Below are 62,487 nucleotides of genomic sequence, written 5' to 3' on the forward strand. Positions count from 1 at the left end.
ATTCAATCCATCGACATCTTCAGATACCTCCATCCTCATTATCGCCTCCTCATTCAATATCTGAAACTTGTTCCAATCTGCCTTCTCAAATATCCACTTCGGACTTCCATCACCTGGACTTTCTTCCCCTCTTTCTCCAATTGAACAAACCACTGGGTAATGATCACTACCAATTGTATCACTTGTCCACACCTCCCAGTTACCAAAACCAGCTAATGTATTAGATACTAAGGTAAGATCTATTGCTGATTCTTTCCCAGTATTTACATTAATTCTCGTACCCCTACCATCATTCATACACACTAAATTCCTATCCTCCATCAGCTCTTCAATTACCCTTCCATTTGAGTCAGTATGATAACCTCCCCACACTGTGCTGTGAGCATTAAAGTCTGCACACCATATCACTTTATTTTTGTCTTGACCTTGTATTGTCAATAGTTTATTCAGATCCAAACTTTTGCAGGGATTGTAATAATTAATTATGACCATTTCCTCCCCCTTATCCCATATTTCCACCATTACGCATTCCTGCTCATCTCCCACACCCAGTTGTCTATATGGAATTCCTTGCTTGATAAAAGTAGCGCAACCTCCGCCTTTCCCAAGATCTCTATCTTTCCTTATCCCTAAATATCCATAAATTATAAAATCTAGGTTAGGTTTCAGCCATGTTTCTTGAATACAGATAATGTCTGGTTTCACTGCCAATGTTTTAATGAAGTGTTTGTTGAAGTGGTGCATCCTGACTTGACTGAATGGCAAGGTTCTCCCTCACCTCTTCCCACGTCAATCCTATTAATCCAAGATGGTTCACCGCTGCTTTAACTACTAGCTGAATTTTGTCGTTTTTAGATTTAACATCCGCAGTACTATTAATAACACCTGCAATAAATGTAACCAAGTCTCTTTTATCCACGTACACCCTTTCATTTGATCTTTTTTCCTGCTCTTGGTTCCTGATTGTCCCTTGACTGTTAATACCTTTGTTCTTTCCATTTACCATACTTGCTGCTTCAGCATAAGTAATCTTTCTTTCTACTTTTGTTTTCTGGATTTCATTCTCCCGTTTCATAATCTCACAACCTCCATAGGCTACATTATGAGCTCCACCACAATTACAATACTTTGGCTGTACCCCTGCTCCACACATTCCATATTCGTGACCCCCCCCACATCTTGCACATCTTCTCTGTTCTTTACAGTTCCTAGCTATATGAACAAATCTTTGACAGTTAAAACATCTCAATGGTTTTGGAACATAAACTCTCACTGGGTAACTCAAAAAACCCAGGAACACCTTCTTTGGCATATTGTCTTCCTCAAATTCAATCAATACTGTTTCACTTTCCTTTTTTACTCCTTCTCTTGTCGTTTTCAACCTTTGAGCTTTTATTACTTTTCCTCCTTTGATATTCTTCTTGAATTCCTCCATTCCTACACTCATTGGCACTCCTGTGATGACTCCTTTACTTCCAACCTCATTTTTCCCTCCCAATTTCCCTGAGCTTTCCACCTTAATTTTCCCTATCTCTTTCATTCTAAGAGCTTTCTCAACTTGATTTTCATTTGCACATCTTATCAGTAGATTACCATCATTTAACACCTTTGCGTATATTATTTCTCCCACTTTATTTGCCAAGGCTGCTGTCAACGTAAATGGGTTAATTTTCTTCATGTCACTCTGCGATTTCTCATTAAATCTTACTATGATTGTGTACTTGTCAGGTTTTTCTCTTTGATTTCCCTCTATCTCGTCATCTTCATTTTCCGATTTCTCTTCAATATCACTTCTAACTCTTTTACTCCCTTTGCCTTGATTAATTTGCATCCATCTCCCTACTTCCCCCTCATCCCTCTCATCATTACAGTCCATATCAGCCCAACTAGCATTACCTACCTCTGATCCATTCACAGAACAGTCGTGCTCAACCGCCTCACAAAAGATATTTCCACCTCGACTTGTTTTTTCTGTAAACTTCCGACTACTATTTTTTAGATCTCGGCCTGCTGATGCTGCCGCCATTTTCGGGTCAGGTGATCTGCGATTGACTGTTTCCTATGACGAACATACGGGAAACCGTCGCACCCTATCGGGCCAGACTGTCCTACTGGAGGAGGATCATCCGATCTAGCGTTTCTTCTTCTCTCCTGTTTCCATGTCGGTGGTGGCGCCGAACAAGTCGCTAACAGCGCCACCTGCTGTTGTGGAGTGCGAATTACATGACGTTTACTAGCATGTGTGTGGATCTGAAGGCATTTGCGTGTGGATCAGCAAGGCGGAAAATTTGTGCCAAAAGTCACGTGAAAGTTTTTCGTACTTGTAGAATTTTGTTTTGTACTTGAAGGATTTTGTTTTGTACTTGAAGGATTTTGTTTTGTACTTGAAGGATTTTAGTTTGTACTTGAAGGATTTTAGTTTGTACTTGGAAGATTTTAGTTTGTACTTGGAGGATATTTTTGTCATTGAAGACATACGTTTCTTTGTATATGTAAAACGTACTGTATTTGTTTGATAGCTACGTTTTTTATTTGCAGAACAAAATGCATTAGTTTGTGAGTGATGTTTTGTATTTGCAAACCACACTGAGTTTGTTTGTGAATCGTTGGGTGTGAGTAAAACACATTTTGTGTGTGTGTGAGGTTTTGGCATGATTCTCACTCCATATATATTTCTCCTTTTACAAGTGAACATTGGGATTCCTTTCCTGTTTGCACGCACAGTCCCACAGGCTCCAGTCCCAAGAGACAAGAGGTTCTGGGAAAGTGTAGAACTGCTGTACCAGTTGTCCACATAAAGCACATGACCCTTTTTAAGGTAAGGTGCTAACATTGTCATTATTACAGACGCAGAAATTCCATGCCCTTGGTTGTGTTGGATGTCACTGGTAGGTCCGGAGTCCTAATAATGTTCCGCACTGTAGCCAGTGAGCATCATACAAAACAAAAAATTTAACCCCAAATCTGTGTCTTTTAGATGGAATGAACTGATGAAATGCTAGCCTGCCTTTCCACTTCATCAGGGACTTATCCACACAGAGATCTCTGTATGGCTCACGAAACGAGGAGGTAAGAGTACTGAATACTTTTCTGATTTTTTTCAGAGGGTCATTTAAAATTTCTGTTGTGTTGTTTGTAAAGTAAAGGCAGCGGAGGAGTATGAGAAAGCAGTCCTGTGAAAACAAAGACTGGAAAAATGGTTTCAAGAGCATGGGATCTGTGCTCCAATAATCCTGGAGTGATGTTTTTTTTGACCATCCCCATTAGGAGAACTGATGCCAGAAATGTGTACATTTCAGGAGTGGTGGTAGGAGCCCATTTAACCAATTTTCTTTTTCTTTCCGTGGATTTCTGAGGCATAGTGGTTTGTTTCCTCAACAATTTCTCTGACAACATCTTCTGTGAGGAACATTTTAAAACAGTTGACCTCACTGGGGGTTTCTGGAGGGTTTTGCACGCCACACAGTTGGTCATCGAAATCCCCTGGGCCTGTAGGATTCAAAAGGTTTGTTAACTTCCAGAATGATGAGTTTATTCCGTCTGCCTTAGCAAAAACATGGGCGGGTGTTGTGAAGTCTCTTCATCTTCAGTTCAGTTTTGATGTGAATAAAAATCTCACGTTATGTTTGAAAGGTTATTTTGTCTCTGTTGTAGAGATCAGTGTAAGATTACAAAATACATATCTGTGGTTGGGGGGAGGTTTAGCAAAGTCTGCAGCGGGAGAGAAAATCAGGAGACGAGCGGTGAGTGAGTGGTAGGGCTGTGTGATTTGGGGGAAATATCGAATTGTGATTTTTTGACATATTGCGATTGGGATTTTTTGCGATTTTTAAATTTGCAAAGCTTCAGCTCAATATCGTCAATAATGTGCAGCACAGTATGAGTGTCATTACTCTGTTGAAAAAAAAAACAGAAATTCTTACAGTTTCCATTAAACCATTACAAAATTCCTTTTTGTTTTTGGCATTATTCCAATAGGAATTACTGTTCTTATTGGCTTGCTATTACTTCCTATTACTGTTGTTCTATCCAATACAATTCCCATTATAACCCTGAAATCCTTTACATTTTCAATTGTGTTTTAGGAGGGGTTCTATATATATATAAATAGCCTCGGGGGTGACAAGACTTTATGCGAGTAAGTGTGAAGCCACATGGTGGTGACGACCACATGTGAGGGAAAGAGTGCGCGATCCATGTCTTGGATTGCAGGATGGGGTCTGGAAATGTCAAATCTAAGATCGATCTTGATGATTTGGACAGTGCAATTTACAATGACATGAAAAAGAAATATGGGAAATAATTATGGAAGTCATACCCTGGGTTTAGAATCATGTTTTTCCAAAAAAAATAAAAAATATAGATATCTTTAGCATAACAGCCCTGAACAGAGTAAAATAGAGCTTGGAAAAATGTGAAAACAAATTAAGAGAATAAAAAAAGTGGAAAAACAAACAAAAAGACAAGCTTCAGAAATATATTAATTTTTATTAAGTCACAGGCATTTCACAATACATTTCAATGCCATTTAGGAATGAACTAAAAATTATAGTTCTGTAGCATGTTAAGATAAAAGAACATAACTTACTACTCAGAATTCTTCTCTTTATTCCCTTAGACAAATGCATTGTGCCAAAGTGGACTTTGATCTGGACTCCTAGCTTCACCCCTGTCGACAAATCCCATAGGAGCACCAGATTCAGTCACCACCGCTGCCTCCATCCTACAGCACAACTGCATTTGCACCGCAGTCCTTGCTGCCAGACAAAAGACAAGAACAGTTCTTCGAACTGCCGGCAACAACTTCGACAGCATCCTCATGATCCAAACCCTCTGCTCTGCCACCAGCGACGGCATAAGAGCAGTGAAATACTCTGTGACTGGAGTCAGCACCATATCTAAAGCTCATGAGAGAGTGACACTGCAGCTGGACAGCTTGAACGAGGATGAACTGGAGGAAAGAGGAGAGCACATCCCCATGATTCCCCATGGAACTGTGATGGTGTTTTGACCATGGAGCTAGAAGGACTTGAAAGAGGTTATGACACACCTGCCACACCCCAAAGGTTTTCATATGATTTGGACATGTTTTGTCACAGTGGAAAGTTTCACTGTCCACATTTGATAAATTAAATGGCGGCTGGACCAGAGAATGCTAAGGCAGACTGACAACAGAGACTTTCCCATCAGAAGCTGGAGAAGGAGGGGGAGTCGGGACCACCATGTCCACCAAGGCCATGCAGCACAAACAGGTAAGTCTGAAACACACACACACACACACACACACACACACACACACACACACACACTAACTCAGATAACTGCAATGAAGAAAAATGCTTGCTTTAATACATGATCACACTGAAAGATTACAAAATGAGAAATATTCTCTCAACAAGAACATAGGCACATATAGTCAGTGGAATGATTTAGCTTATAAACAAATGTGCAAACTGGGAAGTGGCCCAGTGCCAAATTCAAACTTTAGCCACAATCCAACAATTGCAATTGTATATTTACCAGTGGAAACTAAAAATGATGAATTATGTGAAAAGCTATGTTGTGTCACGGGGTGAAGAATCACTCGACAAGACGTGCGTGAATTAAATGCCCCGGAGGGTGGGTTTATTGATAAGTGAAGGGTGCCTGGTGAAGTGTTCTGATCCGCTTTCTGCTGCTTGGTGCTTCCCGTGTGCTCTCCGTGCTCTTCGGTGCCAATCAAGGTGAAAGTGGGTGTCCTGACGTGCTCCAAAGTGTGTGGGCTGTCGGTCACTCGCTGCTTTCTGTGAAGGAAGGAAGGATTAGACCAGTGTTGCATTCGGTTCGAGAACCTCTTCTGAGTGTAACATGTGCTCCTTTTAAATGTGCTGGCTGATGGGGAGCAGCTGTGACCGATCAGCCGGTGACGAGGACGTGCAGGTGTTTTGCTTTGGTTTCCAGGGCGACGCTGATTCCTCTGGGAGTGCTCGTCACACCCCCCCCCCCATCCCCCCCTCCTCACCTTCCTGAGGGATTGGGGGAAAGGCCCGCTCCTGGTCCTGTGTCGGAAGCATCCGTCTGCAGCAGGAAGGGGCAGCTAAAGTCCGGGGCGCGGAGTACCGGCGAGGACGTGAGTGCTGCTTTCACCTGGGAGAAGGCTTCTTCCGCCGACGGGGTCGAGCATACTTTCTCCGGCTGCCCCTTCCTGGTCAGGTCTGTTAGGGGGGCGGCTAAAGAGGAGAAGTTGGGGATAAAACAACGGTAATAACCCGCCAACCCCAAGAAGGCTCGTACCTGGGTCTTTGTCTCGGGTCTTGGTGCGGCGTGGATGGCCTCAACTTTCTTGTCTTGCGGCCGGATGAGTCCTCGGCCGACTTGGTAGCCCAGGTACTTGGCCTCAGAGAGGGCTAGGTGGCATTTGTGGGGGTTGGCGGTAAGTCCAGCCCGCCGGAGCTCCGAAAGCACCCTTCGCAGACGATCCAGATGTTCGTCCCACGCCTCGGAGTGGACCATGACGTCATCCAGGTATGCGGCCGCGTAAGCTTGGTGAGGCCGCAGGAGGATGTCTATCATCCGCTGGAATGTCGCGGGGGCCCCCATGTAGGCCGAAGGGAAGGGTCCGGTACTGCCAGTGGCCACTGGGGGTGGAGAAGGCGGTTTTCGGCTTGGCGGCCTCTGAGAGCGGTACCTGCCAATAGCCCTTGGTGAGGTCTAGGGTGCTGATATACCGGGCCCTTCCTAGCCGGTCCAGCAGTTCGTCCACCCGAGGCATGGGGTACCCGTCGAATTCGGAGACTTCGTTCAGGTGGCGGAACTCGTTACAGAAGCGGAGGGTGTCATCCGGCTTTGGGACCATCACAATGGGGCTGGACCACGGACTCCAGGATGGTTCTATTACCCCCAACTTTAGCATCTGTTGGACCTCTTCCTCAATAGCCTGCCGACGAGCCTCCGGGACTCGGTAGAGCCGTTGCCTAACGATGACTCCTGGGGGCGTCCGGATATGATGTTGAATCACGTTGGTCTGCCCGGGCTGAGAGGAGAACACATCCTGGAACTGACTGACCAGGTGCTGCAGCTCCGACTTCTGGGCAGCCGAAAGGTGGGGGTTGACATCCACAACCACGGGCTCGGTGAGGCTCAGGGCAGCTACTTGGTCCCGGGTCCCCACCCATTTCTTTAGGAGGTTGATGTGGTAGAGTTGCTCCGCCTGCCGTCGTCCCGGCTGTCTCAGGCGGTAAGTGACCGGTCCAATCCTCTCCACGACCAAGTAGGGTCCCTTCCAGGAGGCCAGAAATTTGCAGGCGGAGCTGGGGACCAGGACCATGACGTGGTCTCCCGGTTGGAACTCCCGTGGTTGGGCTGCCCGGTCGTAATGACGTTGCTGCGCCTGTTGGGCCCTGGTGAGGTGTTCCCGGACTAACGGCATCACTCGGTCGATCCCTTCCCTCATTTGCCGGACATGTTCGATGACGGTACGATGCGGGGCCGGCTGCTGCTCCCAAGCTTCCTGGGACATGTCCAAGAGGCCCCGGGGTTGACGGCCAAACAGGAGCTCGAAGGGGGTGAAGCCAGTTGAGGCCTGGGGAACTTCGCGGATCCCAAAGAGCACGTAGGGGATCATGAGGTCCCAATCCCGCTTGTCCTCCGCCACCACACGTCTGAGCATTTGCTTGAGGGTTTGGTTAAATCTCTCTACGAGGCCATCAATTTGGGGGTGATAAACAGTGGTCCTCAACTGCTTCACCCGCAGTAGCCGGCAGAGGTCAGCCATTAGCCGGGACATGAAGGGGGTTCCCTGGTCAGTCAGGATCTCCGAGGGGAGGACGACTCGGCTGGCCAGCAGAAACAGCTCCTGGGCGATGGACTTCGCGGTGGCCTTCCGCAGGGGGACTGCTTCTGGGTACCGGGTGGCATAGTCGACAATGACCAGGATGTGCTCATGCCCTCGGGCAGAATTCGGCAATGGCCCCACTATGTCCATTCCAATCCGCTCGAAGGGCACCTTGATGATAGGCAGCGGGATGAGCGGGCTGGGGCGAGGAGTCCTGGGCGACGTGGCCTGACAGGTCGGGCAGGCTTGGCAGAACCGCTTTACCTCGGCGTCCAGGCCTGGCCAATGGAAGCGGTCGCGGATGCGTTGAGCAGTATTGGCTGCCGCGAGGTGTCCTGCCATGGGGTGGGAATGGGCCAGCTCTAGAATGGTCTCGGTCTTGGCTCGAGGCACAACTAGTAACTTTTTCTCCTCCCCCCTACGCTGGGCGACACAATACAGCAGGCCATTCTCTACAACAAAATGTGGGAGAGGGTGGGGCCGGGGTAGGACGTCCTCTCCATCCACGACTCGCACCTGGCTCCAACAGTGCTTGAGTCGGTCGTCCTCCCGCTGTTCCTTGGCGAAAGAGCCCCCTCCAGGGGCCTGTTGGTAGACATCATAAAACAGATTAGTGGACTGGGAGGGGGCCTCACCTTCTCTCCCACTGTCGGAGACGAGCAGGGCCGGTCGGCGGCGGGGTCCAGGCGGCCGCCTCGGTCTTCGACGGTTCCCCTTGGGGCTGGCAGGCTGAGTGGCGGCGGACAGCAGCTTCTCGAAGCCGGGCCAATCCCTTCCGAGCAGTACGGCCACCGGCAGGTCCTTCACCAGGCCTACCTCAACCGGCCAGGTGCCCTGAGGGGAAGAAATGACCATCTCACGGGCCGGTACTTGGCGAGTGTCTCCGTGCACACAGGTTATCGGTAGGAAGTTTTTCCGTCTGCTTCGAGGGGCGCACAGTCACGACTGGATGAGGGTGACCGCACTGCCTGAGTCCAATAGGGCCCGTCTTCCATCCACCTTCACCTCTGCTTCGGGGGCTCCCGCCGGCACCCGTTGGTGGAGGATGCAGCCTGCCAGCCAGGCTCGCGGAGGCGACGGTGGTTCTGCACTGGGCATGGGCTCATCTCGCGGTGGGGGAACCGTCGGCCTGCTGACTGGTCGCGCGGTGCGGTGTTTTCGAAGACCTGAAGGAAGGCTTCCACATCGTCAGCGGCCGTCATCTTAGGTAACAGACGGGTGGCTTGTGCCCGAAGCTCAGGTAGCGGAACGCGCTGGGCCGCGGCTGCCCGGACGGCGGCGAGTTCATCCTCGAGGCGAGTGGCGAGGTGTTCCGCTATTTGCTGCTGGTGGATGCTTACTTCAGCGAGGCGTTGTAAGACGTCCTCCATCGCGGGGGCGCGCGTGCCGCCTTCCTTGGTGCTGGTGAAGACACAGGGAAAGAAAGGAAAAAAATTAGGCGTTGGGGCGGTGATCTTGTCGGTGATTCCTCACTGTTCTGCCCGCATTCTCCACCACTGTCACGGGGTGAAGAATCACTCGACAAGACGTGCGTGAATTAAATGCCCCGGAGGGTGGGTTTATTGATAAGTGAAGGGTGCCTGGTGAAGTGTTCTGATCCGCTTTCTGCTGCTTGGTGCTTCCCGTGTGCTCTCCGTGCTCTTCGGTGCCAATCAAGGTGAAAGTGGGTGTCCTGACGTGCTCCAAAGTGTGTGGGCTGTCGGTCACTCGCTGCTTTCTGTGAAGGAAGGAGAGGGGGATTAGACCAGTGTTGCATTCGGTTCGAGAACCTCTTCTGAGTGTAACATGTGCTCCTTTTAAATGTGCTGGCTGATGGGGAGCAGCTGTGACCGATCAGCCGGTGACGAGGACGTGCAGGTGTTCTGCTTTGGTTTCCAGGGCGACGCTGATTCCTCTGGGAGTGCTCGTCACAGTTGCAAAAAAGACATAGTTCCACCAAATTATACCACTCTCTGAATTACACTGCTCAGCACATGTATCATTTGGAAGAGATTACATTTTTTAAATAAAAATGGTTTCATGTATAGACACAATAGACCTGAAATGGTTAATCTGGACAGAAAACAGATGCGCTGTTGCTGTTGATTTGAGAAATGAACAGCAAATGTTTTTTTGATGTTGTTGATTCTCTTCCACATGTTTTATTGTCTAAAAAATGACTATAGGGAAGACATTGATGTATATGAAAAAAATGTGTATTTTTCACATGAATTGGGTGGAGACAGCAGAGGAAAATGTTGAATACAATCCAACACTATTGACGGGTACAAAGCAAGTTTGTAAAAAGGGAGGAGACATTTTTAGGTCATCTCATCACCAATGTCAAATCTCCATCTGAGAAACAAAAAGAGGCTAATCAAATGATACCAAAGCCTATCATGAGAAAGCAACATGTCATTTTTGGGCATGTGTTCATACTGTGGAACATTTATTCCAAATTGTGCTATTGAAGAATAGCCCCTGAGCACTTTGGCTCATGGGAAGGGCTTGCAACCCCATGAAAAACTGACCTGGATCCCAGAAGCAGAGAAAGCATTTAAGAAAATATTACTGCTACAAACGTCACCAACGCAGGGACTTCCAGACCCAGAGACAAATTTTGTACAAACTGTTGATGACAAAATGGGTTCATGACTTCTGTTGTGCTGTTATAGGATCATGGGGGACACCTGTGGTGTATTTTTCAAGTAAGCCCAATCTGGTAACGACAGTCATGCCAAAATGCCTGAGTGCTATTGAATCTCAAGAAAAAGTTATTTTAGCTTCAGTGGAAATTGTGGGGTACTCTTATGTGACTTTTTGCTCATGCTATGTTACACCTCAATCAGATGACAGGTGGGTCACAGCACGCATCACAAGAGACCGCCAGAATTCAAATAAACAAACTTACGCCTATCTTTCACCTATTTTTTGTGGATCATCTCATTCTGTTTGGGAAACTGTACGCCACAAAACCATGCCATTTTTTTAATACCAAAACGCAGTTTCTGAGCGCGACACAATAACGGACACAAACAATTCTGTCGCTGAAGAACTGAAATGTAAACAAAGTAATTATCATCCATATCACAACGTTATTGCTTCGTTGGGCCAAACGTGCTCTATGAGAGACCCCCACCTCGCACCACCTTTCTAACTAAACTGGGATTTACAGCTGTGGATGTGTTTAAGACTCGCTATTACGACAAATCTGCTATCTACTGTGTTTTGATGTGTACTGCTTACACACATTTAGCAAATACATTCTTTATAAGCTTTCCATTGAAAAATAGCGATCTGTCGTTGATGCATGAAGCTTAGATCTTTATAATGATATATTTTATCAAGACTAAATTTATCCCATTTCATTTAATCTATTTGTAAACACTGACACGTGCAAACAAAGAGAATTCAGGTGCAGGTTAACAGGTTAGAAGGTTTTAACAATGATTCATTCACACTCCCATTTGATTCTCTTTACAGCCATGCAAGCTTTTGCCACACCAGAGGAGGAGAAACAATGGGTGAAGGCAGAGGGCAAACTGAAAAACAATATTTGTCTTATTACTGAAGACAAACACAAAACACTTTTTCCCACACTATGCAAAACTTGAACATGGTCTAGATCACTTGAGTAAAGGGGGAATGTTTGATTTGCTAAATCAATATTGGTTCACAATTGGATTCACTTACTTTGCATACAAGTATTTTCAATCATGTGATCTGTGCCACAAGCAAAGTGGGCAGATGGCAAACGATGCTTCAAGCGGCACACCCACTTCTAAATCAACCATTTGATCATATATTATTCTTTGCAAATGAAGCCATCACGCAGGTGTGACATTAAAAAAAAAATTCATGAAGTGTTGTGAGCAGACAGGATTGTCTTGGGTAAAAGCATTGTGTTAATGTATATGAGAACGAGAAAAAGAACAACAGTCTAACTTGAGTCCTTTTGAAATTAAGTTTGGCAGGCCAACTTCCAATGGAGGACCATCAAGAAACATGTGCATGAGCTTTCTGCTTAACATCACTCTTACACACAGACGCCTACCACAATAGCTGTCATCAAATTGAAGTTGAAATTAGAAGATATGAACTGCGAGGGCTGCGACTGACTGTGCTGCAACAGACTTGTCCTGGACCAGCTCACTGCATCTCCTGGGGGGGGTACTTGTGGGAACTGCATGTGTATGGATATTAATTAATTGCTTGGTTAATTGCTGTCTCCGGACAGGCCATGATTTTATTTTTGCTGTGTATGTGGCCTTGTGTATTGAGAATGATTAGAAAAGCTGTAAATTGAACCATGAAATCTTCAGTAGTTCATCAGATGGTAATGTACAATGTCTTGTGTGAAAGTAAGAATAATGTGAAGCAGAACCGACGAGCCATTTTCTAATATCCATATTTTACACAATCAATAAAATGCTGTGAAAAAACTCAAATTATTGCATCCAGGGCCGCTGCTGGCCAAAATGGGTGCCCTAAGCAGGATTGTATTGTTTTAACCCCCTCCCTCAAATACGATGAAAAAAAAAAAAAAAAAAATACTATAGGGTTGAAAAAATTGAACTTTAATAAAAATAAAAATATCTAAATAAATTAATAAATTGTATTGTTTACACATTACAACTGTAGCTCTCGACATTTACTATAACTTTATTATGTTTCCTATGGATTTTATAGTCTCAAGCATTCAGAAATCATGCAAAAGAAAATTAAGTAGTTTTATTATGATAAAACCATGGTTTATTTTTGTAAGGGTTGTGACTTCCTCCACATATTTGGTTGAAGAAATTATAGAGGCTGTGTCAACAATAACAAAAAGGTTTATCAATAACAAAAAGTCAGAGAGAATATTAGATGCATTGGTAATTGTGAAATTATTTCCAACATTAAAACTCCTTATTAATGTCAACAGCCAAAAAAAAAAAAAAAAAAAAAATTAAATCCTCAATCATCAAGCTAACTTCATGCCTGTTTTTGTTTTACTTTTTTTCATTTATTTTTCTCTGCACCAGATTGCTTTAGTCACATGGCCCGTGAGTGTTTCTTCTGTTTTAACATAACACTAAGATTTTTACCTATAATCAAATATAAGTTATTGTTTTCTTTATAACTTGCTTATATGTTAGGAATGACCATGTTCCATAAAAAACAATGCAGTTTTGTGCTATAGGCAGTTTTGAGATTAATCAGACATCTTCCATGTAATGTGCATGAGATGTACATGTGTTACAGGGTGATGTGCACTAAGCAACACGATTGGCTCAAAGGTCAATGTTACAAAGGTAACTTAATATTTATTACACATGAACAGGAAACCAAATACCTCAAATATCATATTGTGAATATGAAAAGATATCTAAAAAAAATAAACAGAGAAACAGAGAAAAGGTATGCACAGCAAAATTATAGTAGTTCGTGATAAGAACTGATAATGAAGATAGCATTATTTGTTAAAGACAACATTTAAAGACAGCTGAAATTGTTTAAATATTTGCCAAATTTGGCATGCAAAGTTTGTGTGTGCTTAGCTTTTTTTATGATCTATCTATCTATCTATCTATCTATCTATCTATCTATCTATCTATCTATCTATCTATCTATCTATATACATATACTTAAAACAAAGCAATTTCGTCATTACTGCCCCAATACTTACTGAGGGCACTGTGTCTAAGATAACTCCTTTATCGGTTCCGTATACATAAAAAGCAGTGGGTTGATTAATTTTGAAAAAGAAAGTTTTAGAAAAATCTATTGAAAAAAACATCTTACCCTGGTGTTTACCCTGAGACTGGAGTCTTCTCTTTCATTTTTTTCTCTCCAGATCTTCTCTATCGTCATCAAGATTCAATACATTCTTAAAGATGAGTTTAAAGAAGAACTGCATATATATACTGTGTGTGTGCGTGAGTGTGTGTGTGTGTGTGTGTGTGTGTCTGTGTTGTGTGTGTGTGTGTGTCTATATATATAGGCCATTTGGTTCTATGCGAATTATGCAAATTAACATATAGCCTATATGTAAGTTAACAGTCTTTGCTCAGATTTGCGTGCAGAGGACTTTATCATATTACACTTTTTGATAACTATGCAGCATTATGAAATTATGTGTCTTATGCTCATCAAGCCTGCATTTATTTTAATCAAAAATACATAAAAAGTGTAATACTGTGAAATTATTTTGTATTTTAATATATATATATATATATATATATATATATATATATATATATATATATATATATATATAATTTAAAATATCATTTAGCCTATTTCTGTGATGCAAAGCTGAATGTTTAGCATCATTACTGAAGTCTTCAATGTCTCATGATCCTTAAGAAATCACTCTATGATATGCTGGTTTATTATCAATATTGGAAACATTTGTGCTGCTGTATTTATTTATTTGTAAACTGTGATACCTTTGATGGGTTCATTGATGTTGAAAAGAAAAGCATTTATAAATAGAGAGGTTTTCTAACAATATCAGTCTTTACTTCCGATGGTTTTATCAGCTTAACAAATCCTCGCTCATTTAAAAACGAATTTCTTAAAAAAAAAATACTGACCTCAAGCTTTTGAACAATAGTGTATATTGTTACTAAAGTTACACTTTAAATATATATATATATATATATATATATATATATATATAATACTTTTTATTCATCAAAGAATCCTGAAAAACGGGTTTAATAAATCAGCAATGTATTTCAAAGTACATTTTGATCAAATAAATGCAGGCTTGATAACCATAAGTGATTTCTTTCAAAAATATAAAATAATAGCCTACTGTATCCAAACTTTGGCATATATGTGTGTGTGTGTATATATATTGTCAACAGTAGTGGACCTTAAATGCAGGCTTGATAACCATAAGTGATTTCTTTCAAAAATATAAAATAATAGCCTACTGTATCCAAACTTTGGCATATATGTGTGTGTGTGTATATATATTGTCAACAGTAGTGGACCTTTCGTCAGCAGGTTAACAGTAGGCATGTTGCTTCTTTTATCTAGTAAACCACCAAATGATTTGACAGAAGTACTACGTTGTTAAGCCATATACGATATTGATATATACCATATTGATTCAAGTGCTCATCACCACTTAACAACGCAATTCAAAAAGCATGCATGGCAAAACTGTATGATTGGAACATATTATTATGAATAATTTAATCGTAATATTATGGTGTCTCATTGGACAGTAGATGTCGCTGTGGTTTAATGATTTGGACTGTGGAGCAGGGGTTACCAATTTCGTTCGAGAGGGAACTGCAGGGGTTTGTGAGCTGAGGAACAGCCAATAAATAATTCAATCAAATGGAACATTAAAATAAACAAATAGGGACAGATTTTCTTCTGCGAGTCCATGGGGCACCGGCACCTTTGCAAGCCCCTTCTCTGATGAAACCAGTTAAACAATATGTGTGTGTGTGTATATATATATATATATATATATATATATATATATATATATATATATATTATTGGCTGTTAATCAGCTCACAAACCCCCTGCAGTTTCCTCTCGAACGCACAGAGCATCTACCTGCAAAACCGGAGGCTTTATTTTCAGGAACGCAATCCAAAAAAAGTTTCAAAAAGGAACGCATTTCTAGGACCCTAGGTTTTTAGTTCAATTCAATTAAATTCAAGTTTATTTGTGTAGCGCTTTTTACAATATAAATCGTTACAAAGCAACTTTACAGAAAATTACATTTCTATAATATTTAGTAGTAGCTTATGTGGTGACTGTCAGTTTGTGTGCATATGACAGGATTTTTCAGAAAAATTAATACAAGACGTAGTCAGCCAGACGCTGAACACTATTAACAGCAATTATTATATGATGCAGTCACACTTGTAGCAATAATTGTTAGTTCTGTTTGTTGATTCAGGGTTAGCATCATCTGGGGTCCTCTGAGGGTTAGCATCATCTCTTCTCAGGTGTTCTGGATCCAGACTGGAGCTTGTGTAAATCCTAGTTACAAAACATAGAAACAAATAGAGAGATCATTAGCATAGCTGCTGTTCCAACAAAGTAAAATGAATTAGTTTAACTCGAGCTAAAGAATAATAATGCGCATTTGATCAGATGCAACTGCAGTCATAATTTAAGAGATGCATTATTCGAATGCTTGGTGAAAGAGATGAGTTTTTAATCTAGATTTAAACAGAGAGAGTGTGTCTGAACCCCGAACATTATCAGGAAGGCTATTCCAGAGTTTGGGAGCCATGCTGTTTTTTAGTGTCATAGCCACCTACCGAATTACAGAATTACAGGACCAGCGAAGATGGATGACAATCAGAGTGACAATCAGAGTGGATCAAATGTGAATCAATTCTTATTTGTTTAACATTAAAAACAATTGTGATGCATTTCATTGGAAAGTTTAAGTAGCCGAAGTGTTCGTGATTTGCTAAATAGTCTTGAATGCAGATATAGACATCTAAAGTGGGACACTGCCTGATGTGGGACACTTAAGGTGGTAACACTTTAAAATAATGGGCCGTTGTTAATAAGTAACTACGCAGGAAGTAATAGGTAGTACTACATTAACACTTAACTTAATACTATTAACTAATATAGAAGCAAGATTAACTAAGCAGTAAGTAATAGCTCATTTAGGACATAGGTAGTTCCTTATTAGGTAGGCCTATTTGATAATTACTAAAGAAAAATATCGTCATTGAGAACTACTTTGGAACTATGGCCAACTAATGAAGAATAACCAATTAATTACTAATCACAACAGCTACGTAAAGTGAACAATTAGCTTCTTTATGGAAACGTGTGTATATATATATATATATATATATATATATAGCCTATCCATATGATATATTTTATGAGCTCCATTAAGTTCAATGTTTCCAACTCTAATAACTTTAACGTTAGTGATATTATGCTGGGGAGGGCTTCTCTTTAGGAAGTGACAATAATGATGTTCTCTTGTCAAAACATATTTGCATCCTTCATGAAAACATTGACTGCATTTATAGTGTTAAGCACAAAACAACATCTTCCAGATTACAATGTCTGGTAGAATATCACTAGTTCCTCACAGAAATATATGGCTGTACAGTATGTGTCAGATAATTTTATTGTAAATTACTTGTGAAATCCATGACTCATTACTCGAGTGTTCAACGTGATCTCATGAGAATACGTGTGTATTTTTACGTTAAATGTGGTTCTATCACACGTATATTTACTTACGCACATAGAAACGTACAATTTAGACGTATTTATAGCAGTAAAAGGTACAAATACTTACGTGTTAGCAGCTAAAAAAACGTAAATATTCTAACGTAAAGTGTGAATGTATATGAATTCCCATGTATTAATCTTAAAATCGTGGCTTTAATGATTTAAATCTGTTGTATTTAATTGTCATATCAATACATGTTTTTATTCAATTTATTGAAAGCAGTTTACTCGTCTATTTAATAGGAAATAACATTTCTGTGCATGCTGCAAACCATAGATACACACAAAAGCACAGCATACAATTACAAATCACATCCATTTTATTTGTTTGCTGTACTGCATATCTTTAGAATCCAGATGTTTGCAAGGAACATATCCAAATTCAGCCCTTTATCAATGGATCTTCATATTCATTCTCAGCAACAGCGTCCGTCACAGTCAAAGCTCGCGCTCGTTATGATTCGAATTTGAAAATAGCGCCAGTGCGACACGTTACGACATGGTTTACGGCACTGATATCGAACGCTCATTGGTCCTCATCCAATTCGTCACAGATTGCGACATGTCGTGTTTCAGTTTATGACAAGGGTATTCCTGCACAACCGGAGGCTGCAGTTTCAGGACCGCAGTTCTTGGACCGCAGCTTTAGGACCCTAGTTTTTTTGTGACAGCGCCACCTACTTTACTGGATCAACACTAATTAAAGATGGACGACGTGGACAGCAATCAGACGGTGAGTACCGATATTTAATTAAGTTTTATTTTATAATGTTCAAACGGTGCAAAGTTTACATAGTGAGAACGTTACCTATGAATTAATAATTAATTCCCACCAAATTAAGAATTTGTGAGCTAGATTTATTAATTACTACGACGTTAATTCGTGGCCATGATTTCATAAATCCTTGTTGAGTTTTAATTACGAAGTATTATAAGTGAATCTAGCCTGCACATTAATTAAACTTACCAGATGACAAGAGCATGGTTGATGTAAGGTTTGTAAGATTTACCTGCAGCTTAATGTATTAGTGTGAATACTGGCTTAATAGTCATCGTTTTACCATATTTATGTATAAAATATCTTTCATAATTAAACTGCACTGACTGCCTAGTTGCAGTATGTGTTAGCCTGTTGTTTTGCCATTGTTTTGTAATGATGAATGAGGCGTTTGGCAATTTTAATAGCTTGTTACAATTTGGCCTAATCTGCAGGTCTACTCCACATACAGTCCATTGATATCATGTGTTCCTGTCATGTTCTGCATGGCCAATAGGAAGCGATTTTATGGATTTGGTTAGGCTCATTGTAGGACAGATGATTAAAAAAGGCACTAGGGATATTTTCATGATCTCAAAATATTCTAACAAGTAGGCACTAGGCTCTCTTTTTCAAGATACATATACAGTAACAATCCAAAAAGGGAGATCCCTGCCAGAATTGAAGAGATGCACCACATGCTGCAAGGACTTTCATTTTTCATATATATATATATATATATATATATATATATATATATATATATATATATATTCCAGTTGAATATGTTAAACAAATGTTTCTTATTTATCTCTCTCTGTCTCTCGCTCTCTCTTTCTCTAGAGTTGAAGCCTACAGCCATTCTATCCATGCAGCGACTGATGGAAAAGGGGTTCACTTTGGTGCTGTTGTGATGTTGTCACAAAAATGACATATATATACAGTACAGACCAAAAGTTTGGACACACCTTCTCATTCAAAGAGTTTTCTTTATTTTCATGACTATGAAAATTGTAGAGTCACACTGAAGGCATCAAAACTATGAATTAACACATGTGGAATTATATATGGAATTATATACATAACAAAAAAGTGTGAAACAACTGAAAATATGTCATATTGTAGGTTCTTCAAAGTAGCCACCTTTTGCTTTGATAACTGCTTTGCACACTCTTGGCATTCTCTTGATGAGCTTCAAGAGGTAGTCACCTGAAATGGTCTTCCAACAAGTCTTGAAGGAGTTCCCCGAGAGATGCTTAGCACTTGTTGGCCCTTTTGCCTTCTGTCTGCGGTCCAGCTCACCCCTAAACCATCTAGATTGGGTTCAGGTCCGGTGACTGTGGAGGCCAGGTCATCTGGCGCAGCACCCCATCACTCTCCTTCTTGGTCAAATAGCCCTTGATGCCTTCAGTGTGACTCTACAATTTTCATAGTCATGAAAATAAAGAAAACTCTTTGAATGAGAAGGTGTGTCCAAACTTTTGGTCTGTACTATATATATATGTACATATATGTATATAAATAAACATTCTTGAATCATTTTTGTGTCTGGTCTTGCCTCTGAACAACTTTTAAAATATTGGCAGTAATTTAGTTACTCCATACGCTGATTCCTACTTTAACTTACCTGATAATGAGCTAATTCAACTTAAGGAGGTTAATCAATATACTGTATAATTCAAGAGACTAAGACTTTTAAGGTTCTTCATTTTTTACAATTGTTTTAAAATTGATATACATAAATTTTACAAAATTGATATTTCATTTATATTTTGTTAAAAAAAATCATGTTTAAATTTAAAATTGTGACTCAAAGAACACTTAGTAATTAACCTCTGCTGCATTTTGAATCAAAAATCACTTTTAAAAACAAATACAACTGAGATTAATATATTGACGCTATATACAAAGTAAAGTGACTGCAAACTAAACCAACAGGGTACTAGAACTGCGGTCCTGAAACTGCAACCATCGCTATATCGTCCAGTACGGTAGGTGGCGCTGTCACGAAAAACTAGGGTCCTAGAACTGCGGCCCAGATCCGCGGTCCTGAATCTGTTGCCTCCGGTTGTGCAGGAACATACTATTGGTAGTGACAGGGGGCAAGGAACTCGACCGGATGTTGAAGTCGGGTGGGGGCTGCCATCTTTTAGCAGAACTTCACTTGCGTTAGCATTCCCATTGACTCCCATTCATTTTGGCGTCACTTTGACAGCGAATAACTTTACATCTGAGGCGTTTAAAGACGCCGTTTGTCCATTATTTATTTCTAAAGATACACGACAATGTATAAAGGGCTCCATTACCTTCTATGTTACATTATGGCCCCGTATAAACAGTTTTTGTAAAAAATAGGCTAACGATTGCGTCATAACCACTCGTCTCTCTGTTGCATTACCGTACAGACAGGAGGAGAAGCTCGCAGGCAATTAACTTAATATGGCGTATTGGCGTTACATTTTAAAATACTATACAAAATAATTAATCAGAATACTTACTCCTGCTCACTCACGACAAAGAACTCCCCGCTCAAGCTCGCCGTCTCTGCAAGATTAACGATGGCAGTTTGCACGCACAGCCACTTAGAAGATTTACATCTGTCAGACAGGTTGCTGACGTCCTCAAGCTTCGTTTGAGTCTGCGCGTCAGAAACGGAAGTGCTAAAAAACGCTAAAAATGGGCTTCACTTGTCTCAATTGAGTTCCAATGGGGTCGCTGTGTCCATTTCTTTTACTGTCTATGCATTTGAGTACTGCGCCAGTGCGCCTTCACGGAGAGAAGACAGATACATAATTTCATGGATTAATAAATTAAATTCTGCTCTGTACCCTATAAAAACTATTACCTGCATATAGAGGACTGCGACTGGAACTCATTATCATTTGAACTACTTTTGGTACCACTTTTGATATTTTCGCAAAAAATAAATGATTAACGTTACGTTTGTTTGTTTGTTATTTGTTTATTTATAACAGTAACGTTATGTAGTTTTAAGAAATTTTGTCTTTAAAATAAAAAATCTTTCACTTTAAAGTGAAATCTTTCACTTTAAAGTGAAATCTTTCACTTTAAAATAATGGTCCAGATCACTAGTAGTTCCTGCGGACTGACGGACAGTTAAGGTAACACTTGAGTAATTAGTCAGGTGTTAACATGTTTTTCACTTTAAAATAATGGTCCAGATCACTAGTAGTTCATGCGGACTGACAAGGTAACACTTGAGTAATTAGTCAGGAGTTAACATGTTTTTCAATTTAAAATAATGGGCCAGATCACTAGTAGTTCCTGCGGACTGACAAGGTAACGCTTGAGTAATTAGTCAGGAGTAAACATGTTTTTCACTTTAAAATAATGGTCCAGATCACTAGTAGTTCATGCGGACTGACAAGGTAACACTTGAGTAATTAGTCAGGAGTTAACATGTTTTTCACTTTAAAATAATGGGCCAGATCACTAGTAGTTCCTGCGGACTGACAAGGTAACGCTTGAGTAATTAGTCAGGAGTAAACATGTTTTTCACTTTAAAATAATGGGCCAGATCACTAGTAGTTCCTGCGGACTGACAAGGTAACGCTTGAGTAATTAGTCAGGAGTTAAAATGTTTTTCACTTTAAAATAATGGGCCAGATCACAATAATGGTCCAGATCACTAGTAGTTCATGCGGACTGACAAGGTAACACTTGAGTAATTAGTCAGGAGTTAACATGTTTTTCACTTTAAAATAATGGGCCAGATCACTAGTAGTTCCTGCGGACTGACAAGGTAACACTCGAGTAATGAGTCATGGATTTCACAAGTAATTTACAATAAAATTATCTGACACATACTGTACAGCCATATATTTCTGTGAGGAACTAGTGATATTCTACCAGACATTGTAATCTGGAAGATGTTGTTTTGTGCTTAACACTATAAATGCAGTCAATGTTTTCATGAAGGATGCAAATATGTTTTGACAAGAGAACATCATTATTTATTGTCACTTCCTAAAGAGAAGCCCTCCCCAGCATAATATCACTAACGTTAAAGTTATTAGAGTTGGAGACATTGAACTTAATGGAGCTCATAAAATATATCATATGGATAGGCTATATATATATATATATATATATATATATATATATATATATATATATATATATACGTTTCCATAAAGAAGCTAATTGTTCACTTTATAGACGTAGCTGTTGTGATTAGTAATTAATTGGTTATTCTTCATTAGTTGGCCATAGTTCCAAAGTAGTTCTCAATGATGATATTTTTCTTTAGTAATTATCAAATACCTAATAAGGAACTACCTATGTCCTAAATGAGCTATTACTTACTGCTTAGTTAATCTTGCTTCTATATTAGTTAATAGTATTAAGTTAAGTGTTAATGTAGTACTACCTATTACTTCCTGCGTAGTTACTTATTAACAACGGCCCCTTATTTTAAAGTGTTACCCTTAAGGTTTCTTGTTTATAACTCCCCCATAAATACATGAATGTCAGTGAAACTCTGGGTTACCAAAACTGGGGGCACATCCTGGGGTTTTTAAATTGGTATTAGTTGTGGATTTAGTGCTTTGGTTACACATCGCAATATATCACAGAAATCTGAAATGCAAAAAATATCCCACATTAGGGCAATTCACCCTTCATTAGCCTCTGATTCGTTTTACGAATCTGTTGCATGACTGGTAAGCTTGTGTTTTAGTGACAACACAATAATCTGTAGCACGTTCGTTGTGAAAGCTTGTTAAATACTTATTGTTTTAACATTTTAATTAAGTTAAAATAATCTTAAATGTTTTAACTGTCACATGCTCACAGTCACCCTGTTTAACATTACCCCACAATACATGTTATGAGTATGTCTCTTCTTTTTGACATGGTTTTATCATGTCGATTGAGACACGAAATTTCAAATACCAAGTATTAGATTTTGTCATTTTTTGGCTACGTTCTATGCCATATGCATAGACATATATAGACCACTGCTCCACAGTCCCAATCATGAAACTACAGCGACATCTAGTGTCCATTGAAACAACACAATATTACTATTATATTATTCATAATAATATGTTCCAATCACACAGTTTTGCCATGCATGATTTTTGAATTACGTTGTTAAATGGTGATGAGCACTTGAATATAAATATGGCTTAGCAACGTACATAATGTCTGTCGAAATCATTTGGTGGTTAACTAGATAAAAGAAGCAATACGCCTACTGTTAAACTGCTGCCGAAAGGTTCACTACTGTTTACAAATGTATTTGGTTGACACGATAACTAAACTCGCTCGCTGCTGATGTGTTGTCATAAAGAGCTTGAATATTTAAAGCAGCGTTGATATCAGCTGAACTCAGCAGTGAGAAAAACCCAGACTTGATACTGAAGATGCTTTCCTCTCCCAGTCAGGTGACTAAACTTTAGTCTTTTCCATTCTTTACACTACAAGAACCGGCATCCACACTTTGTCAGGCATTGGGGGTTTCTCTGCACCATACAAAAGGCTTTTGAGTGACCGATCAATTGTATGCTTGTCACAGATGGATTGTAGAGGTCAAGCTCTATTCAAGCAGAGATTGTCCAGCTGAGTGACTCCTGTTATTCAGGTGGCCTGTCCATGAAGCATTTCATTCAACCAGGTCATTGTAGTAGGCTAGAATTTAGTTGAAACAACTGCACTTTTTTTTCTTTTAAAGCAAACAGTTGTTGTAAAGGATGTTTATCAATGCTTTGGTCTACAAAGTGGATTGGCTATATTCGGAATAGAATACTAATATTTACCCTTCCTTTCTAGTGTGATAAGCTGTTAGAACTAGCTGCTCAACGTTTTATTTATTTTTATTTTTATTTTAGACACACAGAAATCTTCACATAAAATGAAAAAGAACTGCAAAAGAACCACTTTTATTTCCAAATTGATTGCTTTATGCCATTCAAAATGATGAGGTCATGTGACATCCATGTATCAAAACTACTCTTCAAAACATTTATTAAGGGTTAATAACTGTTTCAGTTGCAGCCCTGATTACATTTAATCTAATACAAATTTTTGCCATGTGTCAAGAAAGCCAGCATCAAAATTCTGATTTTAAAGTGTGATCCATGTAAATAATGTCACACTCCATGGATTTATTTGTTAATTTGTTGGCTTTCATGCAAGATATCACCCAATCTTTCAAGCATGCAGGAAAACGTCATATACAACCGGTTTTTCTCCTAGACATTGCTTATGTTGCCTGCATAGAACTCTACTTTCCTTTAGCTCATAGTGAGTGTGCGAATAGGCAGGTGCATGGTGTTTATCACATTCGAAAATGTAATGTATTTAATTTCGTATTTTATGTATCTTTTCTGAGCTTTTTGAAAGAAAAAAAAAGTTTATATATACATACATATATATATATATATATATTTCACCAGATGTTGGTAACAATTCAAGTAATCCATACATACAAAGAAAGCAAAACAAATATGTTCAGAAATTAAGTTCTGTGTAATTAAGTGGAATGACACAGGAAACAAGTTTTGAACACATGAAGTAAGGGAGGTGCAAAAAGGCATGGAAAGCCAAGACACCAGCGGAAATCTGTCAGTAATTAGAAAGCAATCCTTCACCCAGTCAGTGGAAATTAATTGTAGTTGGTTCAGTCCCAGCTGATGGCCTATAAAAAGGTGTTTCATGACCAACGTATCGCATGAGAAACACTTCATGATGGATAAAAGCAAAGAGCTCTCTCAAGACCTTCACAACCTTATTGTTGCAAAACATACTGATGGTATTGGTTACAGAAGGGTTTCTATACTTCTGAATGTTCCAGTGAGCACTGTTGGGGCCATTATCTGGAAGTAGAAAGAACAATTTCACCATAAACCAGCCACGACCAGGTGCTCCTCACAAGATTTCTGACAGAGGAGTGAGAAGAATTATCAGAATAGTGTCCAAGAGCCAAGGACCACTTATGGAGATCATCATACTGTGGCCTGTATACACACTCACCATGCAAGACACCACAGTGAGAAAATAATCCCAAACACAGCCAAGGAAACTCTCAATTGGTTTCAGAGAAAGTAAAGCTGCTAGTATGGCCCAGCCAATCACCTGACTTGAATCCAATAGAAAATCTATGGAAAGAACTTAAGATCAGAGCTCATAGTAGAGGCTCATGGAACCTTCAAGATTTGAAGACTGTTTGTGTGGAACAATGACCCAAAATCTAACAACTATTTGTATGATTAAATACATTTCAGTAAGCGTGTTCAATACTTTTTCCCTGGATCATTCCATTTTATTACACAGCATTTTTTGAAATATATTACTGAGAAATATGGTGACGTGTTCAATACTTATTTTACTTGCTGTATATTACAGAAAATATACATTATATACAATTTAAATACATTAATCTTTTTATTCCTGCTGCAACTTTTAGTTCATTTTTTTTTACCCTAAAAGGATAATATTATTTCTAAAATGTGATCAGTAATTTTTGCTAAGTGTTTATTTCTAGTTTATGGTATTTAACCTGGTATTGTGCTATATTTTATAACAAATTTAACATAGCCTTTTATTAATAACATTTCAAAAATACATTTCAAAATGTCATCTTTAAAGTGCAGTCTTTACACCCCTTAAATATACTTTTGCTAATTATTCAAGAAACTTCTCAAATAAAAAAAAAGTGTATAATGTATTTAATTTCAATGGGACATTAAAAGCCAGATCAATAGTTTATTAAGATAAATATTTGTTATTAATAAGAAATGTATTATTTTATTTTCTATATTACAACTTTATAGCTAAAAAAAGTTTTTGAAACATTTCCAGTATAAAAAAGATTCAGGAGAATCAACAACGTTAGTTTCTTTGTAAGAAGAACGATGCAACACTGTTTAATGTCACAAAATCAGGTGTCAGGTAGGCGAGCTGTCCTCGAAACCGCGCATGCTCAGCTGAGTCACACGTCCAAGGCAGCTCGAGCACGGATATACTTCTCATTTACTTCCATCCATAGCACGGTGACGGGTCTCTAAGCAGCCTGACACAGGAGAGAGAGAGAGCGGCTAGAGGCAGTTTAAGGGAGGGGGGCAGCAGCAGTCGATGCTGGTGACGCAGGAAAAACACCCAACAGCAGACAATAAACCAATGATCTGATCTCAACACAGACGTGTTATTTATAATCGGGACAGCCAGGCGCATGCACTCGGCTGAGTAATTAAAAAGCAGCACTTAAATGATCCGATCTGGGGTCGTATGGCGGAAAGATCCAGTTTGATTCTCGGTAAGTGGGGTTGTGCGTGAAGCTAAAGGAAGCTAGCGGCTAATAGCAGATGATTTGCAAGTCAGTGCTCACTTAGCTTAGCTCGAACAGCTCAATGAACGATTTTAAAGACGTCTGGATATATGTCACTTCTTACATATTTTAATCCTCCCACACTTCACCTGCATAGCCGATTATTTGATCTATTCAAGCTAATTAGCATTTGCGTTTGACGGCAGTTCAGTCTGAGGTGGTTGATTTGTGGCTAAACAAGTGGTTTTGACGTGGGCAGGTCGGTTGTCTTTTTGCATTGGTTAATCTTTTTCGTTTTTGGCAGCTTGTGAATTATAACTTGAGCTTGTTGATAACTATAAGGGGTGTTTTGATGTTTAAATGGCTTTAAATTCGCTGTCACGAGCTGATTGTGTTTTGCTGGAGTCCAGCTGTTAGCCGTTAGCGAGTTAGCCTGTTTCTGCTGCTGTATTTACATTCACTTTCGCTCTTATTTGAGTTATAAAGTACGATTATATATTAAAAAACGGTGTCATGTGACGCCTCTGAGCTTTAATAACATTTTATGCATGGCTGGTTACACAAATTACCTGGTGTAACTCCGATTGTGTTTGGAGGAGGAAACGGGCCTGAACTGCCACAGTTTCAAACTAGGCCCAATACATAATGGCTGTGTCTCAAGAGCAAGTGTGCTGCCCACTTAGACAATATTTTTGGGCATCGTAGGCACGTTTGCAGCGTTTAAACTGGCTGAGAGGAAAAAACTAGTAAGCGCCCTACTTTGACAGCATTTTTGGGTGTCAGCCTGATTATGTAGGCAGATCACTGAGTTTTGAGATACAGCCAATATCATATTTTTTCTGTTCAATTCCGTTTTGTGGAATTTGTAGTGATTTCTGGTAGCAGCAATATTTCTATTGACGGTATGGACAACGCCCATATTTGGCTATTAGTGACAGTAAAATTAATTTCTTTCCATTATCTGAGAACGTCAATCTGTACGTTTATATTCCGCTTGTCAGTTTAAAGGCATCTGAGCGGTTCATTATGACAAATGTGAAAATGTTTGTTGTAATGAGTTCTATCAATATTAGATAATTGTTTTGTCTCTGTATTGTGATGTCATATCGATTCAGTGAAATGTTTTTGTATGCATAATGCTTATAGTAGCATGTTTATAATTACTGCCAAACCAGCAGGTTAGTTAAAAGTTTCAAACAGTCTTTCAACAGACTATTACTGTATGTAATCTTGATGTGATTTGAAGGCATTTAAATTTTTATCTGCTGCAATACTGATTTTATATAAGGCTGTTTTTAATGAACACTAAGAATTCTCATCCTGATCAGCAGCCAAGATGTGCCAAGAGGTTTATTTAAAAAAAAAAAAAAAAAATCCACTTAACTTTACAGAAATCAGTGCTTGAAAGCCTTCAGTGTTTTTTTTTTTATTTTTTTTTATTTATTTTTTTTTTGTGTGAAATTTGTGTTTGTTTAGCACATTACAAATCATTTAGTAAAGCTGCGGCTATTCTGCCTTATTTGTTTGAGAGTCAGCTGGCACAAAATGAAAAAAGAAGGTTGTCTGATTATTGTAATGAAATGCTAAGCATGTTTGATTTTAAATATCCCAGCCTCTAGAAAATGAAATAGTTTTTATATATTCTGTTGAATTTGGTAGAACGTTCAAGATAATGTTATATTGGCATAGTTTAGTTTCTACCTAAGTCTTTAAATGTTTTAGCGTCACCTTATCTTTTCAGTTATGCTTTGCATTCTGAAAAACGTCCAGTTAGCTAAGAAGTGTTGATGAGAAAGATCCAGTGGTTGTCCTTCATATTTTTCTCTTTCATTCCATCACTGCTAGTGTGTGCTCTGCACTGCTTTTTCTTCACTTGGCCTTGCATTTATGTACTAACCAGACCTGTTTTGAATGCTATGATTTAATGCACTTTGCACTAGCCAGCAGCATCCTCATGGGAGGCATAACATGCACTATAAAAGTAAAACCTCTGCTAATTGTTCTGAACTATATATCTTGTATTTTTGTAGTTATTGTTATGCAATATATTTGACCAGATAAGGGCACGAGAAATAGTTTCACTATTGTTTCCGAACAATGATTCTGTGCTTCCATGTCTGTGCACTAAATGTGAAAAATGTCAGACATTCAGTTTTATGACCAAACTAATTTGAACTCAGTGAATACATATTTTTATGCTAAATACTTGACATCTGTACAAATGGAATTATAAAGAGCTTTGAGAATAGTTAAATGTAAGCCTGAATTTAATATCCAAATACAGTCAAAATGGCACCCTATTTACATTTTAATGCACATATGTGGTCTTGTTGCACAAGATTCATCAGTGCATGTTGTTCATCAGTGCATGTCTTGCCTTTGTGATTTTGAATCATAATGTAAAACTTGCTCCTCCTTTTCCTTTTTGGCTGTTGTCAGTTAGGCCTTACTGTGACGTGCTTTTAACCAATAGTCAAACAGTAATTTAGACATTGTTTTAGTTATCTCACCTTTGGTCTAGCTCCGTTCCAAAGTGCAACACCTACTTTTCACAATCCAATTCCCTATAGATAAAATCAAGTACCGCCCTTTTTTCTTTTTTTCTAGTCACTTGGTTATATGTCAGAAAAGGAAGTACATTCACATTAATTTTATTATAAAAACATATGAGGTCTAAGCATGGACATGGAAATTAATAAAAGCTTAATTACATTTATTTCTTACACTCAGTTCTAAAATATTTAATGGGCTCTTTAAGTGCAGTCTCTATAAAATTATTTAAAAAATTATCTGTGCATGAAAGACATGTGAAATCATTTGTCAAAGGTGTGTTTTAAAGATTCTGATGTTAGTCTCTTTATTTTTCAGGTTATGCAATGGTCTCTGCAACATATCCAGTCCCCCAGGTGGTGCTTTCACTTTCAGAAGTGTGCCGGTTCTCCGTCGCTCCTAAGGAGAAACTGATTTCTTCTGGTGTGCCAGCAACATAAGCAGACAAGATTGCAAAGATCTGCCCCGTGTCGAGTATGACGGCCACGACCCGTGGCTCCCCTGTGGGAGGGAATGACGGTCAGGGCCAAGCTCCGGATGGCCAGTCCCAGCCACCCCTGCCCCAGAACCAGGTCAGTGCTCCATTTTGAGTTTTCCCTTTCCATTCTGATCCCTTTTTGTTGTTACTGAAGGAAAACTGTCGCTGAAGAGAATTTGTTTTATCGATTAAGTTTGCAGTGACCTTTCGTTGTGTAGACATGTGCTGGTATTTGGTAGTGCAATATATCACGGTAATGAATATGCACAATATTGTTATCATGGGCACTTCTAAATACTAGGGATGCACAATATATCAGCCACCATATCGGTATCGGCCAATAAATGTAATTTTTTCTGTTATCATTATTGAACCGGTAAGACAATTTGGCCGATATCTTAAAGCCGGTAAATAATGAATTATTCCCTGCTCACCATGATGGTTTTTAATTGCTTGAAATATAATTGGAAAAATTAAATTTAAATACAGTGAACTGCAACATGTGCAGGGCAAGTCTGTCATATTATCAAGTGAAGTGACGTGACATACACCCAAGTATGGTGACCCATGCTCAGAATTTTTGCTCTGCATTTAACCCATCCAAAGTGCACACACACACAGCAGTGAACACACACACACGCACTGTGAACACACATCTGGAGCAGTGGGCAGCCATTTATGCTGCGGCACTCAGGGAGCAGTTGGGGGTTTGGTGCCATGTTCAAGGGCACCTCAGTCGTGGTATTGCCGGCCTGAGACTCGAACCTACAAACTTAGGTTTAAGAGTCAACTCTCTAACCACTAGGCCACGACTTCCCCAATAATGATATTATTAGCTACTGTAAAATAATGTAATGGAATTTTTGTTCACCCGTGTTTAGTGCGTTGTTTAGGGAAGAGCTCATCCACAATAGATCCACACGACTTACACAGTTAAGTTCGCTTGTGCATTTACAGTCTTTTGTGCAGTTGTACGTTGTAATATTGTTTATTTCATGCATATAAATCAGATTTTTGGTTAAGCTATGAGGGTTAATAGAGTGCTTCAGTTTGCTGGTGATAATCTTTAGCTCAGCACACGCAGCTCAAACAGCAGCTTACAACATTAATAACTATGATTGAGATTGTCATATAGCGTTATAATAACACCGTTATAATAAAACTTTCGGTTTGGTTTCCATGTTTCAGCGCGTTGTTGCGGGAAGAGCCAAGAGTGCATCCACAACAGAAGTTACACATTCTGATTAGCACGTAATTTAGTTAGAGTTCACATGTGCATTTGGTCTTTTTGTACATATCGTCGATGTCAGGCAGAATCCTTGTATCTCCAAAACCATTATTTTTCAGGAAAAAAAAAAAAAACTGGATATTTTTTTAGATATTCAACATTGTATTGTTAAAGTTGGTATTATGTTTTATCGGAGATACGAGTTTTATAACTTTGGAGCATGGAGATACGAGTTTCCGTTCTCATTGATAAGAATGGTACGGACACAGACATCGCCGCTGCCAGCAGTGTTCATCAAAGTCTGCCAGTCATGTTGAGCCTTTTGACAAGAGACATGGCTTTACGAGCTAATCAAAGCAAATGATTGTGGTTACATCTTCCTAAACTCTATTTTAAAAGTTAGAGCTATGAGTGATGCAATACCAAAATAAAACGATTTACTGACTCGGCTGTCTAATAGGCGGAATTTAATCTGCACGCAAAATTGGCGATCACGTTGAACCTTTTGACGAGAAAAGGCTTCAATAGATAACTAAAGCTAATGACTGTGGTTACATACAGCTTCCTAAACTCTATTTTAAAGGTTTGAGAGCTATAAGTGATGCAATACAAAAAAATATGAGCTGATTAAGATGTCTAATAGCCGTAAATTAGTCTAATCTGCTCGCCAATTTACCGTCGATGCTCACGGGTTTCCTTCTGCACCTAAGCAGTACAGCTATCAATTTTTAACAAAACAGGTCTAGTCAAATTTATCTAACATAACTATTTTCACTCGTTATTATATCCAAAGAGGCTTACTTGGTGCCAGTAGAGAGCCTTTTTTTTTCCTCCCATAAATAAAAACCTTGCTACTTGAGGTGTTTTACATGCACAGTGCCAATAGAGGCATAGTCTAGAAGTAGGCCTAACAGTTGAACTTAAAGTCAGTAAAATAACAATAAAAACAATAATTTAATGGTGGTATCCAAAACATCCAATTTAATTCAAGTATTAGATAAATTTTCTTGCACTTCATTGCACACGCATAATAAGCCTAGTAATAAGTAGATATTTGAAATGCATCAATAACTGATATCATAGTGTAACACAGATAACACGCCATCATATTGACTGAGTTAATACTGCATCCTATATTAAGCTAGTGAAGTAAATTGTCACAAAAGCTATGAAAGTCCTTTGGGATGACTTCCTTCAGGTCTTGGAGGTGTTTTGAATTTCAGCTCTTCGATCTTCAGGTGGTCTGAATAAAGGCCGCATCTGACAGAGTTCCTCTAGTCTAAGGAGACACACATGGTTGCTGCAAAAAATAAAATGAATAAAGGTCAAATGATTTCCCTAAATTAAACGGCATGTTTACGTATGATAACGAGGCAAGAAGCCAACTAGCTTGCTTAAAGTGATGAACATGACGGAAAAGGCAGCTACTTGTTGAACATGATGGCATGCCTTGATATTGTAAGCTACAATCCTGTTTTATCTCCAATGCACAGGGTTTAGTCTGCATTGCAGAGGATTGTTTTGCACTAAGTTTCGATCCTCAGATGACCGCCAGAAATAGCGGTGGTCAAGATTTTTTTTTAAGCCCCATGAAAATCACGTTAGCCATCGTGTATTTACGAGACTTCTCAGACAGTTGAAGTGTCCAATGGAGTTACGAGATTTGCTCTCAAGCTATTCTTAAGACTTTAGATTAGTTAATAATTTGTAAAATTAACATACCCAAGTGGGGACTGACCAATAGCATCGATTTATGAAAAAATATGAAATTTAAATGCAAAAGGCACAAGATTGTTTCTGTCTGTGGTGTTTTAATTTTAAATATTTTAACAAGAAAAGTAGGATAATTATTGTGTTTAAATATTTTGCTGCTTGCTTGAGCAGCTTATTATACAAACCTAGAAGTAAAATGCATGATGAAATCAAAACAATGAACAAATGTTGTGTTTGTGGACTAAACAGACGTGTATCAGTAGCGGACTGCAAATGCGTCCTGTGTGAAAGCACAATGAGTCTGTGCTGCAGACTGCATACTGCAGACAGAGTATGTGTGAAACAGGCATTACAGGGAAGATGGATGCTGCAGAACTAGTAGAACATGACACAGAAGAACTTGTGCCAAAAAGAGGAGCCTGGTCTGTTGTTTGGAGGGTTTTTAGTTTCCAAAAATCACTCCGCATCAGTGTTAAGCGGCGTAACATTTCCATCACACACTTGAGGCATTTGGCCAATCACAACGCACTGGATAGCTGGCCAATCAGCGTACACTTCACTTTTCAGAACAATGAATTTGGAAAAATCAATGCTTTTCAAAACGTTTAATATCTTGTAGCTATTGCTCATTGTGAATGTTATAGCATTAAAGGGTTAGTTCGGCCAAAAATGAAAATTAAGCCATAAATTACCATTAAAATTGTCTTTGATCTTTCAAGCTGTTTGATGCCGCTCAGTGGGTGTTGCACTGCATCGGTCCTTGAGAAGTTTAATGAAAAAGCTCATCCATTAAAATAAAGTGTCTCTCACATCTCCGGAGGGGTGAACAATACATTTTTCAGTTTGCTTTATTGTATTTAAATGTTTAGTTATTTTTATTATAGGAGAATTTATTAAACCTGTTATACTGTATTATGACAACAATTTATTTAATTTTTATTTTTTGCTAAATTTCAGTACCATGTTAATACTGTACACCATGATTAAAAACATTAGAAATTAATCGCAACATGAGAATTTGATACTGGCATATCCCTAGCGTTGTGCTATGTTATGTTCTTAGAACCACATATGATCCGTTGTCTGATTTCTAAAAAAAAAATAATTTGCTGTCTCTCACAGATGCAAATGTGTAATTGTGCTCTGCCCTACTGTGCATTCACACTGCCGGCGTCAAGAGCATCAAAGTGGCCGGAAGTCATTCATTTTCAATGTAAACCGGCGTTGAGGATCGGCGCGGTGGGACTTGGTTGTTGAGAGTTGAAATCAAGGAATAATAAGCTAATGCTATAATAAATAATAGTACTGTAGTCCCAGTTTACTTTTAAACTAATTTCCCTCATTATACTTACATTAAGTAATGTTTATACTTGATTATATTTACTTAAGTAGTATTTTCAATGCAAGACTTTTACTTGCATCAGAGTATTTTTACAGTGCTTTATACATTATTAGGTAAAGGATTTTAATACTTCGTCCACAACAATATTTAATGAGGTTAACTTATAACGTTACCTTCATTGTGGTTAGTCTGCACAAGTTTAACAAACTTGTTTGCTTTGCGGCCACTTTAAATACAAGATGAAGCAATCGATCTACGTCAGAGCGTCTGAGCGCTCACAAGTCTTTCGGCCAGAGCAATTTTTGACGCCCTCTATGCCGGCGGTGTGAATGCACAGCTAGAAGGAACAGATGTCAACAGAAGGAAATATTATTAGGTAACTGTAGAACGATCCATTAAAAGGAAAAAAAACACCTCTCCTCTATCATATTACATATTTGGTTAAGTAAGAGATAAACATAAGCTTATTTCTGAATTCTTTGTAATCATTAATTGAATTTAGCATTCCTGTAATTGTATTGCTTGTACTACTGCTAAAAGCAAGGAGTTTTTAGTATTTTCTTAGTTATGTCTCTGAAATAACCAGTACTTTTTTGGACAGATAGATATTTTCAGTGATGGCTGACAGTTGTTCACAGCATTCTGTTTCCTCGTTGTTTGAATTACATTATTGCTTATCAGCCTCATATTGAAATATTATTGATTTCAGTTTCACCTGCCACTAAACCACAGATTGTGTTTGCTTTTCCATCACTCTCAGATTGCTCTTCATTTCTAATTGGGTGGTAAAGAAAATGCTGTGAAGTTGACCATGCATTATGCAGATAGTCTAGCTTAATGAGACATTAAAGGGAGTTCACCCAATAAATGGGAGATATTTTAATATAGCCTACTCCATAATTTTTATACGCGGTCGTTTTTCCTCTACAAATGTGGTAAATAGAGGCTCTTATTGAGAGAAGAAAGTTAATTGGTTGTTACATGTCAGACAAGCAAGGTTCAGTTTCTGTTGACCGTATTTGTTGTGCTTTGTATATGTGTTGATTAATGTTTATATGTAAATAAAATCCTAAATGGAATCTGTTCATCATATAAAGCCATTGTGTCTCTTCAGAAGACCTTGATTTAACCCTTCGTTTAATATGGATTTCTTTCTTGATGACTTTAAAATTTTGAAGCTTTACATTTTGGCAACAAAATGGTGGGAGAATATCTACATGCATTTTCAGAAGATGAACAAAATTTTTTGTCTTTTGAGATGTCTTATAATTTGGATTTCCCAGAAGCAAGTGCATCTCTGTCTTTACAGTGTTTACGATTTAATAATGTTTTTACAATGGTTTAATGTATTTGTGGTCAAAAAACTGACGTCCCAGCATTATGACCAAAGAAAAGATGAGCGGCTTCCTTTGATTATGTTGCAGAGGGCAATTGTTATGTTCTCCAGGGATAGACTGCAGCAGTGTTATCTATTAAACCTGCCCTCACCGAGCGCATGTTAAAAGACAGGGATCAATGAGGATGAGACGCCTGGCAGAGAAAAGCACACCAGTTGGTTAGAAATTTGCAGCGCCTAGACATGAGAAGCAAACTGGCTATATAGGTCAGCCAAGCAGAAGGAGCCTTTTCCAGCACACCCCCACATTTCCCAAGTTCCTCAGGCTTCATTCAGCTCTACATGCAGAGCTCCAGCCCACATGTATCCATTGACACAGCACAGGAAACTGACTCGGAGCATCTTAAATCTGCTTCACTTTTCTTAACGCTTTCTCTTTCATTCTTTTAATCCCTTACATGGATACATACTTGGTTCGCTTATTTGAAGGATTATCCCGTCACTAAGATACATGAATCATTAAGGTGGTTTGCATTTGTTGAATGCGGCTTTCTTGTTTTTTACCGTCAATTATACCCCATAAAGTTTCTAACAGGAAAACGTATAGATTTTTTTTTTTATTGTTTTTTTAAGCTATACTTAAAAAATCATATAAATTTTATTCCTCAGTATTTAAATGATTTATGCTGTTTGTCTGTCGCTCTTTTTTTATTTAACCCTGTTCTCACCACAATTAGTCTTGAATTTAAAATCGACCCTGTTTACTAAAACAGAGCTGCTTTAAAAAATCATGAAAGTTTTGTTTTCAGTATTCTTTAAACATAAAAATAAAATCTGATTCTGAACTTTTGAACAGTAGAGAATTCCCTTTTTTCATAATATTGCATCAAAATCATTCTTCATATCTGATTCACGTTCTCTCTTAACCTGTGAACTGTTTGCATTGCAGACATCCTCTCCCAACTCATCCAATGAAAACTCCCCTGTGAGCCCACCAGATGACCAGGGTCAGGGCGACTGTCCCACACCCCTGGAGGAGGAGGAGCCAGCTTTCCCCCACACTGAACTGGCCAAACTGGATGACATGATCAACAGGTTAGGGCTCGTATCCTATATTTGGTTGGATTATGTTTATCGTTATATCCAAAGCACTGCAGATAAACTACAAGGATATTGATATGAAGATATTACTTTTATTTATGCTGTGTCTAATCAATGATATATTATGTTGATTAATTGTTTTTTCTTTTGCTGTACAGACCTCGTTGGGTCGTTCCAGTTTTACCAAAGGGTGAATTAGAAGTTCTTCTTGAAGCTGCTATAGATCTTTGTAAAAAAGGTAATGCTTTATTTTGGGGTCTTTAATCATTTACATTTTTGGGTCATTTAATATTATTCTTGTTGTTTTAAATTAATTGTTGTATTTAGTAGTAGCAGAAGCAGTATTACCTCTATCCGCGATATCTTAAGCTTCCACTTTTGCTCTCGAAGGAATTCTTCAGCCTGTCTAAATGTCAGCCTCTGATAGGTTTTCCTTTCATTTCTGTCTCCAGGACTTGATGTCAAGTGTGAAGCATGCCAGAGGTTTTTCAGAGATGGCTTGACAATATCCTTTACGAAAATACTGACAGATGAGGCTGTTAGCGGATGGAAATTTGAGATCCATGTAAGTCCTGCAACCTGCTCGATGGTGCCATTTTCATAATTTCTTCCATTTCAGCAGCACATTTTTGTCTTTTTGTTTGCACATTAAAGGGTTTTACTAACCTCTCAAGAATTGATTACTACTTTGGGCGACTGTGAAGAAGCATAATGTTATTTTGGTTGCCTTCATCTTATTTGGCTGGGTGATTGAAATGCCAAAGCTTTGATCAAAGAGCTCCTTTCAGTAAAACAGAGGCAGTATTAGGACACAGCGCTGAGTCATCGCTCTCATATGAGGCTTGTTTTAGCTCTTCCAATGCTGTTCTAAGATCGGCTTCAATGGCAAATAAAGATCTATTTTTTTCTTCTTCTTTACATTTAAGACTTCCTACTCACTGTAAATCAAAGTGCATGAACTATGCTTGCATTTCAGTGCATTTTAATCCCAAAACATACTCGATGCTTCTAGGATGTCAACCTGTGTCATTCTCATTCTCTTGTCAGCGGTGCATCATTAATAACGCCCACCGACTGGTGGAGCTGTGTGTGACCAAGCTCTCTCAGGACTGGTTCCCTCTGCTAGAACTCTTGGCGATGGCCACCAACCCCCACTGTAAGTTCCACATCTACAATGGTACTCGGCCCTCTGAGACGGTGCCTGCTGGGGTTCAGCTAGCGGAGGATGAGCTTTTTGCCCGTCCACCTGACCCTCGTTCTCCTAAGGTGAGAGAGTGTTTGTGCCTCATGAATTCATGAATTTAATTTAAGAAATATTGAAATTTATTACTAGTCACACATCACCTAAAATATACACTTTTATTTATTTTTTTAATGCATTAGTATGTTTTTAACCTTTATGTTAATTGTATGATGTTTGATCCAAAGATGTTTTCTGCATTAACTACCTGTTAATGAATCTGCCTTCAGCTTGAATTTCAGTGTTTTATTTTGCTTTGGTCTGTTCGATGAAAACTTCCTGTTTATTTGTTTCCTGCAGGGCTGGTTGGTAGACTTAATAAACAAATTTGGCACGTTAAACGGGTTTCAAATTCTGCATGATCGATTCATGAGCAGCCAAGCTCTGAATGTTCAGATCATCGCCGCACTCATTAAGTAAGAACGATCAAACATATTTAACTGATTTGTCTGGAACCTGGATTTCTTTTTTTCTTTTTCCTTTTCCAAGTTTGACTCACTTGTTTTTTTTTTTACAGGCCTTTTGGACAGTGCTATGAGTTTCTCACTTTGCAAACGGTGAAGAAGTACTTTCTTCCCATCATAGAAATGGTTCCCCAGTTTCTAGAAAACCTCACCGATGAGGAATTGAAAAAGGAAGCAAAGAATGAAGCCAAAAACGATGCCCTGTCTATGATAATCAAATCTTTAAAGAACCTGGCTTCTCGAGTACCAGGACAAGAGGAAACAGTGAAGAATTTAGAGATATTTAGGTTAAAAATGATTCTTAGGTGAGCTGAACATCAGCTAAAATTCGTGTTAAGACATTATGCAGCAAGTTAAATGATTGTTCTTGATCATTGACATTGTTTTTGTTACAGGTTATTACAGATTTCTTCTTTTAATGGCAAAATGAATGCACTAAATGAAGTAAACAAGGTGATTTCAAGTGTTTCCTACTACACGCATCGACATGGCAATCCTGAAGAGGAAGAGTGGCTGACGGCAGAACGCATGGCAGTAAGTCATGCTGCACTACTTAACCAAATAGTTTGCATGACAAAGCTCGTAACATTCTCCTGTTTTTCTCATCGAAAGTTAACAAAACTTGGTGTTCTATTTGTTGGTGAGCAGCAGAAATAAAGTCTTTGATCTGCATCTTCACATTAGCTGAACATGCATTTGTTTCCCACAGGAATGGATTCAGCAGAACAATATTTTGTCTATTGTGCTGCGAGACAGCCTTCATCAGCCACAGTATGTGGAGAAACTGGAGAAGATCCTGCGATTTGTCATCAAAGAAAAGGCCCTAACACTCCAGGACCTGGACAACATCTGGGCAGCTCAGGTGAGACACGCTCTTAATTTATATAATGTTAAATTAATTTTGGCAGCCCTTCTAGAATTTCTGCTTTATTAGTAAACTTTGCAGCAGCTTGTCATTGTAATAATGGTGTCTGTATCGTCAGGCTGGGAAACATGAGGCTATTGTCAAGAATGTTCATGATCTCCTTGCAAAGCTGGCGTGGGATTTCTCACCTGAACAGCTGGACCATCTCTTTGACTGCTTCAAGGTTATTCAAACTGAACTAACGATTTACAATTGTTTTGCATTTAGAAAAAGTATTGTCTTAAAGTAGAGCATTTGTAGGTGTTTCATTAGAATTCAGCTTTTCTCTGTGTGCCTTACTAGCATTCCAACCGATTACAGAATCTCTGTCCTCAATGGAATCATTTTATGGTTTATAGGAGAGCTGGACTAATGCAAGTAAAAAGCAGAGAGAGAAGTTACTGGAATTGATTCGTCGACTGGCAGAGGATGACAAGGATGGTGTGATGGCTCACAAAGTGCTCAATCTGCTGTGGAATTTGGCCCATAGCGATGATGTTCCTGTGGATATCATGGACCAGGCCCTTAGCGCTCATATCAAAATATTGGACTATAGCTGCTCCCAGGTATCCTGATCAGCTTTATTCAATTAGTTAACTTTTCAAAATTAAAACCGTAAAATTGACTGAATTTCCCAAACAAAATCATTTTCTAAGATGTTTTGGTTCCTTGGAACAACATAGAATGGAGGTCAATGAATTAAAGACAGTGTTTTTCTTCTCCTGTAGGACAGGGACACACAAAAGATGCAGTGGATAGACAGATTCATAGAAGAATTAAGAACTAATGACAAATGGGTGATTCCGGCATTGAAGCAAATACGAGAGATCTGTAGCCTCTTTGGAGAAGCCCCCCAGAATTTAAGGTAATGCACCTCGACTCAACCATCAGTTGCATCGATACTTGTTTTAGTACGCAAAAATAAAATGGACAAAAAGACATTTTTACTCATAATCAAGGAATATGTATATGAAAATGTTCCACACATTTTAGGAAGAGCATGTAAATGTAGCAAATGTATCGTACACATCCCTGTTGTTTTTCAGAAAGAAAATACCTATTAACTTACTAAAGAGCTTAGAGGGGTAAGTGGACAGCTAATTTTGGGAAATATTATCATTATTATTATTATAACTAATTTAAAAACTGAAGTTTGCTTTTGGATTTCAGTAAATCTGTAATTGATGAAAATCTGCTTGGTGCGCCTTGCACCATCTAATCAAATCACCAATCAGTGCCCATGGACGTGGTTCATGCGTATAAAGCTTCTTACAGTAAGAGTGCTGCTGTGGGTTACGTTTCATAAACTTACAAATGCATACTCTTGGTATATGGTTTCAATTTAGTGCACTCTTCCTTCGGGATGCTTTAAACGTGTGAGTCCGTTGGAGAAAACAAAATTGCAGAAAGCTGAACTCACATTTTCCAGTACTTTCCAACACCTTATTGCAATGAGTTGAATATGACAAATAATTCTTTTTCTGCCTTTGCTTTGATGGCGTCTCTGGTTAATGCTTCTTTAATGTGAATTTAAGCTTTCAATTAGGGACAGAGAAACATTGTTTCTGTAGACCTAAAAAGCCAATTTTCATACAATTTAGTTGAAGAACTTGCAATATAATGGCGACGTATAAATGGAATGGTTAATTCAGTCATGTCTCTTTCTTAACAGTCAAACGCAGCGAAGCCCTCATGTCTTTTATCGACATGACCTAATCAACCAGCTGCAGCACAACCATGCACTGGTCACTCTTGTAGCAGAGAACCTGTCTGCATACATGGAGAATATGAGGCAGTTCTCCAAAGGTTTGTGAGGCCAACACCGTTTGTATATATGGACAAACCTCTTCATGTGTTGTTCATTAAAAGGGGTTATGAAATGGAGAATCAAAGTGTGCTAAATATTTACACACATAAGAAATTACTCTACCAAAAAAAAAAAAGTTCTGTAAGTTTCAGAACTAAATATGATTTTTTTTCTACCCATTTTGAAACACCCAGATTTGAAATCGAGAGAATTGTGGTGTCGCGATTCTCTTTGACACGCATCTATATATACAGCGCTATAAAAATTACTACCGTCTCGATTGTCAAATGCAAATCACGGATATGGTTTGGTGAAGTTAGCAAATCTCAAAAGTGTGTGTTGACTTCGATTTCTACAAGATGTAATGCCATGAGTAAAAATGAGAATGGGTATAAAAAGCATATAAAAATCTGAATCTGCATATCATTACCCCTTTTTTTTATGCCCATGTTAAACATTAACAAGTGCTAACGTTTTCTGTTTTATCAGAGCATACAGACTTTGATCCCCAGACGGTTAGGCCAGGAAGTCGCTATAGTCATGTTCAGGAGGTCCAGGAGCGGCTTAATTTCTTGAGGTATTTATACTTTACAAGCAACCTTCCTGTACACTGCATAGATTGCAGAATCCAAATTCAATTCCATCCTTTTCTTTTTTTTCACATTGTTATTTGTCTCCAAACTACTTATTTTGTTATGAACCTGAGTATCACAGTGTGTACCAGAATAAGCTGTTTATCACTGTTGCTAGGCGATGAAGGTTTCACAAATGAAAAGTGTTTTTCACTTCAACTTTTTACCCCTGTTTCTATCCCTCTGATTTTATTACCACAACTATACAGAAACAGAATGTTCCATCTGTACTAGACTATTATAATATAAAAGGCAAGTTATTTGTTGTCATTGGCAAATTTCTTGTACACCAAGGAACAGTTTCTTGGTGTGCACCTAATTTCAGTTTGAAGATAAATTGATATGGTCTGCACCAAACGGCTAGTTGTTAGACTCTCTAAAGGCTCCTTAAATAACAAATCACTAAATCTCCTCGTCTTTCAGGTTCTTACTGAAAGATGGGCAACTCTGGCTGTGCGCACCTCAGGCTAAGCAGATCTGGAAGTGCCTGGCGGAGAACGCAGTGTTCTTGTGTGATCGGGAGGCCTGCTTCAAATGGTACTCCAAACTCATGGGCGACGAACCCGACCTTGACCCTGACATCAACAAGGACTTTTTTGAGAACAACGTACTGCAGCTTGACCCCTCACTGCTGACAGAGAATGGGATGAAATGCTTTGAACGATTCTTCAAGGCTGTCAACTGTAGGGAGGGCAAACTGGTGGCAAAACGCCGGGCATACATGATGGATGACCTGGAGCTGATAGGGCTGGATTACCTGTGGAGGGTAAGAGTCTGTTGGATCTTCATTGGGATGTTCAGAGCCGCCTTGTTGGGTATTACATATCTGAAATCCCTTCTTTTTTTAGTCTGTTGGTTATTTTGAAATAAGTCAATATACTGTAACAAAATGTCAAGTAGCTAAGTTGAAAATTTGCCTTGTTGATATTTTTGGGTGAAATCACAGTTATGCTTTTGTAATATCAATAGAACTAATTTTAGGTAAAATGAGTCCAAGGTTAAATTGAGCCAAATCCTAAATGTAAGCTTGAGCTCAAACCATCTATTTTCTATAACTTTTTCTTTAACAGGTTGTGATTCAAGGAAGTGATGATATTGCTAGCCGAGCAATTGACTTGCTTAAAGAGATTTATACAAACCTCGGACCAAAATTACAAGCCAATCAGGTAATAATACAGAGGAAAAGCGTATCACTTGCTGTAATAAATGTTGGAGTGCTCTTGAGTTTGTTTTACAGATGTGTCATATGACTGTTTGCAGGTAGAGATCCATGAGGATTTTATTCAGTCTTGCTTTGACCGGCTCAAAGCCTCCTACGATACTCTGTGTGTGCTGGACGGAGATAAAGACAGCATTAACTGTGCCAGACAGGAGGCCATCCGCATGGTCAGAGTGCTGACTGTGCTTAGAGAGTATATAACCGAGTGTGACAGTGACTACCATGAGGAAAGGACCATCCTGCCCATGTCCAGGTAGACCCATTCAAACCTGTCATAAAGTAACTCTTCTCTTGTCTATGATGGCTTGAATCTCATAAACTCAATTTTATTTATTTATTTATTATTCTTCTTTTCTCTTTTAAGGGCTTTCCGAGGAAAGCATATCACGCTGGTTGTGCGTTTCCCAAACCAAGGCCGACAGGTTGATGATCTGGATATTTGGTCACATACCAACGACACAATTGGTTCTGTGCGACGCTGCATTCTGAACCGCATAAAGGCCAACAGCACCCACACCAAGATTGAGCTGTTCATAGGGGGAGAGATCATAGACCCAGCAGATGACAGGAAGCTAATCGGGCAGCTAAACCTCAAAGATAAAACTGTAGGCATCTGCTTAGCTGTTTTTTCTCAATTTACTCAATAGGCCATTTCACACAAGTTTTATTTTGCAATTTAACAGCACTTTTGATCAGAAAATGTTATAGGTTATGAGAGTTTTTTTTTTTCTCTCTCTAGCTCATCACAGCCAAGCTCACCCAGGTCAGCGCCAATATGCCTTCCAGTCCAGACAGCTCCTCAGACTCCTCCACTGGCTCGCCTGGGAACCATGGCAATCACTACAGTGATGGGCCAAACCCTGAAGTGGAGAGCTGTCTTCCTGGCGTGGTGAGCATTGTGCCATAATTTAGCCAAACAGTCTATTTGTTGAAAGGGGAGTGAGTGCATCCATAGTCATGAAAAATATCTTGACAGAAGCGGCGTTGATAAATTGTGCATATCCACCCATGGTGCTTTGCTGAGAGATCTGTAGAAGCACCCCCCCCCCACCTTTTTCTAAATGTCTGGATTTAGTATTCCATTTATTACTGCTTTTATTATAACTGCCTTTAATGTTTTGCATCTCAGATAATGTCCCTGCACCTGCGCTACATCTCTTTCCTCTGGCAAGTTGCAGACCTGGGCTGTAATCTCAACATGCCTCTCCTGCGGGATGGAGCTCGTGTTCTAATGAAGCTCATGCCTCCAGGTGCTCTATATGCTTCATTAGATGTCTGCTCGAGACATCTAGCTGCACCAATCTGCCATCTCTATTCATTGCTCACTGTTGTTGCCTTTCAGATAATGCCACAGTGGAAAACCTGCGAGCCATCTGTCTAGATCACGCCAAACTCGGCGAGAACAGCCTTAGCCCCACATTGGATTCACGTTTCTTTGGACCATCACCATCGCAAGTGCTTTACTTGATAGAGGTTTGTTTGGTTCTCAAACTAGCCAAGCATAGACGCATAGCCGGTTATGTTCTAGTATATATGTATTCTAGTATTATTTCCTCTTTCCAATTTCCTTTTAATTATTTTATTTTGTTGAACTGATTGATTGAATCCAATAGTAATAATAAAAAATAAAAATACACACAGATAAGTAGTGTAAATAATAGAACAAAAATGTAGCACAAACACATTAAGATTACTGAAAAACACACAAAGGTCTACAAATATATACATTTTTTTTTATTATTTAGCTTTAGCTTTTATTTCTGTTTAGGAGTTGTTGTTTTTCACGATGGTATGGTATTTATATTTTAATTTATTTAGCAAAAATGGGCACAGTAACACTTCCCTAAAGGCTTTTCTGTGTGGCATCATTCTGTGATGCACACAATGTTTCTGTGTGTCTCAGGTGGTGTACGCCTTGCTCATGCCTGCCAGTGGGACGTTGGGTGAGGATGCGAGTGACTTCCAGTACAACTTCTTGAAGAGTGGTGGCCTGCCCCTGGTTTTGAGCATGCTCACCAGAAATAACTTCCTGCCAAATGCTGACATGGAGACCCGGCGGGGAGCTTATCTCAACGCACTAAAAATAGCCAAACTGCTGCTCACAGCTGTAGGCTTTGGCCATGTAAAGGCTGTGGCGGAGGCCTGCCAGCCTGTGGTGGAGGGGACTATCCCTGTGTCGCCTGTAAGTTGCCCTTCCTTTAGCTCCTGCTAACTGTTCCTTTCAAGGAGGTCATGCAAAAGTATAGGCACAATACCTTCAGTGAAATTTATTTTACAGAAAAGGTCCAGAACTTATACCCTCAATTAATTAAAAACCGTTTCAATCTTGTAATTTTATAAGGAACACATTTTAAATTGTGATATCATTTTGGGATTTTAAAACTGTAGCAATGGCATAAGAGACAGACTTCGTCTCTTAGGGAGGGAAAATTGAACCTGCGTTCACTTGTGGGCTTCACTTTACACTTTTGTCCAGTACCTCATCTCATAAAAGTGCATTTGGCACAGCTCTAGTCTAAAAAAAAATTTCAGAGTGAATTTTATAGGTTTAGCACTGATGGTTTAATTTCTGTTTAAGATCATAACCTTTCAGCCTCCCTGACATTCATCAATCATTAGAAACCGGCTGGCTTGCCCTGTGTCGCTCCACAAATGTCAAGGGTGTACAGTGTCTTGAGAGGAAACACTCGCACAGACTCCAGAAGCGTTTCCATGAGGGAGTAATAACCATGAGAAAGGGGAAAGTTAAATGTAGTTTGATCATGCAGTTTTTTCTTTATTAGACTGTTTGATTATGTTTCTGTGCGTGTAATGGAACAGTATTAGAATGACTAATAGGGTTGGAAAATACCACTGACCATGATTTTGCCTGCATCACAAGCTGAAATGTGAAGCTATTTTTTTTGTTAAAGCACTGAATGTTTTAGTACAAAAACAAACATGATTTTAATTTTATACCAGTGTCAGGTAGAGTTTGCTGAATTTTAAACTTTGCTTCACACATTACAACTTTGTACAGACATGGTTTTTGGGCTATTGCCAAAAATTTTGGGGTCAGTAATTTTTTTTTTTTTTTTTTTTAAGAAGTTAAAAAAATTTTTTTTGCTTGGAATGCATTAAACTGACCAAAAGTGACAGTAAAGACATTTATGTTATCAAAGATTTGTAGTTCAGATAAATTCTGTTCTTTTGAGCTCTCTATTCAAAGAATCCTGAAAAGAAAATGATCCCGTAAAGGTTAATATTTGTTTCCAAAAAATGTATTTGGCAGCACAACTGTTTTAAACATTCATGATCATAAATGTATCTTGAGCATGAAAAAAAAGCATATTGAAAAGATATTTAAAGGATCATGTGACTGCTTTAACCATCATAATAATTACATTTTAAGATTTATTCAAATGGAAGAGTTATTTTAAACTGTAATAACTTCACAAGATTACTGTTTTTACTGTATTTTGTTCAAATAAATGCAGCCTTGGTGAGGAGAATTTTTTTTTTTTTCAAGCTTTTTGAGATCCAGCTTTTAAATGGTAGTTATTATCCGTTTCCTAGCTCTCTTTCTTGCTTTACTGTACATAATAGAGACCTAGCACGAATCTGTGAGATAACACTTTATTTTTATTTTTTTATTTGTTCATAGATCAACCAGACCACACATGACCAGGCTCTAGTGTTGCAGAACGCCTTGCAGAATATCCCAAACCCCTCAGCCGAGTGCATGCTGCGGAACGTGGCCATTCGCCTCGCCCAACAGATCTCGGATGAGGTATGTTATGCAACAACACACAACTGTCACCTACATAAACTGGTTTGTTTGCATTGTTCAAATAAATGTCCTTAGCTATCTTTAAATGTCTGTAATGATCAAAAGTGTTTTTGTTGAAACCTCTTTTGCTTTGCATGTGAAAAAAGAGAGTGAAACACCTCATGTTTCAGGCCCAGCTTTCTTAGTTTGTGCTTCTCTTCCTGTACCCAGAACTTTTTCCAGGCCTCCAAGTACATCCCAGATATCTGTGTCATTCGAGCGGTTCAGAAGATAGTCTGGGCTTCTGGCTGCGGCTCGGTTCAGCACGTCTTCAGTTCTAATGAGGAGATCAGCAAGATCTATGAGAAGGTACTAGTTCTTGGCCAAGTTGAAAAAAGAAAAAAAACCAGGTGTGATTCATTTTTTATGAACTCAATATTATGAATATTATATAGGACTCAATTAGGGCTGCACGATATGTCGTTTAAGCATCGATATCGTGATCAGAGGTGGGTAGAGTACCCAAAAAACTGTACTCAAGTAAAAGTAAAAGTACTTCTAGAAATATTTACTCAAGTAAAAGTAAAAGTACTAGTCTGAATAGTTACTTGAGTAAGAGTAAAAGAGTATCGGATAAAAAAATCTACTTGAGTAGTTAGTTACTAGTTACTTTGGGTCATATATACTGAGCCTATTTTTATTTAGATATATAGATAAAATGTATGTTACGTGTGTGTGTATAAATGTACATATTTCATCAGCCTTTACTCCAATTTATGTAATTTATTATAAAACCCTGTTTACTTAAGTAACAGATATAGGTGTCATGCCATAACATTTTTAATAAGACTGACTTTAAATAAAATGTGAATTTAACATTGAAAGTTAATTATATAAAAATTGCTACTAATCATTGTTCAGAAAGAGAGCAAATATCATTTATATTATTAAAGATCATTTTCACTGACAGTCTAGAGTTCAATATTGAACTCTCAGAAACTCCCATTAAAATCACTGAAACTGTTAACACTGTCTTAATTATAGATTTGTACACACATCTGCACTTTGTTGTTTCTGATGAGAGAATTCGCCAGGAAGAGGTATTCAGTCAGTGAGCGAGTGAAGGAAGCACCGGCATTTTAGTGATGATTCATCTGAATGCCATTACATTCATAAGCTCATCAGAATCTTGTGTGATTGGTTGATGCGCATCGCTGTATAAACGCATCTATCTCTGGCTCAACGCCAGCCCAGCAAGCGATCACAGATCTGAATTTAGCAGCTGATCATATGCTGAACATACTCGCACCGGTGTGATTGTATTAAAATTAATAAAATCTTAATCAGCTATTTTTTGTCTTTTGGAAGCTGCATTCAACTTGACTCCCCTCTGTTATAAGCCACACACGTACAACAAACTAATGTCACAGTGGTATCGTGTACTGTAATCGAATGTAGCCCAACAAGTTATTACCTGTTAAACAGTAGACAGCACACGCGGTGTTCATCTAATAAGGATCTCCATCGCAAGCAAATAATAGCCTTTGCAGATTTGCTTTCAATTCAGTGCAGTTCCATAGCAACGTTTTCAACGCTGCTGCTGATCTTAAACGTTACAACTCTGAGTGAACCGCTTCAGACGCTCAGCGCTTGCGGCAGGGAAATGAACGAATCATTCAAACTGATTCATGAACCAATTCACTCGTTTGCCAATTGGTTTGATCAAGCCTTTGAACAGAATTGACTCAAAAGAATGAATCATTCGCGAATAGGCATCGCTCATTGTCCAGAGAAAAGTAGACTGCGCGTTTGGAATAAACTGAAGCAGTTATAACATTTATTGCATTAAGATAAAGTAATGAGAGGAGCGTCGCCCACAGTAACGAAGTAAAAGTACAGATTTTTCCCAAAAAAATGAACTCAAGTAAGAGTAAAATTACCCCTCTTTAAATATACTTCAAAAAGTATTATTTACCCCAAAAAATGACTCAAGTAAATGTAACTCGTTACTACCCACCTCTTATTGCGATGTACGAATCCACGATAGTCACATCGCAGGATGTGTGATGTAGGCTGTCGTAGTTGATCTGTTATTCATTAACCATTCGGGCCAGCTGCTCCCCGGCCCTTGACGAATGTGATTCGCAGATTAATTGCACAGCTTAACCATCATAGAGTGAAAGTTTATCATTTACACATTTAAGTCCTGTCAGTTTAACAGGGCGCATATAAGAACGAGCAGAGAGAGAGAGAGCGCGAGAGAGCGCGAGAGAGCCCCGGCCGTACGCGCATGCTCACCTTCATCGTCTTCAAACAACACGAGCGCTGTCTTGCTCTCTCTCCCTCGCGCATATTAATCAAAATCAATTGACATGATGGTGTCGAACAAAAAAAAAAAAACCTATCCAGTGATGAAATGTTTTGTGTTCTCATATCTTGTGCAATATCCTAAACTGCAGAGATAATTACACAACACGTGCCGCACATGTCTGATTCGCGAACAAATAACTCCTTTGAACCGATTCAATTTAATGTATGGTTTAAACAACAGACCTGTCCAACACTGAACACACGAGACATCTGAATTGGTGCATACAAAAAATCTGAAACACTTTACAATAATGTTCTTTTTAGTAAACTATTTAACTACATTATTTAACATTTACTATTAATAAACTGCACTTTTACAACATTGTTAATTTCAACATTTAGGCTATAGCCTTCATTGTTGAAATCAAAAGTTGTACAGTATTTGTTAACACAGTTAATGCACTGTGAAGTAACATTACCAAACAATGAACAGCTGTGTTTTTATAAACTAAGATAAACAAAGATTAATAAATATAGTTACAAAAGTATTGCTCGTGGTAAGTTCATGTTAGTTAATATGTTAACAATTCAAACCATATCCTAAAGTTACAAACAAATAATTTACTCTAATTTAAATAATACTCTGTTTAAATCGTTTAAAATGAGAATGTAAGTGTGCTCACCTCATTTTTGCTTGTAAGAAAAAATCAGATTAGATTTCATATCGCAATATATATCGCAGAAAAATAAAATATCGCAATGTCATTTTTTCCCAATATGGTGCAGCCCTAGACTCAATATTTATGCTTGCGATGTTGCTTCTTCCACAGACCAATGCTGGCAATGAACCTGATGCCGAAGATGAGCAGGTGTGCTGTGAAGCTCTGGAGGTCATGACCCTGTGTTTCGCCCTTTTGCCCACTGCACTAGATGCACTTAGCAAAGAAAAGGCCTGGCAAACCTTCATTATAGATCTGCTGCTGCACTGCCAGAGCAAGTGAGTTATCGTAAAGTAGGGTACTGTTATTCCTGTTATGCTTTTTAACTTTCAATAAAATAAATATGCTTTTGTTGTAGTTTTCAGGAAGTCTTTTTATAAAAGTGAGGTATTAAATGTTTAAACTTCAAATTAATTTATTAACGTTTTTCAAACTGAATTTTGTCATTTTAGCAAACGGGATAGAATGGTTTTGTTTGATAAAATTCATTGCTAATAATGCATACTTTAATTTTTTGTATTAAGGTCTGTTCGCCAAATGGCCCAAGAACAGTTCTTCCTCATGGCCACCCGGTGTTGTATGGGCCATAGGCCTCTCCTCTTCTTCATCACCCTCCTCTTCACAGTTTTAGGTGTAAGTGTCTTGTATGTCTTTGGGACAGAGCTGGAGTTTTTTTTTTTTTTTACATTTTGTTGTTAATTCAGAACATCTAATTTGTAGTCATTTTTATCCTGTCCTTTTGTGTTCCAGAGCACTGCAAAAGAGCGGGCAAAGCATGCTGCTGATTACTTCACTCTTCTAAGGCACTTACTCAACTATGCATATAACAGCAACATTAATCTTCCTAATGCAGAAGTTCTCTTAAACAATGAGATCGACTGGTTGAAGCGCATCCGGGTATGTTCATTTACCTAAACTTCTTTTTGGAATTAGAATAGTGAAAACTTTAGTGTGTACAAATTTGAGGGTTTTTTTGTTGTTGTTTTTGTCTTAGGATGAAGTGAAGAGGACTGGAGAGCCTGGGGTTGAGGAGACCATTTTGGAAGGTCATATTGGTGTCACAAAAGAGCTACTAGCTTTCCAGACACCAGAGAAGAAGTTCCACATTGGCTGTGAAAAAGGAGGTGCTAATCTTATCAAGGTAAACATTTCAGTGGTAAACACTGGCCACTTTTACTAGATACCTACAACATCAGAAGAAAAATCTCCTATTTATGAATGCATTGGCAAATAAGACTAAATGATCTTCCTTTTTTTTCCCCATGAACTCCTTATAGGAGTTAATGGATGACTTCCTGTTCCCAGCATCTAACGTGTACTTGCAATACATGAAGAGTGGAGAATTCCCCACTGAGCAGGCCATACCTGTGTGTAGCACCCCAGCCACCATCAATGCAGGCTTTGAACTGCTGGTTGCACTTGCTGTCGGATGTGTGCGAAATCTCAAGCAGATTGTGGACACACTAACTGATATGTACTATTTAGGTGTGTGCTAATGTTGATTCCTGATTCCTAGAAATGGTGCACTCAACCCCATCAGTTTTCATGATGCATAGTTATTTACTTGTTTTTTTATAAATTGTTTTTATGTACCTTTAGGTTGTGAACCACTTACAGAATGGGAATATTTACCGCCAGTTGGACCAAGGCCCACCAAGGGGTTTGTGGGTCTGAAAAATGCAGGTGCGACTTGCTACATGAACTCAGTGATCCAGCAGCTCTACATGATTCCTCCCATCAGGAATGGCATTCTGGCCATCGAAGGCACGGGCAGCGATGTGGATGATGATATGTCTGGAGACGAGAAGCAAGATAATGAGGTACTGCCTAGCATGGTTCATTTCTGGAGTTTCAGACTGCATTGTGTTCATGAGAATTTTGCTCTATGTGTGAGTGTTTCTAATAAAAAAAAGGACTATAAATCAAAACAAATATCTCTGGAGGAGGTCACAGTATGATTCACTTAGATTGAGCAATGTGAACACGCAGTTCTCAAGTTTTATTTAATTTTTAAATTTAGGATATTCCATGTTTTTCCCATTATAGGTTTGAGTTCACTTTCAATGGACTGTGAATCAAATTTAATCACTTTTTTTCCATATAAAATGCTAAAGATTCAAAGTGCTTAACTGTTATTTTAGTATTATTTATATACTGGTACAGTTTTGAATTGGCTTTTATTTCAATATATTTTTAGTATTAAATTAGATTTTTTAAATTATATTTAGCTTTAATTCCTGTTCTTTAATTCTTACACTAAAACAAGACAGATTTTTCATCTAATATTTTATATATATATATATATATATATATATATATATATATATATATATATATATATATATATATATATATATATATATATATATATATATATATGTATATATGTATGTGTGTATTCAGCTTTATTTATATAACAACTTTAAATAGTTTGAGTTAACCATAACATTGGCACATTGCATGTTGAACCAAGGAAGTTTGCAATGGGCCATTAGCACCTGTACCAGTCACAGTGAATAAAAATGGGAGTAGGATTGCCTAGGGAACAGTTCAGGTGGAGGGGTGTGGCTTCTCATTTCCCAGTATAATTAAGCTCAGGTGTGTGCTTTATTAACCCCGAGAGTGCATACAGCTCTTGGGCTTGTTGTTGTGGAAGCACACACATTGGATTGTTTCTGGAGAGGTTGTGCTTTCAGTTTCTGATGGAAGTTAATTTCATTAAATTGAAAGCATTTAGCATATTTTTTAATGGATGAACTGCCCAATGATGACTATCATCCTTTCTCACTACCAAGTGACTGAAAAACTTAGCCATCTCTGGGGTGTATATGCCATGTGGGCATTCCTTGGAGCTGAGGGCATTTTAACAAAAGTTTTCTTTAAATCATTATGTGATATTATTTAAAACAATTGAAGTTTATTGAAAGCCTTGCTTCAATTGTTGCAGAGTAATGTGGATCCCCGGGATGAGGTGTTTGGCTATCAGCACCAGTTTGAAGACAAACCTTCTCTCAGTAAGTCGGAAGACAGGAAGGAATACAACATTGGGGTTCTTCGGCAGTTGCAGGTCATTTTTGGACACTTGGCTTCCTCCAGGTTGCAATACTATGTGCCTAGGGGATTCTGGAAGCAATTTCGGTAAATTTATCCTCTCTTTTTTTGTGTAATCCTCCTTTCTTTTAAGAGTACTGAACAAGACACTATTCTCTAAATCGATTGCTTCCTCCTGCAGGTTGTGGGGTGAACCGGTCAATCTGAGGGAGCAGCATGATGCCCTGGAGTTCTTTAACTCGCTAGTAGACAGTTTAGACGAGGCTTTGAAAGCATTGGGTCACCCTGCCATGCTGAGCAAAGTGCTGGGTGGCTCTTTTGCTGACCAGAAAATATGTCAGGGCTGTCCTCACAGGTACATTGGAAATCTAATATTGCTTATTTTTTGCCTTCACAGATCTTTGTGTCAGTGTAACACACTCCATGCTCTTTTTTTCAGATATGAATGTGAGGAATCGTTTACGACGTTGAATGTAGATATCAGAAACCATCAAAATCTCCTCGATTCTATGGAGCAGTATGTGAAAGGAGACTTACTCGAGGGTGCAAATGCCTACCACTGTGAAAAATGCAACAAGAAGGTGTGTGTTCTGTCTTTATCTTAAGGATGTCTTTGTTGTTATTTAAGAGAACACTATTAAGCTCAAGGTGGTGTGTCTACATGACAGGTTGACACAGTGAAGCGTTTACTTATTAAAAAGCTTCCTCCGGTGCTGGCCATCCAGCTAAAACGCTTTGATTATGACTGGGAACGAGAGTGTGCCATCAAGTTCAACGATTACTTTGAGTTCCCACGGGAGTTAGACATGGAGCCTTATACAGTAGCTGGAGTAGCCAAGCTGGAGGGGTCTGATGTGCACCCAGAGAATGAGGTATTACACCAGCATTGTCTGTCTTTGGTCTTCAAATGGTCTCATTTAAATAAATGCAATTTGGTAATATTTTATATAGCTGAAGTTTTGAAACTGTCCTTAGCAGGAGGTGGTCCAGCAGAATGAGCCGTCAGAGCCGGAACCCCCCTGCAGCTCTCGCTATCGTTTGGTAGGAGTGCTGGTCCACTCAGGCCAGGCTAGTGGAGGTCATTATTACTCCTACATCATTCAGAGGAACGGCAGTGGTGGTGAGGGAGAAAGGAACCGTTGGTATAAGTTTGATGATGGAGACGTCACTGAGTGCAAGATGGACGATGACGAGGAGATGAAGAACCAGTGCTTTGGTGGAGAGTACATGGGTGAGGTCTTTGACCACATGATGAAACGCATGTCCTACAGGCGACAGAAGCGCTGGTGGAATGCCTACATCCTCTTCTATGAGCGTATGGACACGTTGGACAAGGACAGTGAGCTGGTTAAATACATTACTGAGCTCACAGTGACCAGCAAACCTCACCAGGTGAAGATGCCCTCTGCTATTGAACGCAGCGTGCGCAAACAAAATGTGCAGTTCATGCACAACCGTATGCAGTACAGCTTGGAGTACTTCCAGTTCATCAGGAAACTGCTGACCTGTAACAGTGTCTACTTGAACTCCCCTCCAGGTAAATCCAGCCACTGACCTTGCTCTATTCTCCACTGTTGCAGATGGGATCAGGGCTGCAATGTGCTGTCATTCTTCAATCTGTTTCTCTTATAAATTGATAAAAAGCAGAATTTGACTTTGAGGAATAATCCTGATATTAAAAAATTGTTCATGCCTTAAGATTATATTTAAATGCTAAGTTATATTTGGTGATTTATAACATTTGAGGAAATTGTAAGTAGGGATGGGCAATATTTTGCATGTGATTTGTCAGTCGCATTTCGTCAGTAAAGCTGGTTCCCTGATTGGCAGTAAATTGCCATCACATGCTTTCAAATGGAGCGGCATTCAATAGAGCCATAGATCACTGACAATTTATGCAATATCGCGTTCATTATCGAAGGTGATTCATCTGCGATAATGAAAGCAATATTGCGTACCTTAATTTTATTAAAGGAATATTGTGAAATATTTAAATTTTACAATATTACAATCACAATTCTTTATAATTTTTATTGTGATTAATCGCATTATGCACAATTCAATAATACATTCAAAAGTAGTTGAACAAAAGTGCAATAACGTTTGGTATGCACAATGTAATCAAATTAAATATGAAACCAAAGCTATATACCACTGCCAGGGCATTAACCTTTTATAAAAATGGTATATTGTTATAGAAAAAAAAGTTGTGCTCAAAGATGTGGGTGGGGGGTGCAGGAGAATAAGGGTACACACACTAGGTGTTTTGAGCCTGAGCGCTTGGGCCTCAAATCCCGGTTCGTTCATGCGCCCTGGCTTGGTTGTAAAAGGTGGGCTAGAGCGCGGTTCAGTTGGGCTCGGGTTTGGTATGCCTGCGAGTGCTAACCGTGCCATAGCGCAGAATTTCTGATGTTCAGCATGATTGCATTAACATTTCTGATCAGCAAATGTGACTGATCTGTACAGCAGTATATTGTAAGAGGGTCATGTTATTGCATCCCAAACGACTTATTATAAACCACAAAGTTAACAAATGAACTCCACTGGGCTCAGTGAGATCGCTTCTCTGCTGTCATCACATGCTTACTATTTCCCACTTATGAAGTCGTGAGTGATGCTATCTTAGGCCTTCCCCAAAGGCTTTCATTGGTTGAGACGTGTGATGACACCCATCCAAAGTCAGTACTGATCAACATCCCACCTCTCCTGTGACCCATGGTTTCTGTATGTGTATTCAGTGCCAGTGAGCAAAACTTTCATAATTGTTGCCATTAATCAATGCGTTAACTTGCCCATCCCTAGTTAATATATTTTAAAACGTAATTTATTCCTATGAGGCATAGCAGGTATTTCAGCAGCCATTACTTTGTTTTTTTTGTTTTGAGTTTTGCTAAATCCTTCAGAAAACATTTGTGCGCACACTACGTTGGCATATTAATATTAGCATATTACCATTAGTGTCTAAGTGTGTGCGTGTTTGGTAAATGGGTTTCCTTTTTACATCATTACACATTCTCCTATTGTTGCTGCTGCAGAATAATCTATTCCAGGGGATGGTGAAAGTCATTGTAGCAGTAACGATAATTCTTTTGTGGCTTTTAGGTCAAGACCATCTTTTGCCTGAAGCAGAAGAAATGGCCATGATTAGTATACAGCTGGCTGCTAGATTTCTCTTCAGTACTGGATTCCACACCAAGAAAATTGTCCGTGGCCCTGCTAGTGATTGGTAAGCCTGTGATTTCTGAGTTTATCAGGCACGTGCTTGCCTTTGTTATTCAACAGTTAGATGATTCCTTGTTTATCTACAATAAGTTGATCCTTGTTTCTTTTATTTCAGGTATGATGCTCTGTGCATCTTGCTACGGCACAGTAAGAATGTGCGTTACTGGTTTGCCCACAACGTCCTCTTTGCATATCCGAACCGCTTCTCAGAGTACCTGCTCGAGTGTCCCAGTGCAGAGGTTCGAGGAGCCTTCTCCAAACTCATTGTATTCATTGCACATTTCTCCCTGCAAGATGGACCCTGCCCTTCACCCATTGCTTCACCTGGACCATCAAGTCAGGTATGTCTTGTAAATCTAGGCTTCCCTCATTCATGGGAAATCAGGGTATGTCTACAATTTGGAGCTCACTCCACAAGGTTCTTATGTTTTGTATTATTTGTTCTTTTGTCTCAGAGCTGTGATAATTTGAGTTTAAGTGAGCACTTGTTCCGTGCTGTACTCAATCTGCTGAGAAGGGAAGTCTCTGAGCATGGCCGTCACCTGCAGCAGTACTTCAATCTTTTCGTCATGTATGCCAACCTTGGTAAGGACCACTCGCCACCCTTAAGGCTTGCATTCATATGGGCTTTCATGCTATAGTGCTGTCCCGTCTCACTCCCATTTCTTTGTCAGGCTTGGCAGAGAAGACGCAGCTTTTGAAGCTTGGGGTACCAGCTACCTTCATGCTTGTGGCTCTGGATGAGGGCTCTGGCCCTCCCATTAAGTACCAGTATGCTGAGCTTGGAAAACTCTATACTGTCGTCTCTCAGCTGATTCGTTGCTGTGACGTGACTTCACGTATGCAGTCCTCAATCAATGGTGAGAATTTTATACTTTGCTGCAGAATGTGTTCATTCAGATAACAAAATAGTCTGTAGGCTTTCACACATAGTTTTGGTCCCCATTGCCCAATGAAGATTTACATCCTTGCTCAGGACTTACTGACTGACACACAGCCATCTCCAGGCTTGAGTGCCACGTTGGCATTGCTTGGAGCTGAGGGCATTTACAGAGAAACAAGCAGAGATGTGCTTCCTTTTTATTTTTTTGTGTTCACAATGTTTTAGTAGTTTGATCTGTTGAAACTAGTTTTAAAGATTTGCATTGAAAACCAACATTTTCCAGACCACATTCCAGGATATGAGCTGACATTTCCAGGATACGAGCTGACATTTCCACATGTTGACATTTTTAGGAAACCCTCCCCTGCCAAACCCATATGGTGACCCCAACATCACCGCTCCCATCATGCCTCTGCAGCAGCTGGTGGTGGACATCCTGTTTGTGCGCACCAGTTATGTGAAGAAGATTATCGAGGACTGCAGTAACTCAGAGGACACTATCAAACTGCTGAGATTCTGCTGTTGGGAAAACCCTCAGTTTTCCTCCACTGTGTTGAGTGAACTACTGTGGCAGGTGAGAGGCATTACCGGCCTTCATCTTTGAAAAGATGTTGACAATTTTCAACTTAAGCAGCATTGTGAATATTACAATTACATTATAAATGCACATTTCATTTGGCCATTAAGTTTCCTAAAGACTATCTATCATTGAACTAAACTTGTTTCCTGCTGTCAACCTCTCTTGCAAATTGTGATGAGGGAATTTAGACAAGTATTTTAATAGCATCTGGTTTAAACTGAAGAAGCATGATGTTATTGGAGTTCAGAAGGTCTGTGAATCTGTGTAAATGGTCCGTAACACTTGTCTCGATGTTAAATGTATACAATTTTTCACTGTATCGTCTAGCCATGTGCATGTGTATTTTTCCTGTCTGAAGATGGTTATTAACATTGGTGTTTTTGCATAGGTGGCATATTCATACACGTATGAGTTAAGGCCTTACCTGGACTTGCTCCTTCAAATCTTGTTTATTGAGGACTCATGGCAGACTCACCGGTAAGTCTATCTTTCCACTTTGTTTAGCAAATGTCTCTTATGTGAAATGGCGTATGAAGAAAAGGCCCCAGAACAACCAGAAACTCATATCTGCAATTTAGTTCCTGGAGTGAAGTTCTTAATCTTAAGGCATCCTTACCTTTTTTTTTAGATTAATTAAATTCCTGAATGGATCGTAATGTCCTGCTCTGCCCTTTTCCTTTGTTAGGATCCACAATGTGCTGAAGGGAATCCCTGATGACCGTGATGGGCTTTTTGACACCATTCAGCGCTCCAAAAATCACTACCAAAAGAGAGCTTATCAGTGTATCAAATGCATGGTGGCTCTTTTCAGCAACTGTTCAGTGGCCTACCAAATTCTCCAGGTCGGCTTGATAATGAAAGACTGCATTTGAATGTTATATGTATGTGTGTTTGTATGTAAAAACTGATTATGGTCTACTCTTTCCAGAGTAATGGAGATTTAAAAAGGAAGTGGACCTGGGCAGTGGAGTGGCTTGGTGACGAGCTGGAACGGAGACCGTACACTAGCAATACTCAGTACACGTATAACAACTGGTCCCCTCCTGTCCAGAGTAATGAGACTTCTAATGGATACTTCCTGGAGCGCTCCCACAGTGCCCGTATGACTTTGGCCAAGGCCTGTGAGTTGTGTCCAGAAGAGGTAAGTGATGGCTCATGCCACCCCTCATTGTCTGCAACATTAGCACCAGTATGTTTAAAGTCTAATCATGCATGTGTGCTTCTGCCCATTAGTTGAGACGTTTTAATAATTACTTATTTAAATATCTGAATGGTTGCCATTTAAGAACCCCTAATGTAATGTAGAGTAACACTTTATTCAAACTTCAGAAATTAGCACTGAAATCTCTCACTATGACTGTATAATGATGGTCAGGCACATTTCAAACGTTTAACCTTTGGAAAATAATTTTGAAAAGGTTTTAAAAGGAAGTCTTTTCTAATCCAGAAATGTTTAACTATAGATAGGGCTTTGAGTTTTCGACTTTTATTTCCAGGTTTTAATTTTTATAACGCAAAGCAGTTACAAATGTTGATATTTGCATAAATTTAAGTTTCGTTACATTTACACTTGATTTTATGCCGTAGATATATTTTTTTTTAAGCCATTTCTATTGATTTGCAGAAATAAGGTGCTTTCTTTATCAAGTTTAATCAGTAGCAAATTGCCACAAATGTTAAATGTATGCAGCCATAGATGCATAATTTGTTGAAACAGTATGCAATATTAACTGCCGTTTCAAAATAGTGTCACTTAACGAAGCACGAGGTGGTATCTGAAGAGGACGCTGGCCGGAACCCGTCCTCGACACAGCAACTTTTGCCAGGGGAAGTGACAGGCCAACAACAGCACACCGTAAGACTCGTATGGCCCGGCCACACTGGTGCCATCTGCGCAACTTTTTGGTGTTCACAGGGCTTGATGTAGACAGAACCATCTTCCACCTCCCTCAAAAACAACACAAAATCAACTGTTATTTCGTCCTCATCTCAATGTGTCCAAACTGTTTCCTTCTACACAACAAGAAGTCATAATGTGTAACTAAGTGATCGAAAACTCTAAGCCTTGGCTATAGTGTACAGATGAGAGTTGGAGGTAATTTTTGTGTTTGGTGGTGGTTTCCTTTTTTTGTTTTGAGTCTGATTTTATTTTGGGAATGTAAGATCAGGTCATCTAATCTGAAAACAACCTGCACGAAGAAGCTTTTGTGTGACTATACAAATTTGGATGTGGTATCAGTTTTATTCCATTCTGATGATTAACTTTGAGGAAGAACACAATGTTCAGGAGGATGTTTAGTGTTCTAGTCATACCACTGTCTATTCAGTTCATCCATGGGCAAATTCCTGTCAGTCATCAGAAGCTTCCTTAAGTTAAAAACAATTGAATCAAATTCAAGTGTAAGTGTTTGGTTTGTGTTGTCCATTTATAGTGGTCCCTCATCTGTCATTTGATTTGACTAAGTCCCCCTAATAATTTTCTTTGTTCGTTAAACCGATAAAGCCTTGAACTTTCCCATTTGATTGAATTTTCATGTTTATATTGCAAGGGACTCTTTATCGAGGACATAGTTCACAAATATCCCTGGTTAGTTGGAATGAAGCAAATAGTTTTATTATATTTTAAATCAGGTGCTCAACTTCATTTGTGATGGTTGTTTTAGGAGCCTGATGAGCAGGAGGCCCTCGATGAGCAGGACACTTCTCCTCCAGAGGACACTGCTCTGTACCCTCACTCTCCAGGCACAAAGTTTCAACCGGTACTGAGCTTCAGTCACAAACCTCATGCTACTCTTAGACATCTCTTAAACACATCCTGTATTTGTGAGATTCCAAAGACTTTAATGAACTTTCTTAACTGCAAACCCATGTAGTCTCTTTACTGGGACATTAAATTGCATTAAAAAAGAGGGACACTGTGTTCCTGGTTTGAAAGATTGTTGTGGGAGTTTACTATTAGATGGCTAAAGATTTTAAAGGTTTTGGTCCATTAGATGCTTCTGGGAAAAAAGTCTCTTGTACTCAAGGCAGCATTTTTTGGATCAAATACAGCACAAATATTATAATTTAAAGTAACTACGATTTAACTTTCGATCAATTTAATGCATCTTTGCTGAATAAAAAGTATTTCAAGAATGAAAGTTTGTTGAACATCCATTTAAACAGCACTTTTTCACTGACTAATGGCTTTTGTTTACCCCAGTTGGGAGTGTTTGCACTTTTTTGATTTGTCCTATGTGTCGTTATATAATGGCATCTCCAAGTCGAAGTAAACCATAAATATAAATTCTTCCGATTGTCATGTAGTAATATGATTGTTCTTGCATCATTTCAGCAGAATAACCTCCCGCTTACACAGCCATACACTGGCCCTGCAGCACAGCACGTCAACAATCCTCAGCGTCCAGGCCCACGAGCACAAGAGAACTGGGAGCCCCCTGAGGAGGGTGCCGCCCAGCCAGACTAAAGACTAACAATATGTTGTCACACTGTCCTCCATCTGAGCTCTCCAGAAGAGATACTCGAATCCAGAGCAAGGCCAGGTCCCACCATGCTGCTCTACTCCAGAGCCCGTGTAACCAGAACATTCAGCTTCCCTCAATTTCTAACCCTGGAGCGGAGAGTCTCTTCACCGTCTGCTCTGCAGTATTAACTGTCAAAAGTGTAACTTGCAGTGGACTGTGCATATTGTTTGTAATAATAAAATGGGCCTGTCGCACTTGTCTCAAGACAGAGGTGTACATACTATGTTAATGTTTGACTGTTCAAACGCAACAGCGTGTGTGATGCTGTCGGGAGACTGCAGATTTATGAAAATAGAAAAACAACAAAAAAAGAAATACAATGGTGAAAGACAAAAAAAATAAATCCCTGTTTTATCCCATGCTCAGTAGTAAGGTTTGGGCCGTTTGGGTCATTCTGCTTTTGATCATACATTATATTCATGTCATAGCTTAACCCGGACGTGGCACCTCGTGAGCAAGAGTTGGCCATAGTTTGTGAACAATGGGACGGTTGGGTTATGATCTTGACGTTTAGTTGATGTGAATGGGGTGATGCAACTTTATTCTGGAAAATTCCTATCGCCTTTTTTTTTCTTGGTAATAATTCAATAATTTGAAAGCTCCAGCTGACACGCTGTAACATCTTAGCATGGCTTCACATCAAACTAGTATAGCCTAAGCGCGATTCTGCGCCTACTTTCTCCATGGTGATTCAGAAGAGCCTTTTGTTGGTCCCTTCTCCATATTCTTTTCTAGATTGATATTTGCCGAAGCAATGTAGAAGTAAGTGGCTTTACAATTGCAACACGTTTCCATGGATAAATATTTGGCTTTTTTATTTTGGTGGGATAAATGCTTAGGTTTTGATGATAGAATTTTAGAAAGAGAAAATGTATGCAACAGTTTATGCCAGGATGACTGGAACATTAGTGGACAGAACTCGGTTTGCTTGTTTGTCTCGACCTTTTTTTTTTCAGACAAATGAGCTCCTGGCGATTTAGTGGGTCGCCTGACTTCATGATCCCTGTTCGCATTCGTGTACTCGAAAAGAGCCTCGGTTTGGGGATTCTTCATTTAAGGAGAGTGTACGTAAAAGCAAGAGTTTGTACCATAAAATAACTGCTGGTTAGTCATGTTGCAACTTCAGTTAGTCAAGTCTCTTGGATTTAAAGGAGTATAAACATCAGTAGATACTGGTATGTATTTAATTGGTAACTTGAATGCTTTTTTTTTTCTTGGATTTTGTTGGAAAAAATACCAAATACTCCTGCAAATGAAAATATTCTGCCCATCATATATTTAAATATTTTTGCTGTTTTATTTTATAGAATTTATTTTTGTTGTATTTCACTAAAGACAAATTAGAATTTTGATTTAAGAGGAACATTTTTGTCCTTGTGTTATTTTTTAAAGATTATTGACTGTACAGAGTTCTTCGCCCTGTTTTTTGCCGACTTTTGTTTTGCCATGATGTGACATTGAATTCTGAAGCCACAGTCACACTGTTGACTTTCACTTTGTTGAGGTTTTTGTGCACAGAAATAGAGAAAAGCATTGCGCCCTTCAAGAATAAAGAAAAGAAATCGGGAAAATGTCTGTCCGTTATTGTTGAAGATTCAAAGCTGTGAGATGTTTCATATCGATTGTTTCAAGTACATTAAAATCACTGTAGCTCTATTGGCACAACAGTGAAAAATGCAACCATGTGTGTTGGTGGGTTAGGTATTAGATTTTAAATTGCCTTTATAATAGTCCATAGAATATTGACAGACAACACTTTTAAATGTGACCTGCACCACAAAACCAGTCATAAGGCCAGTCTTTACTAAATCCTAATGATTTTTGGCATAAAAGAAAAATCGATCGTTTTGACCCATATAATGTACTGTAAAGCTATTGCTTCAAATATGCAAACATGGTATTCTGACTACTTTAGTGGTCCAGGGCCACATATTTCAAGTCATTTATAGAATCTCAATGATATGCTTCTAAACCTGTTAGTTTTGATCTTGTAGTTAAAAAGAATTAGCTTAAACCTGTTTTAAACCAGTTTGGACTGCTATTCCAAAAACACATTTCTTTTTCTTTTTTTTTAAGCAGTCTCTGATTAGAAAAGACACACGGCAACAAATAAAATCCATTAAACCTGCATGAATACATTTTCATCAGAATACAACAATCCTGGGAATACAAAATTGAATTATGGGAAAGGCTTTTTGCTTGAAAAACCTGTAAAAATCTCTTGGAATTTAATATCTAATCACATTTACGTTTAAACCCAATGTTTGCACACAAAATCATGTTAACATCCAGATAATCTTGTAAACACTATAGTACAAATAGTCTGAGGCAAACACTTCTGAGATTCCTGAGAACACTCTTAAATTGTTCTT

At 38.9% G+C, this 62,487-nt stretch overlaps 1 protein-coding gene across 1 annotated transcript; it reads left to right on the forward strand.

The window, feature by feature from the left end:
• The first annotated feature begins 25,760 nt into the window (after positions 1-25,760).
• LOC113108528 (probable ubiquitin carboxyl-terminal hydrolase FAF-X) lies at positions 25,761-60,319 on the forward strand. Its single transcript, XM_026271706.1, has 48 exons — positions 25,761-26,052; positions 28,933-29,186; positions 35,661-35,806; positions 35,971-36,050; positions 36,265-36,377; positions 36,860-37,078; positions 37,353-37,468; positions 37,570-37,821; positions 37,912-38,050; positions 38,226-38,378; positions 38,500-38,604; positions 38,780-38,986; positions 39,149-39,285; positions 39,467-39,505; positions 40,093-40,226; positions 40,717-40,804; positions 41,283-41,625; positions 41,930-42,025; positions 42,120-42,331; positions 42,443-42,683; positions 42,818-42,967; positions 43,208-43,328; positions 43,421-43,551; positions 43,982-44,260; positions 45,722-45,847; positions 46,058-46,195; positions 48,967-49,133; positions 49,380-49,488; positions 49,606-49,752; positions 49,850-49,996; positions 50,133-50,340; positions 50,455-50,675; positions 51,803-51,993; positions 52,088-52,261; positions 52,346-52,487; positions 52,575-52,778; positions 52,882-53,443; positions 55,009-55,132; positions 55,244-55,469; positions 55,584-55,713; positions 55,803-55,988; positions 56,365-56,585; positions 56,980-57,068; positions 57,277-57,433; positions 57,520-57,732; positions 58,339-58,446; positions 59,255-59,350; positions 59,926-60,319. The coding sequence occupies exons 2-48, from the start codon at positions 29,091-29,093 to the stop codon at positions 60,055-60,057; spliced, it is 7,815 nt and encodes a 2,604-aa protein (XP_026127491.1). The 5' UTR covers positions 25,761-26,052; positions 28,933-29,090; the 3' UTR covers positions 60,058-60,319.
• Positions 60,320-62,487: the final 2,168 nt, after the last annotated feature.

This window comes from Carassius auratus, chromosome 9, assembly GCF_003368295.1.
Source record: "Carassius auratus strain Wakin chromosome 9, ASM336829v1, whole genome shotgun sequence".
In the NCBI taxonomy this organism is placed as follows: domain Eukaryota; kingdom Metazoa; phylum Chordata; class Actinopteri; order Cypriniformes; family Cyprinidae; genus Carassius; species Carassius auratus.

Coding starts and splice junctions, on each gene's coding strand:
- LOC113108528 (XM_026271706.1), top strand. CDS start 29,091: ATGACGGCCACGACCCGTGGCTCCCCTGTGGGAGGGAATGACGGTCAG. Junction 37,822..37,911: donor AGGTTAAAAATGATTCTTAG/GTGAGCTGAACA, acceptor TTTTTGTTACAG/GTTATTACAGATTTCTTCTT. Junction 40,805..41,282: donor GAGCGGCTTAATTTCTTGAG/GTATTTATACTT, acceptor CTCGTCTTTCAG/GTTCTTACTGAAAGATGGGC.